This window comes from Perissodus microlepis, chromosome 9, assembly GCF_051167445.1.
Source record: "Perissodus microlepis isolate ML-2025 ecotype Zambia chromosome 9, ASM5116744v1, whole genome shotgun sequence".
In the NCBI taxonomy this organism is placed as follows: Eukaryota; Metazoa; Chordata; class Actinopteri; order Cichliformes; family Cichlidae; genus Perissodus; species Perissodus microlepis.
Window position 1 is genome coordinate 5083206 of NC_140469.1, and position 60948 is coordinate 5144153.

The 60948-nt window shown below is 44.8% G+C and overlaps 1 protein-coding gene across 3 annotated transcripts; it reads right to left on the bottom strand.

The window, feature by feature from the left end:
• Positions 1-9756: 9756 nt before the first annotated feature.
• Positions 9757-59874, bottom strand: zeb1b (zinc finger E-box binding homeobox 1b). Of its 3 annotated transcripts, none has more exons than XM_084938792.1 (8): positions 59617-59874; positions 24904-25059; positions 19315-19476; positions 18214-18416; positions 17851-17956; positions 15679-17381; positions 14203-14380; positions 9757-13526 (listed from the first exon to the last, which is right to left on the bottom strand). In XM_084938792.1, exons 1-8 carry the CDS (start codon positions 59672-59674, stop codon positions 12787-12789), a joined length of 3306 nt encoding a protein of 1101 aa, XP_084794918.1. In that variant the 5' UTR covers positions 59675-59874; the 3' UTR covers positions 9757-12786. The 3 variants fall into 3 exon arrangements, with proteins under 3 accessions (XP_084794918.1, XP_084794917.1, XP_084794919.1); XM_084938791.1 differs by having other exon boundaries at positions 14203-14383; positions 59617-59873; XM_084938793.1 differs by lacking the exon at positions 59617-59874 and adding an exon at positions 56772-57114 and having other exon boundaries at positions 14203-14383.
• Between the last annotated feature and the right edge of the window lie 1074 nt (positions 59875-60948).

Genomic DNA, 60948 nt, shown 5'->3' on the forward strand with positions numbered 1-60948 from the left:
TTTTCGTGGTACCCGAAGAAGCTCTCTTGTGAGATGACATCTAGGAAGGAAACATCACTAACTGAAGAGCTGAAATGTGGGGAGATGCTCTGTAGTCCTTGAAGCATACGGGCCCCTGTAAGGACAAAAAGGTGAACCTTTAAGGCATTGTAAAGAGATGTCACGCCTTTTTTATGGGCTTATCCAGCGACCAGCAACCAATTAGGTTGAAGCTTTAGAGACGACACTTGAAGGTCCGTGCTCCTCTGAGGAGGACGGGACAATGGGATTACACACACACACAGCAGAGAGACTGAGAAAGGAGAAATGGATATTAGCTTGTGTGTGTTCATGCATGTTTTCCTGCATGTGTGGGAAGACCAAAGCATACAAGAGTGGGTAGATGGGTGGAGGTGCGTTACTTACAGCACAGAGCTTAGTGTGAGTGTGTGTATGCAGGCAGGTGGGTGGTAGCTTTTCAAAGAGCAGACCATTTAATTGAATTCTGTGCAGCTCCTTGTTATTCTAGTCATGACTGAGAACTGCTCCATGTTGTCCCAGCAGTGTGGGAGGGCTGGCCTTACCTGCAAATATCAGCTGCTCTGCTCTGCTCTGTGTGTGTGTGTGTGTGTGTGTGTGTGTGTGTGTGTGTGTGTGTGTGTGTATATAGAGGCAGAGGTTGCGAGGTGATTGTGGTTGCGCTGGTGTTTTTCTAGCGCAACTCTAGTCCCAATGTGGTAACGAGGAGGGGAAGTGGTGAAACTCAGCCCTGAACCTCACCCTGAAAAGAAAGCACGAAACTGCCAGAGCCTTAATACTCTAAATATATGTACGTGTGGAAGGGAGAGAGAAATTTGACATGCGAAGCTTTCATCTCATTGTCCTTAATACAAAGCAACCCAAAAAGAAAGCGAAATCTCAGCTACTAACACGCTTTCAGCTCCCCAATAGAAAAGATATGCTGCCTAATAAAATAAATAGAGCCTCTAAGCAATTACAAGCTTAAACGATGATGCATAAATTTCATTTATAGATAGATTTCACCAGGGCTTATCTCTGAGAAACACTGTAATAGGATTCAGCTCGAAGGCAAGAGGAGCAAAACTGTGTGCGTGTGTGTGTGTCGGTAGGGTGGGCAAGGAGGGGTAAAGCTTTTATTTGTGATTAAGGTGATGGGTAAAAGGTGACCAGGCTTCAGGATAACGACTGCACGCTAAACAAGGACACCGAAAACCTCAGTGGATCTCAACATGGTTAATGACTGGTTTCATATTACTGTAGCTGAAGGGTAATTCACCAGGGAGATGTTTGAAGTCTGAGCCAAATACAGAACAATCCAATCAACCATTTGACACACACACACACACACACACACACACACACACACGTTCTCACTGACCTCCCATACTGGTCACCCTGCAATCCTTTGACCAATGCAAAGGGACGAGACACACACCTGTATTTTGAGTCAGATGTTTTTGTTTGTTTTAAATAAAATCAAATAATAATAAAACATAACTGCTGAAATTGAACAACCAATTCTATATCCATTTACTTACTCCAGAAGCCCCCCCCCCCCCCGGACTGTAACTGTAGAGCTAAGCACATGTTTTTAATTAGTATTCAAATGTCACAGTGTATTTCCGGTCTTGAAATATTGTGTCAGCATGGATTACTGATGAATCTTATGTGTTACTTACAAGTTTCTTCTGATAAATAGTCTTTCAAGCAGGTTTTTATCTTGTCTTCCTTCTCTCACCCCAACCGGTCGCAGCAGATGGCCCCGCCCCTCCGAGCCTGGTTCTGCCGGAGGTTTCTTCCTGTTAAAAGGGAGTTTTTCCTTTCTAGTGTGGCCAAAGTGCTTGCTCATAGGAGCTCATATGATTGTTGGGTTTTTCTCTATATGTATTATTGTAGGGTCTACCTTACAATATAAAGCACCTTGAGGCGACTGAATTGAATTATTATGTAATAATGTAATATGACAACCTTTTGGTATGCATAACAGCAATATAATTATGTTATAAAAATGTGTTTACATTATCATGCAGCTATTATGGTAAATCAGTGGGCGTGACATGTGCTTTCCTATGTTCATGATAAACCCTGTTCTGCTAGGACATACAGACAGCAGTGCAACAGTTTCTCATAAATGTGGACGAGAGGAGAACACTTACAGTTTCTTTTTATAAAACAGAACTAGGAACCACAAGTGCAGCTGAAAAAGAAAACTTTGTGGAAGTACCAGGGGAATTACCAGGATTTCTGCAGTGCTTTCCCATAAAAATGTGGCCTCAGCTAGTCACAAATAAGCTGATGTGTTATTTTTAACATATGAAGTAATGAAACAGAGTGGAGTTTGGGAAAAGTAAGGAAACAATAGACTATACTTGAAACTTGTGGTTTTGGTTATGAGGCTATGCGATTGGTGGTAAGAGGTGCCATGATCACATCTGTCCCAGGAGTTTAGAAGCAGCATTGTAGGACTCGAGGCTGGTAACAGCTTTTCTGAGGGTGCAGCTGTTTAACAGTTCACAAAAACATGGCTTATCTACGAGTGGAGGAAAGTTTGGGGTCCTAGTCAGTGTTCCTGTAATCACAGTGTATGGGGTATATGCAACAACAACAAAAAAGAACAACAATAATAAAAAAAACTGAGCTCTCTGTCCCCGTCCCCCTCTGTTAGCACCCCTACCCCACCCCCCCAAAAAAGGGAAAATCTAGGCCATTCATACTTTGGCTCGCCTCGCCAAAACTTTAGCTTAAACAGAACCCACAAAAAACCCTGCAGGAATCACTACAGTGTGCTAAAACATGTTTGTGTATGGCTGTGTTGATAGTGTTGATAGAAGGACATGGAAAAAATGAAAGCATGTGGCCTGCTGCAACCCTCAGTTGAACTAGCAAAAAACAATATATGGATGAATATATATTATAGCTAATGTTAGTTTAATGCTAGCTTAAATCAGCCTTTGTTTTGTTAATTTAACAGCAGCTGGACGTCTGTGACGTTAATATCAGGATCTCTCGAAATGGTCACTCGTGTCTGTGAACAAGTGATTAAGGCTGTTAAATTGCTCTCTGGGAAGAGTTTTGTTTAGTCATTTTGGAAATGACTGCTCTGTTATTAAAGTTTGAAGGCTTGCAGAAGCCTGTGATGTCTCTCTTGTGGCCTGTGCTCGACAGTCGTGATTGACTGTTTGAATTGAGCTTCTGTTCATGACTGAAGTGTGACTGTTTCCTTCTACCTTCATGGTTTAGGAGTTAACCAGATCAATACTTCATGAAGTCCTGTTGCACATAAAGTTTCATGTTTGTCCCGGGATATGATTGCTACCTTGTTAGCGCAGTATAGCTAACGTAGCTTTGCTAAATAAGTAAAAAAAAGAAGTAATGTCATAATTGTTTGTTTGGTATGTTTATGAGCCTGTAAAGGCCATGGTTATATAATGTAGTTTGATGCGCAGGTTTCAGTTATGTATGAGCTTCTGCTGACCGCTGTGTTAAACTAGAGCTCTGAAACAGCAATTTGTCAAATGAAGTGGCATATTAGCCTGCTCTCTTACACATATGCACACACACGTCTTTGTATACATTCTGCTATTTAGTGGTTGAGTAAATGAACATGATATTTAAGTGACTGCTATTTCCTGAGCGCCGGTTTTTCTTTCCTCTGCCTCCTCCTCCCGGCTTTTCTCTAAATTTCCCCGGGGAGCTTCGGCCCCCTGGGTTTGGCTCAGTGTCAGAGTCCCGGCAGCCATGATACTTCATCAGGCTTTTGCACCATTATTGGCAAGAGCACTCCATATCCTCTTAGCAGTTATAGCTTTTCAATTTTCCTTTGAAATGCTGAGCCCAGCAGAACATATGGCAATATCTTGGCTTTAAGTCCCGGATTGGCCTGAAAGCCTGTAAAACGGCCCCACATATTGAACATGGAGCCACAGGCTACACACTGGTTAACCTTTGTGGAATTTCAGAATGGAGTCTGAGTATTGCTGTGATCACTGTTAAAGACTTTTATTACAGGTACAATTACAAGATGCTGTTGGATGTTTTGACACATTAATGTTAGGGTGCGAGCTGTCCTATAAAGCACTGTTCCACCACCAAACCCCCTCCTCTATAAATGTCTCTTAAGACCTATTTAACATGACTGCAGAGCAAAACCCCTGACAGATTATTCTGTATCTCTCCGCCACAGTCCCCCTCCACCACATTCACAAACACTCCCGTAAGTTCAGATCGCAGATGTATAGTACAATCGCTTGGACTCCTTCTGCTCCGAAGAGACAAAAGACAAAGGAGGAAGTTTGAATCCCATCCCACCCACGATTTCCTTCCTTTAAAACAAAGACTCTGGCTCAGGAGCATCTTCTTAAGACTTAAGGATGTTCCTAAAATGCCCCCCAAAATCATCCTTAGGGATCCAAAGCGAGACTGTGCTTCTGGGAAGGCAGAAAGAATACACTATGCAAGAATAACTATCAAATATGTTCACCAGCTATTGTATCATTTACAGCGCCCGCACTGACTATGGATTTTCAGTCCATTCCATTACTAATTCATGTTAGTGGAGGGGGTGGGTTTGGGGAGGCAGGAGGAGGGTCGAACCTCCTGGAAACCTAATCTGGATCAATAGGGTTGACCTTGGGCTGGTCTATAACCAGACAGGCTTGAATGATTCTGCCCAATCACTAACATGTGATCCCTCTATTAAATTTTATTTTTATGATGGAGTAAGGTTTAAATCGGCTCTTCTGATTAATTTGTTACGCCTCCATGATCTCACAACTATGTAACCACTTCAGATAACATGGTTTATAAATAAACTACCACTTGTGACCAATGTTCCCTCTAATTTTTCATGTGTCTGAGCGAACACAAACTCACACCCACTGTGAGAAACAGCAGACGTGTGCACTGTGGTCACGCTGGCATCGAATCCATCCAAGTTACATGGTTTATTAAAATAATCAAATTACAGCATTTACATTTATGTTAGACTACTTTTAATTAAGTGCTTTAGCCCACTTACAATAAAAAATAAATCTTGTTCATGATCTGTGTAGTATGTTAACACTATTGGAAGTAAAAAATAACTTTAACTCCAATTTTGAAAACACAACTTTCTTTTTTTTAAATAAAGCTCTGACTTGTATTATGGTCTGGGAGAGAGTCCTGTAACTCTGTCTGCAAAATACAGTATATAATGACCAATGTTGGGCAATTAATTATATAGTTACATCTTCAAAGTAACAGTTATGCAAACAAAGTTTTTTGCAGCTGTTTACCTAAAAATGCAGCCAAGGCGTCTTTTTAAATAAACATTTCAAACTATTTACAGAACAATCGGGTGTTTCTGCATCAAATTTGATGCCACACAAATTATTTGTGCCACTCCAAAAAAATAATTTCTGTCCACTATGAGATAAAGGAGAACATCACAAGTCTGATACCTGCAGGCCTGACAACAGGAGATGTAACATTCAGTAATCACCTCGTTGTTCTGACACACACAACAAAACTATTGACTACACTACACACTAACTACACAAGGTTTGCGCTAAACGTCTCAAATCTCTCACATCTCAAAACACCGCCATCACTCCTAAAACTTCCCCCCTTCATAAACAACTAAATGCCATGTTGCCATATAATTTTTGATTGGTCGACATGTTACATTTTTCGACCAATAGGAAAGGGTGAGGGGTTTTTTGGTTTTGCTCACAGGTGGAGAGTGCTTTCGAGCGTTTTCCTTATAAAACGCCTTTTTCACCGTTTCTTCCAGCAGTAAATATAAACAACTATAGTATTCTGGAAGAAAACCAAACATTGCATATATTTTTATCATAACTCTGGTTTTACGTGGCCTATCAACACAATTTAAAAACTGGTATAAAGTCCACACTTTTCCGTCAATTGTTCGTCTGTCCTGCTCACATCTCCAATGGTTGTACACGTTGTCATTAACGTGGCTTCACTCCACATCAGTCACGCCGCTTTGCTAGCTAAAACACCGGTGTCGGCACATAAGGACGCTGTCATAGCCTGTCAACAACGTTGATTAGCTGCGTATATACGAATGTGAAACGCATTATTGGCTGGACTATGGGATAAGGTGGCATCGTTCTAATCCCATACGGGAGCAGCCAGTCACTTACTGACTAACATTGCAAAACAGAATTGTTAAAGTATTAATTTTAATTTCAATTCAGGTTAGATCTTTTTTGTGCGCAGAGACCGTGCCAGCGGTGCCCAATTGCGCACGCGCGGGGCTTAGAGGGAACATTGCTTGTGACTTAGTATTTCTTTTGTTGATAAGCCTGTGACCCGAGGCGCTGAGTAAAGTCTGGAAAATAGGACTATTTACTGCCTTCAAGGGGCATAGGAGACAACTCACATGCATAAACTGTAGTTAGAAGATGGTTTAAGCTTCAAAGTCTGAAAAATGAATGGAAGGACCTTAAACCTGTATTCTTTTTAATGGCCTGCAGGGGGGCAAGCTAAGTCTATTATATTCCGGTGCCTCTATGGGAAAGGAAAAAGAAACTAAACATAGTATCTGGGTAATTCCACTAAGATTCTGATAGTGGAGGAAAAAAAGTGAAAAAAACTATTTAAGATACCCATGGAACACAATTAGCTTATCTACTAGCGTCTGTTGACCCAGGCTTATATAATGGACCACGTACCCAGGGAGTCAAATACAGTCTAAGAGATGGTTGGTTTTTTAATTGTATCCAAGAGAATTGTATTTTTATATAAGATGCACACATGTATGACAATAAAATGATATCACTTGTAGAATACAGTATTCCATGATTCCTGATTCCTCTACACTGATGAGGTTAGTAGTCAGCTAACTAGTAGATACGGTCCCTCAAAAATGAATAAAATGGATGGATGCCCTGTCGTTCTGAAAATTGTCATATTTGTTCAACCAATTCAGGATAAATTGCAGTCAATACTTCTGTTTTAACATTATTATTGTCAACAAGAGGACAAAAAGGTTTTCTCTTCTGTGGGCAAATCCTAAAAGTGTTTTCCTGAGAGAAAATCTCCCTGAGCTCTACTTTATTGTTTCAACTTTCATTTGGAAGCAGGACTGCTGGCATGAAGCACAGAGGATTAAAAAGAGGAGGAGATTATCAAGGAGACAGAGAGGAAGAGGACAACAGGTGTGTGTGTGTGTGTGTGTGTGTGTGTGTGTGTGTGTGTGTGTGTGTGTGTGTGTGAAAACTTACAATATAGTATTAACATTACATTAAAAGCTCTGGCTGCCTCATTTTCAATATAAGGTACTTTAGAGCTTTTAATGAAATTGTATTGTGATGTTTACTTTCATCTTGCTCTCCATTTCAAACTATTCCATCTACATGTATGTACATGTTCCTGTGTGACGAAAAGAATAAAAAGCCTCATCAGCAAAACAAGTTGGCTCCACCAAACAGCTGTGCCCATGTGTCTGTAACTTGATGATCCGTGAATGCTACTGACGCTGACTGAAATGCAGTCAAGTCTCCACTAAAAGGTTTTGTTTTTCAGTTCTCGTTCTATTACATCAAATATTTCATGAAGTGTCTTCCTGTTGTCCGCTGAAGCTAAAAAGTGTTTCCTAAAATGTGAAACTGTTGCTTCATTTTGTTCTGCTTTTTTGGTCATTTGAGGTTTTTCCTCAGAACTTTATGAATCCACCCATCTTCTGTGGCTTATCATGGTCCGGGTCATGGGCAGTGTTGGGTGAAACTTTTTTAGTAACATTATACATTACTGCATCACTGAAAAATGTAATGTGATTACAGTAATTCGTAATCACATTACATTAGCCACAAGCATCTGCACAGACAGGGGGGCTGTAGCTCAGGAGGCTGGACATCTACTAATTGGAAGGTTGGTGGTTCAATCCCTGGCTGCTCCAGCCTTAATGCCAAATACCCTTGGGCAAGATGCAAACCCCCAAGTTGCTCTCCAGTGAATCCATCTTGTGTGAATAGAAAGCACTTATGTGTGTATATATATGAGTGAATGAGGCAAGTTGTATAAAGCACTCTATAAGAATCAGTCCATTTATCATTTACTGCACGCTACACTGCAAAACTCAAAATCTTACCAAGTATATTTGTCTAATTTCTAGTCATAATATCTCATCACTCTTAAAATAAGACACAATCAGCTACAGAGTAACATTTCAGTGAGATATAGAAAGCTGTGTTTAGACAGAATTCTGGAGAATTTTCACTCCTGTGACAAAGTGGCTGGGATTTAATTAATTTACCATTTGTCACTTACATATGTTGTTAATTTGTCTTGTGTTATCTTATAATGAATCATAATGCTTTAATGTAGACACTGCAGCTGTAACCTTGGCTCTACATACTATCCCAGGTCTGTTTGTGGTAGCATTGGTTACATTCATTACACCTGTGCAAATGTTCTTAAAGCTAAATGTCAGTTAATCATTAGTTGATTTGAATCTTTCATTTGTTGATGTAGTTTGGTTATACTTGCCATTCTGTGTTCCTTTGCGCAGGTCCAGTATATAAAACAGGTGTATGAGAGGGGCCGCCCGAGTACTTCCTGGTTATATAGGGTGTGATGTCAATGATCGAGTTAATTGGGTGTAACCAAATGAAGGGGTTTTTCTTTTCTGTAAAATTATTTATTTACTTTAAAATAACCTCATGAGTCGGATTGTGTGAAGAGACTGACTTTTCAAACTGTCAGCTGGGTAAATGAGTTTGTTAAGTGGAAGAATGATTTTATTCCTGTTTCTTTGTCTAGACTGTGTTATTTGGTCTAACCTGTTTTCGCAATGGTAGGGATTAATAAGGGTTCAGCTGTGGGTGGAATTCTGTGTAAAGCAGGTGAGAGTTTGACTGCCAGCGTTCTTATGTTTGAGTGAAAAATTGTTGAATGGCGATGCCAGAAAATAAAGGACACTTAAAAGAAACTTGAACAGTCTGCTGATGCTTTCTTCCTATCACTTTCCTTGCTGCTTACGTTATGCTACCCCACAGTTCCAATGGCAGATTTCTTTCCACTTATTTCAAGCAAAAATATCTCGTATTAAGTGGGAAAAAGTCTAAAAACAAGTTTGATGAGATATTTTGACTAGAAATTAGACAAATATACTTGGTAGGATTTTGAGTTTTTGCAGTGTAGCCAAGAGCCAAGAATGATGTTAAAGCCTGACTGCATGCTGACCCAAGCCCAGCAGCCGGACCCTGATCCTCAACAGGTAAAAAGGACAGGCTCCATTTCCAACTGTGTGTTTTTAAAAGCAGAATCACCATGGCGATCGCTTTGAAATCTCTTTGTGCTATATTTCATCTTTGCTTTGCCTTAACCTCGTTTGTGTTTATATGGAAATACTAAAGGGAAGGTCCTATCCTATGAGTAATGTAGTAAGTAATGTAATGAGTAGTGTAACATCTTACTTGCTCTGGCAAGTAATTAAGTAGTGTACTGTGTTGCCTTTAAGAAAACTAACAAGTCATGTGTCTAAACTACTTTTTTTAAAGTAACGACTCCTACACTGGTTGTGGGGCTCACCAACATCAATCCCAAATATAAAATGTGACCATGAACTGCATTTCTCCATGTTTTACACCACAGCCAGATTTAATTCAGTGTTTTCTAAAATGAACATTTCAAAATTCTTTTCAAAATTCTGATTATGAAAGCAAAAGCTTAGAAAGACATGAAAGCAGAAGTGCATGAAAGAGCGTTTTGTAATTTCCAAACTCTTAATGAAAAATCTCATGACAAACCGAACAGCTTGTAATTGATGTATTTTATTGTGAGATGGGGAGTCATAAAAAATGAACAAAAAAGACAAAACAAAAACAATCACTATAAAAAAAGATGAGGGTGTTAAAGAGGGGGGGCATATAAAACTGGGTGCGGTCATGACACTGACATATAAAGTAACAAATTGGCACAAATAAAAACAAATAAGAACATACGTCAAATATTATTTTGGCTTGGCAAAAAGGACAATTTGTGGGATTAAGGATCATCCTTCAATACAACAGAACACACTCATGCTATTAGACATACAATTAGTTTTCAAAAGTTCAGTAGCTTCATATTAGAAAGGGGAAAGAAAACTAAACTAACATGAGAATGGATGCAGAGGTCACAGGTTCCAATTTTCAGGCTTGCAGGGTGCGAGTTTCTTTTTTTCCCTAAGAAAAACATCACTTCATTTGTTCCAAAAACATACTTCAGTATGCCAGAGTCTGATTTTTCCAGGCTTGTAGTTATTTGCCATTGATTCTTTTTTTTGTCCCATACTAAAATATATTATCGTATTAATACAAACTACAGTATTGTACACTACATAGTGTAATAAATAACCATAAAGAAATATAAAAAATAAGACACATAAATATAAAAGCTCTCTATGACTAAAGAGACATACCCAACTCGCTGGGGGTGGGGATAATACTGCCATTGCTGAAAACATACAGTACGCACACGGACACGGAACATAAAACAACGTAAGAGGCAAAAAAATGAAAACAAATAAAAAAATCAAATAAAAAATAATACTGACAGGTAAAACGATGTTGGATTAAACTCCTAGGATTCATATTTGCCTACATTTTGTTACCTGAAGAGACATCTGAGCATTTCATGGTGTGTTTAAACAAGTGCACTGAATAAGCTTCAGAAAGGCAGGACACAGTCAAAAACAAGAAAGTGTATTTCATCATCACCCATTTGAAAAACAAAATGTGCATTGCAATTTTTTTTCGTTCGTTTCTCAGATTAGGTGAAAGCAAATTCTTTAAAATCTATAACACAGGAACACATTTTACGCTAAACTCTACTCTCTCTGGTGCGGCAACCAGCCAAAGTTAACAGTATCCCGGCTTATCGGTTGATCTTGGACCCGGCAATACCTGATCATAGCTCCAACAGCAATATTCAGTGGCACTTTTGATATGCATGCTTCACTTGTTTAGTTTGTTCATTTTAATGTTATTTTTTTGCATAAGGCTCTGAGTTGGGGGGGTGGGGCGGGGTTATAGGAAGGATGAGACAGTTTTCTACATCCGCTTTCTGCTCGCTCTGAACATTTAAATAATTTGTTTGACATTTTGAGCTTTATACTTTCTTGCTAGTAACTAAAAATTAGCTTAGCTTAGCAACAAGCTAAGCTAATGGAAACAAAGGGAAATAGGTAGCCTGGCTCCGTCTAAAGGAGAGGGCGACGGATATTTGAGTGCTGCTTTATCAGCTTAAATGTAGAAGATATTGGGATACTTTTGATTTGTTTTTAAGAATTGCAGAAATTGAGGCCTTTTATATTTGGTGTCATTACAAAGCTGTTAGCTGTTGCAGCACATGTAGCAGAGCAGCATTACAGATGAACAGGCTATCTCATAGATATTTAGTGAAAAACTTTCTTGAAAAGTGTAACATAAACAATTTCCCTTTTCAATATAACTCCTACATACTACATATATCTTTATATGGAACAACAGCCTTTTCTATAGGTGAACCTGGAAGTTGGCATTCCTTCAATAAAAAGCCAATAAGATTTTTCCACTGGCGTTTGGATTATCGTGGAAAATCTCTGTGGAAACTTGAATGATACGTAACATGATTTGTTAAGCAAAATCATCTCCACAAATTGTTCTAAAGTTAGACTTTGCCATGACTTTGGCATCACCAATACTAAGCTGCTGAGTATTTCCCAGAAACTTCTGTAGCCTCATTTAGCCACTCGTTAGCAAACATCTGCTCTGGGACATGTAATAGCGTTTTCTAACATAGTTTACGATTGCACAATAAAATGTGACCATGTCTTATGTTAAGAAGCTACGAAAGGTTATATAACTAAAAAAAAAAACCCTACTGATCTTAAGACAGCAGAACCAGGAGAGGGAAATGCCAATTGAACTGCATTTAGGCCACAGTGAAGCATTTGCATAGGGGTAAACATGACTGTGTGCAGTTTTAGGGGATTAAATTAATGATCTATAATGTGCTAGTAATTGTTCAGACATTGCCAGGCTACCAATATGGCTAAGTGGTTTTGAGCTTTACACCAAATTGGTATCAAGAAAGCAAATATTTGCCCAAAATATCAAACAATTTTTGTTAAATGCTGATTTTAAAAAAGAAGAAGAAAACAAAGTCTCAAAGGAACTAAATGCTGATGATATTTTCTTCTTAAGGCTCATGATCCAATCAAAACTATAAAAAAAGAAAGAATTGTAACGCTAGCATCTGCTAGCATGATGGCATTGTATATCTAATGCGGTAATACTGAAGGGTAGACAACACAACTCAACTGCTCCATCAAAAGGTAAACCAAGCCACTTGTAGTGCACAGGATTTTTTCTTATTTTCCTTCCAACCTAACAAAATACTGACTTTTTTTTGTTCATTGGCAATAAAAAGATATAGAAATATCTCCCGAACTGTACAGGTTTTAAAGGTTAAAATATGAGTGATAAAATTAGTAACACTGATAAAAAGAAATGACCCAAGGTGTTTTAGTAATAAAACATTATCTAAAACGTGTCGGCTCTAGCTTCCAAAGTCTGTATAATGCATGTCCTTCATTTGTTAAAATTCACGTTCGTCTTCGTCTTTTTCTTTACAAATGGATTTTTGTAACAGCGAGAAACCGTTCTCCTGTGGAAAAGTCACTAGTATTTTTTCAGGCACACCTGGATTTCTACACAGTAGTGAACTGTCAGAGTGACCAGACATCATCTCGTGCGTTCTTCCTCTGCACACAGCGAGGAGGAGTCTGATTGTGTCTAGTAGAGGAGTCTGGTTCCTCGTTTAGTCTCCTTTCTCCCGTGGCGTCTGCTTCTCATCTTCACAAACCTCGTTCCTGTTTGTTTCGCTTCGACTCTCCTCTGCGACCTCTCCTCCTTCTCTTTCGCTCAGGCCTCCTTCAGTTTCAGCTTCAGGGGAGCTTCCTTCAGTTTCCATCGCCTTCTCTTCCTCCACGTTGGTTTCTTCCTGAACGGTCCCGAGCCCATCCTCCTGTCCGGTGTCAGCCTCCTCTTCTCCTGCCTCGCTTTTTTCCTCCTCTCCTCCCTCTCGCACCGCTACTCTCTTCATTTCCTCCTCATTCCGCTCCTCTGGCTCGTCCTCCTCCTCCCCTCCTTCGTCCCCTATCTGCACCACCTGGATATCATCCATGTCCACCACGCCTTCCTCCTCCTCCTCCTCCTCGCTCTCCTCATCCTCTCTGGTGCTGCTCCCTCGCTCATCTGAGTCCAGCTGGGACGGGGCCAGGAGCTGTCTCTGTGCCCCGCTCAGGACCTCCATGTCGATCTGGGTCTCGCCGTCCTCCTCCGGGCTCTCCCGCCCTCCCGCTTGGCTCTGCGTCTCCTTCTTGCAGTAGGAGTAGCGGTGGTTCATGTGCTGGGAGTAGGAGCCCGAGTGGGAGAAACGCTTGCCACACTTGTCGCACTGGTACGGCTTCTCCCCCGAGTGGAGCCGCATATGTTCGATCAAGTGGTGTTTGTGTTTGAAGGCTTTGCTGCAGATGCCGCACTCGTGAGGTCGCTTCCCTGCAGAGAATAACAAAGCAAATAGACGTCAACACATCAAACATATTTCTGCAAAGAGAAAATATTAACAATAAACATTCAGGGAGCAAATCCCCCATCATGCTGTCTGAAAGGTGCCAGTGCCGGAAAGCTGAAATCAGTATCTATCATCAGTGTATCCAAGGAGAACATTTCCAAACAATACAACAAAATCACAACGATTGTGCTTCAAAACTTTCAAGAAAACTTTATCCAGGCAGGGAGCAGCTAGTTTCACCTAGCATGAGATCATTTGGAGCCGAAAACTGTGGTCCCGAGCCAGGTATCAGAGTAATAAAGAAAAAAAACATCGAAAATGCCTCTGAGAGTGTTGACCTGAGCTTGGCCACAGAATCATCATCATGGAGCAATCCAAATCACTACCAGAGCTCGCCTCTTGCTTCACAAGAGAAGCTGGCAGCGCAGAGGTGGGGAGTTGGCGGAAAGAAATTCTCAGACCTCTTCTGTGCATGTTGAGTAATACCTGCTGGAATGGAGGTGTCCACCCTTCTTTATGCTGTAGCTCAAAATCCCCCTTTTGCTTGCACTCTGACTCATCTTTCCCAGGACCCAACAGAGTGAGCGATGGTGAGACAAGTTCCGGTTCTTTTTTTCTGGCTGTGTTTGTGTGAAGGCCCTGGGAAACACGAATGTTTACCTGTGTGTTCGTATTTGTGCCTCAGGAGCGAGCTGCTCTTCTGGAAGATCTTGTCGCACAGGTCGCAGGCGTACATGCCGCTATCCGTCTTCTTCATCTTCTTCCTCGGAGGGCCCGAGTCTGAGTCGTTCTGCTCCTCGACTGTGGAAACACCCTCTGAACCCGTGTCTTGCCTGTCCTCCTGGGGAATATGAGAAATTAGACACACTTGTAGGAATGCATAGTTATGCTCAATCTGTTTGACAGCAAAAGACAATTGATGACTCAGAATACCAGTAAACTATGTGTCCTTTGTGGGAAGTGGTACTGAATCATCCCCTGATCATAGGTTTTTACCAATCTTTTCCTTTTCTTAGAAACAACCGCACTCTGAACCTAGCAACCTATCCACTGCTGTATTCAAACAGGCTGCTTGGCATGGCTAAGGAGCAAATATATATACATAGGGCTCCTTTTTACAAGACAGGTCTATGCCAATCCACTTAACACAAAAGTATAATACAACAGCGATAAATCAATGCGGCAGGCAGAGGTGCGGCGCTTAAACAGATTCCAACAGATCAATAGAAGCTTTGCAGTAAAGTGCAGCCTCATGTCCTCTGGGTGACAGCCCAGGAAGATCACTCACACACCCAGGCATCTACATCCATCATTAGAGGCCCATTAGAGGTCTGCACAATGAAGAACTATTAAGGGCTATCATTTTTACAAAGAGCCCAATTTTGACATTTCTATATATGACTTATTGATTTGATTTTGGATGGTTTCAGACTATCTATCATGTGATGGTGGTTCTGAACAACAAGCCCGTACATGGATTGAATGTTTTGACTGATTGCTCCGAAAAAGATAAAAGCCAACTTGATTCCGATGCACTTGATTCTCAAAGTTGTTCATGGATTAAACCCTCAATCCTTTATATAACTCACATAATTGGAGGCAAACATATTTTCTGATAACTCAGGAAACGAATTAAGCTCTTTTGTAAGCATTAGAATTAAAGTGTTAATTATGAAAAATATGCTTAAAGGGAGCTATTCTGCTGAATAAAGGGGTGGCACCGGGATTATTCTGAACTGTAAATCATGCAAAACTGCTCTGTGAATAAAAACAAAGAGCTGGAAATGGGTGTAATAGTTTACCTTTTTAATCTAGCGATTAAACGATTAAGAGATGGGAAAATATGAAGCTACCACTAGCCTCTTAGCTTAGAGTACCATAAAGCCTTGAAAGGGGCGTGACAGCTGGCCTGGCTCTATCAAAAGGTAACATAACCCTTTTTGTCTCCTTTGGCACGTAAATAAAAGGTAACAGTTAATTAGTGTGTCCTATTAGCGATGAGTCAGAACCTTTGTTTTACATATTTACATAAGCTAGCTGATGGCTAGCTAGCTTCATATTTAGTGTGCAAATACGAGTAGCATCATTGTATCAGCTCTGCTGCTAAAAAAATGAGGGGACATAAATGGTGCACACCTTGACTCCATTGAGGTGGATGGTTTCGTGCGTTTCGGTCCCTGCGGGGCTGTTTGCTGTAGTGGTATAGGTGTAAGCCAGCTGGGGGATCAAGATAGTCTGTTTGTTGTTGGTGGCTAGTGCTCTTAGGCATTGCATTGTGGTGATGATGTCAAGAGATTTGGCACTTGGCTGGCTGGCGTACAGTGCGGTGGGGCAGGTGCCCATGGCTGAGAGTGGCAATGCCTCTTTCTTTGTGCAAGTTAAGTTTAGGGGTTCGTCCATGTTGGCGGAGCCAGAGGAAGGGGAGGGGTAAAGGCAGGTTTTATTGGCCGCTCTCTCTGCTTCATCTCTGGCTGGCTTCGGCAGCGATAGATCTAGGGGTCCCTCGGTGCTCTGGGTTTTCTTCGCTGGGCCAGGACCTCCGGCTGTCAGATTTAGTGGCGAAGGGGAGGCCGGCGAGCTGTGAGTGCCGTTGATCTCTGCTGGGGTAGCTTCTGTTGGGCTGTCCTGGGTCACAGGAGGAATTATAGTGGCTTTGTCCTTCCCCGGGACCAGAGACACCACGCTGTTAGATTCACAAGTGTCCTCTTCCTCTGAGGGAGGTGTTGGGGCACCCAGAGATATCTGACCCTCCTGCATTTTTTCAAACCACTTCTTTACCACAGAGACTGGGAGGCTGACCGAGTCAGAGATCTTGGCCAGCTCGTCCTTGGTGGGCTCTGCGTTTAAGGCAAAGTAGGCCTTGAGCAGTGACAGGAGGTTCTTGGGCTGGCTGCAGAGACCTCCGTCTGACAGCAGGGCAGTAACAGTAGAATCGGACCTATCCAGGCCTGCGCCATTCAGTTTGAGACAATCCTTCTTGCAGTGCTTTAGGGCATGGAGTGCATCCAGCCCACCGGGACAGTTGTCACACAGGAGACAAGTCTTAGTGGTCTTCTCCTCTTTTTCTTTTGTCTCATTGGCCCTGTTGCCTCTGATAGTCAGATCTTCTGGGAGTTTCTGGGACTTGAACGTGTTGGTGGTGGTTTGAGCTGGTGACATAGGCTCTGGCTCTTTCTTTAGATTATGGGCTGTTAGCTGACCCTGGTTGGGGTCCAAATTGTAGTTGATAATGATTTTTGCATTTCCATCCTGACCCACTATTGGCAGACTGATGGCTGAGATGAGTTGCTGTTGTGGGGTGTGAAGCGTTCCAGTGGTTAGCCCCGAGTTCACCTGGCCTTTGGCATTGTTTTCTAGCACCTGACGGATGACATTACCATCCACCGCCACTTTGAGCGCATTCTGCAGGTCTGCCAGATTGATGCTGATGGGCGATACCAGCCCCACAGTGGGTAGGACCACAGCTTGCACTGTGCCCTGCAGAGGAGCTGCAGCACCTCCGCCGAAAACGCCGCCATTCATGGCGGTCACAGTCGGGGACGATATCACTGTTGGCTTGTACTCGTAGTCTACAGGTTCTGTCTTGATCTGGTTTAGCGGCAGCTGCTCCTGCAGGGGCTTGCTGTGCTCCAGCTTCTCCCTAATCTGAGTGCGGAGGACCGAGGGTGGTGTTGAAAGTCCTGGCGACTGACCCTGGCTCTGGGTTTTGGCGTTTCCTAGGCGCGATCTGCCGTTAACTGAGATGACGCTGATGCACTTCTTACTGCTGATGTGGGAGCTATATGAGCCCGAGTGGGAGAAGCGCTTCTTGCAGTTGGAGCACTCATAGGGTTTCTCTCCTGGATAAAACCACAATGTGTACAAGGGAGAGAAAGAAAAGGGCGGTTGGGGGCGGGAGAAACAAATTTCCATTAGTGAATGAAGCTAAATGAGCAAGCTAGGCTATGAGCAGCACGACAGGAAAAAGCTCTAATGCATTTCAATGATGCTTAAACGCTGATGTAATAGCACCAGTGGGAAATGCCCTTCTCTAATTGCTGTCCCATAATGCCAAAAGAAACACAATTATTGCACATTAAGGAAGAGCACACAATGGACTGAAACATGATGAAGGATATCTAAATATGGGGAATTGGCTGAAACAGAAATAAAACATAAATATTGCTTCAGGGGAGACTCAAACATCTGCGGCCAACAGAGACTCGCGAGGCGTACGCCCGCCCCGCTCACGTCCAAGCACACGCCCATCCACAAACACACACACGCATACACAATACGGTGCCATGGAGACAGGGGTTGTCCACTCACCGCTGTGAATGCGTAGGTGCTCCTTCAGATGGTGCTTGTATTTAAATGCTTTGCCACATTCAGTGCACTTGAATTTACGATTGCCTCCCGACTGTGTGATGTGTCTCTGTCGGGAGAGGGGTGAGGCAGTGAGATATACAGTGGAAACGCAACCTTTGAACTGCGACTAATTCATGTCATTAATCAATGGAGGGCAAAAGTTCTTGTTTATTCATCCTGTTTGGAAGCTGCTAAGGAAACTAAGCAAAGATAAGCAGGGTCGATTTGAACAATCGCTACAGCGTTGTGCAAGCAGGTGTGCTACTGGAACAAATCATCTCTAATCGTTCTGTGAAAAAGAAAGTGTCAGAAGTCAGTTTCTACCTGATCTCGTCCACTCTTGTGGACCGTCATGTGCCTCTCCAGCTGGGCGCGGTAGGCGAAGCTGTAGTTGCACTCGGGGCAGCTGAAGCTTTCCTCCGTCTTCTCGTGCCTGTACTTGATGTGCTCCTTCAGAGAGCTGTAGCGCTTGTAGCCCCGTGCACAGTACGGACAGGTGAGCAGCTGAGAGAATGAATCCGGAGTTCCTAGTGGAAAAGAAGGGCAGAGAGTGAGCAGGGGAAAGAAGAAGGGGTTAAAAACTCCTGATGTTACACGTGGCCTGCCACAGTGCGACTCCTGTGCTATTTAACCAATCCCTGAGGGATCCTCCCCCACAGGTAAACAGGACACAGGTACCCAAATGGATGATTAATCATCTATCCAAATGCCTGCCTGTCTTTGTAAATAAAACATATGTATACGACTACATTTTGAGACTTCATTTGCATTTCAGAAGCACTTGCAGCTTTCACTCCCTTCATATCTCATGATCCGATGTCCTGTTGCGCATTTGAAGCATTTCAAAAAACGCCCACGCACGCAGAGAAAAGTGAGCTTGGTAAACAACAGCCTCCCGTCTGGATCCAATCTGGTTAACACAGGGTCTCAGTTGGCCAGCTCCCACACAGGTAAAACATTACTTTGTTAACAGGTGATGTATTAAGTTTCCCCTGCGGGACAGGTGAGGGCCTCGAGATGGGAATGCACACACATTATCGCTCAGGTAGCTGTGAGTCAGAGCTCGCACAGACGTGACAAATTTACTCAGGTGTTGCTTTTTCCTCCTCCTCTCACTATCCCTCCCTCCCTCTCACCTCCCTTTTTCTTTTTTTCCTCTCAGTGGTAGCAGGTAAAAGCCAAAAGCCCGGGAGTCATAAAGGCCCCAGTGTGCTGCACTTAACAAATAGCAGTGTGTGTAATGATGTCGGAAAGTGGTGCTAATGGGGTGGAGTTAACACCTGAGATACAGCGAGCAGGTAGAGCTGTTTCCCCCCCGCCCCCCTGGGGCGAGTAATTACTGGGTGGGTTGCTGTAGCTTTGAAAGCTCAGAGGCTTTGAGATCTAAGATGAAAAGTGTGTTTTAGAGCGAGCAATGCCCTGTACCATTCTCGTCGTGGATGCCGGTATCGGGAGTGCCCTGGCGCTGAGGCTCGTCGTCCGGGGCTTCTGGGTAGATGACGGCTGTGTCTCCCTGCTGGAGCATCTCCTCTACGAGGGCGTCTGTGCTCACATCATCCTCGCCATCCGAAACACAATCCTCCTTCACTGCGAGAGGACAAACATAGAGTGATTACAGCCTCAACTGCAGAAATGTTATTGATTACCTCGTTATTTTGACACCTTTTTTTCTATTGATGCACGCTGCACACATGAAACCTTAACCTTTGTATATGAGATGCAATAATCCATGGTGTCAAAAAGAGTGTCATGACTGAACTGAATCCCACAAGCCCGGAACGGAGGCGTGCGGCGTTGAGGGGGAAAAACACAACATCCTGAATGCTACACTTCACAATAGGATGAGAAACTAGTTAACATCAAAGGCCAGAGGCTACTGTATGAACACCATGCTCTTTGTTAGAAGTGAATGGACAGCCTCTGTTCCCTATGTTAGGTAAGGTACTTGTTGAGACTGGACTGATAATTAGGTGATGAATCTTGTCCTAATGCATTGCAGCAGACAGACATTTCACGAGACCCAGCACACACAAACACACACACATGGACGCACAAACACTGTGTTCTCTGAAGAGGCTTGGCCTTTAGACTGTGCTTAATATCCCAGCAAATGAGGTGCTGTATGTGGAAGCCGAGCGCCTTCCTTCTCCACATCACGTGAGCCCGACTAGCTAGTAACGAGCACTAATTACCAAGCTGCGGTTATAGGAAGTGTAACCTGAGGACAGACTTGGGGATGCATGAAAGCTTCCTTCCTTCTTTCTATCTCTGCTTTCGCAGCGCTTCCTGGAGCGGCTGCCGGAACCAGGTATAGCATGTCAGCTATTAAACACAAGCATTATTCCTCAATGGATATTATGGATATGTTAGCATGCCTGTGTGTGTCATTACAGAGAATAATTGGAATAGTGAGCTATGAGCTAAAAGCAAAGTTAGCCTACTGCGCTGGTGTTTACCAGGCAGATGTTTTATGGCTCGATTTAAGCTCTCCCCCTGCTTAGTGCAGATTTGAGGATTGTGTTTTGTGAATTGTGAGCGTGCTGAACGACGGGGCCAGCTGTTTTCTCCTCAGAGACGGGAACAGGTGTAGCACTTCATGACTCGCCGACGCACAGTGAATACCAGCGCTCTTACGCACAGCCTCACTCCGGCTTCCTCTGGTGCACCTTAACAAAGCTGCGAAACAATATGAGGGCGCTCATTTGTTGCTATGGTTATTAAAGACCGTTTGAAGAAAACCTCCCATCCTGGAATGAGCCCGTGGGAGATAATATGGAGAACGAGGCGGTCTGTTGATGAACGTGTGTGTGTGTGCGTGTGTGAAAGCACAAGCCAGCAGCAGGTGCTGAGAAAGTCTAATCGAGGAATTCTCAGCCCACACTAGGGGGCTGAAAACCCCCTGAATATCACTCAGCTTTTCTCCCATGACCTCAGCAGCAACAGTAACACCCCGTAGACATGTTTACCTCATTTTTCATAGCAGAAGAAATCATTTGGCATTTTGGGAAATGGCTTTCTGGCTAAGGGTTAGATGAGAAAATCAATATCTAGCATTTGCTCTGATGAGTTAAAAAAAACGACCGTAGCAGAGGTAAGCTGAATTAACCACCTCCCACTCAGCAAAAAGCCATTCAAAAGACAACTCTGCCAGACATCTGAACCACATTCAGATTAGTTGAAAAAGTTAAAGGTGAAAAGACAGAGAGAAGAAGAGATCCTTTTCCATCTAAATTTGGTCACAGAGTTGAATCCCATCCTTCGCTGCTTAATCCAGTGAGCGTCACCGCAGTTGATCCTAACCAGGTGGACCAGTTTATCACACAGCTAACCCAGAGAGACACACAAATCATCAGCAGTCACATTCACACTTCCGCAAAGTCTGACAAGAGAAAGCACAGCACGAATAAATAACACAGGAACAACTGTGAGTAAGTAGCAGACACGCCTCAAGTACATACACTGTACTTGCCAGTATGAAATCAGCCTGGTTTAAAAGTGGCCAAGTATCCAATTCTGAGCAAGACGTGTCTTGCTACAGGAAGATCAATCAATTATTTTATCTCCCACGATACATACTGGCCAATCCAGATATGAAGACAGGCCTGTTTTTAAAAAAACAACACATGTTCATGGTAGGTGTGATCTAACTCCACACTGTGAAGTTACAGCAAAGGAAGCTCATTTTTAGACACGCTTTTCAATGATTTAAAAATATACCTCTCCTACATTTCATGTTTTAAACTTATCTCATCAACACTTTTTTTTGGGTGGTAATATTTTAATTTCTCTACTGGAGCTAATATGATCTAAACCCATCATTGGTTAAATATGGAACAGATCTGATGGGCAGATTTTATTCATTTCACTATTTCAGGGCTCGATAAAGGTCATGACGGGCTGAGCAAAATTAGCCCAAAAAACAGCTTCCATGGACATCTGCTGCTTGGTGAGCTGTGTTTAACTGGCAGACACAAGAGTCGGTTGGAAGTGAAAGCTTCATATTTTAAAGTTATGCTGACGTGCAGAACATGTGTCACATGTGGCAAACTGATGATCCGACAGCAGATCAGCACTTTGCTACAGCAAGCTGGGTTTAGCTCCCATCTCACGCTTAAAGGCAACATCCAAACACACCTTTAGGCTACCAAAATGTTAAGCGTGTGTGTGAAGTAGAGTCCCAGTTGGGGGTGCGTGTTGGAAAGGTATGACGTGTTTCTCTCGGCTCTTTGTTAGGTACAGAGCCCGGCCAGAAGGGTTCGCGGGCTTTGCCGAGGCGGCTCCGTGTTATCAGGCTGCTCCCCTGCTATGAAACATCACACATAGGCCATTTATGTTGCTGACACAGGGATGTGAATGCACTGCTGCACAAGCGAGTTACAAAACAGCTGCAGAAACTCGGCCCCCGTGAGGTTGTAGCAGGACGTTCTGTTGCAGCTCCTGTCTAAAAAACTATTTATTGCACGGTGTAACCCAACTACAGCACATCCTCAAACAAAATCACCAGACCACCCACTCTCTCCTCTTCTCTTTCCCTCGCTCCCTTCTCTGCCCACATCTCTGCAACAAGATACAATGCTGTCCCATGATGCATTTCCTGCCCTGGCCAACCTTTGCCCCTGCTGCTTCCTGTGGTCGTGCGTCCAGACCCGTCTGCCGATTCTATCTCGGCTGGGCGATGCGTATCAGCAATCGGGATTCACACAGGCACTCGTTAGAAAAGATGTTCCACTTTATCTCCTGTCAGCAGGAGAAGGGATGTGAGGTATTTCCAAGTCCACAATGATTTGCTTATCCTTGGCTTAGTGATATCAAACATTTGTGCTCTGAGTCTCTACTGAGCAATCCTTCCAACCCTTGGGGGTTTCTTCCTTTCCCGTGGCTCAGTTTTAACATCACATGATGTGAGGCACACAGGAACGCACTCTAGGTGTTGATGTGCGTCCATGAAGCCACAGAGAACCACAAAATGGATTTTCAGCAAGCATCAAATATTGTCTCTGCATATTAAGCTAACAGTGAGGAAACAGGGAAGACTGTGTTTCCCCAGCCTTTCACTGCAGCCTCACCATATCAAAGCTCTCCAGCTCCACCCTACCTATTCTCTGAGATGTAATCACACTCCTCGAGTCATTAAATGTAAAGCAGAGGCCCTCCCAGGTCACCGCTCTCTTTACCTTTCCCTCCTCAAGCCTTAGTCAGCCTGTCCTTAGAGGACAGCAGACTGCAGTTTACTGCAACAATACTGCGCTGCTCCACAATCATTTAGGAGTGAATGAGTAATGACAGCGAGCAGGGCGACCCATGATACCGTATAATCAAGAGGAATGATTCCCAAGGACAGAAATGGTGAGGGAATGGATGAGGAGGTAAAAAAAAGGAAAGTAGGGATGGTGCAGAAAAACAACATTTTTTTCCAGTTTGGAGCACAGCAGTCTTTGGAGAATGGATGTCAAGGCTTTAATTTGAAGCAAACCGGGCTCTGCTGAGGAGAAGACTAGTGGGTGGTGGTCACTTTTTCAAGGCTTGCACCAGATACTCTGTTCTCAGGAGTCCAGGAGAGATGAAGGGCTGAGAGCAAGGGTTTGTTTAAAGGACTGCGGCTTTCCCGTGTTTCATCAGTGCGATCCAGGGCGACAGCTAAGATGCTGCTTGATGTATGAGATGTGGGCTAGACAGAGCGTGTGTGTTTGTACATGACTGAAGGCAAAAGAAAATATGCCTGATCAGGCATAACTGTGGAGTGCGGCCAGCTCACTGAGCTGTTTCAGTGTAACTCATGCTTTTGAAGTGTTTAATGTTCACAAGCCAGAGCCAAGACCAATGACATTATTCTTCCTCCAACTTTCCCTTGATGCGAGGAGCTACAGCTGGAGAGCAGTGATGAGAATGACAGCATCGTCTGGTGAATAGGTGGCGGCGGCGTGCACAGGTCTGTGGTGTGACTCCATTTGCCTGTGCGACTGAAACCGCGCAACAAAAACTGAAGGCTGCTCACTGCAAAGGAATTAAAATACATTAAAAAATCACTGCACAGACTGAAAGTGATATGTTACTGGACATTTTCACTCTGCTAACCTGAGCTCTGGCTAAACTGAAGCCTCCTTTCTGTTTCACACATCACAGCCCAAAACGACCATGTAGCACAACAGGCTAAAATGCTGAATATCTCATTACCTTCAGTTCTTGGCACAAGCCTGAAGGTCACAGCGCCACAAGTGCGAATACAGATTTATGTGCGCATTCAGTGTGAGGTCAGCAGCACAGAGGCCTTGAGCCCAGGTTGAAACACCAACGTCCTTCAGCACCTGCAATTGTTGTTTAGTGTGGGTAGGAGGGGGGAGTGCTGTGACGTCAGCCCCTTCCTGTGGCGGTGAGCTGCCTCTGATGTCACTTCCGCGTGCTTTGAGGTAAAAAGAAGTTCACGGAGGCCCCGCCAATGCCCACCAGTGCCATAAAGCACTCCACTGACTCGGTGGGCCACAAGGTTATTTTTTTTCTGCTTGAAGGTTTCTCCCTCTGTTGGCATTGTCTTTGTTTAATATCATGCTTCCTGCCATAGCTGGATGTAGTACCTGTTTCCTCACACTCTGTTTCACAATGAGACAAAGCCTGGTACTTAACTGTGTGCAGATGTCAGCGAGGCCTTTCTTAACTTAGCCTACGGTCCATTTGCTGAGGTTAAAACAACAGCAAATGCATAAACAACCCCCCAAAAAACAAGAAGCTTTTTCAGAAATAAGTGTGGCACGAACGCCAGTCAGAGGAGAAATGATAAAAATATAAATGTTCTGATAGTTGTTCTTCAGATACTGAACAAACCAGTATTTGTCTACAGACAGGTGTAGCAAATATTAAATCATGTTACGTTTGAATCTCAAAGCAGAAAATCAGATTACGCGAGCACTCGTTTGGAGCTTTTTCCTGGCGCAAAAACATCAACTGTGTTTCAGAAAGAGGCCAAGATAGCTGGTAGGCCTGCTTCACAACAACTGACAACACACTGCGCATCCTCACCTCGGTCCCAGCAGTGCTCCCTGGGGTGCTCATCTTCTGGCAGGGTGCTTTCGCAGTCGGCCCCGTCCGCCAGGCTGCCTTCCTCCTCCACGATGTGCAGCTTGTCCTCGTCGTCCGAGTCTGAGCCGGCTTCCACCACATTATTGTAGTTAGTCACTGGAAAAGAAGAAACAAGGGAAGACATCAGAATGACTGGGGTGCATGTTTTTGAGAAGCTGCTGGGGCGGTACGGAGATAATTGGAGATAAATGTTTGGTAATTGAATGGGTAACTTTGGGATCCAAACCCACAGCAGTATCACTTCTCATAGGCAGATTTTTCCTAAAACACTAATCTGTGGACTGTACGCCGAGCAGCTCCGTCTCCCGCTGTTCACTGAGTGAGTGAGCCGCGAGGCTTCAAAAAGCGACGGAGAGCAGCGGTTTACACTGTGAAAGGATGAACGTGAAGAGACCTTCGGTTGTTGTGATTTATTGTGAGTTTGTTGTGGCTGTCAGAGTCTTAAAACTTCCATTATGTGCTGCTGACTGACTCCTAAGACCACAAAAAAATGTATCCACAACAATCGTAGAAGCTGCACACATTTGGCATTTGTATTTTTTTGATTAAGGTAATAAGAGGTGTGCTGTATGTGCGTTGTGTTTACGAGCGCTGAGTGTGCAAGGAGCCAGCGAGGTTAAATATATGTACTATGTCATTTAAATGTCAAAACTATTAAAGGGAATGGCTGAAGGAGGAGCAGGAGGAGGAGGGGGCAAGGAGTGGGAGCACCAGTTAAATAAACCCAACCCAATAACCCAGGCTAAATAGATTAGGTGAAACTTAAAATGACCCCTACCGGGGGGGGTGTTGTTAAAGCCAGAGAGAATAAAACCACACGGAGTGAACGAGGGGCCGTTAAAAATAATGCCGGAGACGTTTTTGATGCTCGGTGCAGTAAAATGTGAGCGATCTGAATCCAACGGTGAAGACAAACTTCTGAACAACAGGCTCCGTGCAGCAGAGGAACAGAGAACATTCACACTTGCACACACACGCACAGGCACACTAAAGCAGTGTGTGAGATCATTAGATTTCGTGCTGAAGTGGTGTGTGTGCTGTGTGGGAGTCGGTGTGACCTGCTCGGGCTGAAGGAGCCAGGAGACATCAAGACAGCCAGCCTACAGAGAGGGTTATTACGGGGAGTAAATTTTCCTGACCGACTGTCTGTTTCACATTTGTGTGTGTGTGTGTGCGAGTGCTGGCTGTGTGCTCCCGTGTCTTCTTTTCATTTCCACCATCTCTCAATTCCACCTGTGCTACTTCCACCCACTCTCCGTCCATTCCTCCCCTCCCCTCCTCCTCCATCCCTCTGTTCCACAGAGAGAGCTACAGATCCTCTCGGAGGCCAAATCAATTCTCCAGCGAGAGCAGCCCCGTCAGCAGAGGGCCCGGGCTGCGGCGCTCAAGCTAGCTCTCCGGCTACTTTATCTCACATCACACAACGCGCTCTATCACACGCACACACCACCTGCATTCACTCACAGAATATGCACTGAGTACAAAGCACCTGAACAGTTTTTTCCCTTCACTCTCCCCATCCCCACTCGCCCACCTCGTTCTGAAGTGGCTGCAAATTTGTCAGGAGGAGGCGTATCTGGGAGAATCGTGAGCCTCTGGTTCAATCAATGAGAATTGTTTCAGCGAGGTCGCTCTCCTTCTGTCTTTTGCGTCGTGCGGGTCATTTACAACTGGTTCGTATTCACTCAGTAACTGTGCAAAAGGCCGAGGGGGCCGGCGAGGGATGAAAGGCGGTTGAGGAGGGAGAGGCGCTGTTGTTCTGCGAGTCGTTGTGCGGGGTCATCGCTGCTGTGCCGCAGCTGTGAAATCCAATCGGGGTTCATCAGGAGAACTATTTCACTCACAACCTCTTTCCTCTTTCTCTGAGAAAAAGAGTAGGTTCTCTTTTTCTTTATCGTGATGTGAGCGCCACACTCAAGAGATACATTCAGCAGGGTGTTGCACATCCTTTGGCTCCGCTATCCAGGATACATCCTGCAATCTATTTAAAGACCTTGACAGGCAAGAACAATTGAAGCCACAAAACTGGGATCCCATTCAAATAAAGCTATAATTAATTAGCCTGATGTAGCGTTGCTACGTATGAACTGCTCTGCATCGGTTCTTCTTGCTTGTCTGCCTAACAATGCCAAACTCTCTCTCTGCTGTAAGAGCGACCCAGCCGGGGATTGTCCGCTCAGGGTGCAGCACTTCATTGTGAAACAGAAGCTGCTTTGGGATGAGTCTGAGAGGCTGTGGGGCCACAGCCACTCAGGTGTGGAGCTGAGGTCAGCGATTACAAAGCCAACGCGCTCTGCCAGGCAGTGTCAAAAGAAAATGATCAACTTTAAAGCTGTAGAGAGAAAATCAATGTGCTGGCGTGTGCAGATGGGGAGGTGGCAGCGAGCGGGACAATAAAAGCAGCGAAGTACAGCAAATGGGGTGAGAGATAGAAGTAGTGGATTGCGGGTGCCCGTGTGTGTCTGTGTGATAGAAGAGTTGAACAGACAGGGCCCTTCCTGTGCCAAATGGTTGGCGGTGTTGAAACAAAAGTGTGTGTTCCAACAGGAGATGTAACACCTAGCATCAACAAAGGCTGCGGTCCCTTCTGGCTGACCAGGCTGAGCGTTTGGACAGCTGGCTTCATTAGCGCTAGCATGCTAGCACACAACAGGAGGATGACTCCTACGCATCTGAGAGAGAAAAAGTGCCGGTAGGTGGAGGAGGTGAGGAGCTTTACTTCTTCAACTATGCTTATTCTAGGTTTCAACGTGTGGAACACCTGAGAAAATAACAGCCTTTAAGTGTGGCTTAGGCCTGAAGATGCACCAGAACTCCTCCATGTGGATCACAGCACTCCATGGTACCTCGCGTCTCCTGCAAAAAGCTCTCTTTAACACGCTACAGATGCATGCTGTCGTTGAATGCTTTAGTAAAAGACTAAAGCCACAGTTGCTCGAGTTTCTCCACCCTCGCCATCACTCGCCACCCTCCTTCCCCATTTGCAAAGTTCCCAGAGTCTTTTGAAAGACAGTGCCAGGCAGTCTGTGTCAGCCACACTTAAATAAGCCTGCCGGAGAGAGAGAGGGGCCTGTCTTGTTATGACACCTGCCAGGCTGTATCAATTACTGGCAAAGAACCGATGACTGGGTGGGTTACTCCCAAAACAGGTCCGGCGTTACTCCGTTGGATCACCTTGGCAGACGTGTTGTCACTGATCTTTCAGCGGCACGGAACACCGAGTGCCATGTGTCCCCGAATGCAGGTTCACTTTTGTTGGTCCTGCACGAGTACTTAGTGTCCTGTAATTGTATAAACACACCGGCTCTTATTCTAAGCTCTCGCTATTTAAACCTGGCCTGATTGATGAACAAGAGGGAGGAGTGCTTGGTGCAGTTTATGCTCTGCCACACTGAGGTGTGTCAGAAAGGAATGGCACTATCTCAGCTCAGCCTTGCTGGGAGGTTGCTATCTCTGTGCTCTAGGGCCCTGAAGGTGTGAGTGACTGGCTTAAAAAGTGAGCTTTGGATTTGGACACAGTGACACAGACAGTCTTTGAACAAACATTCATTAAACTACGAGGATATCCGTAAGGAACCTATAACTCATCGTTGCTGACTGACAGCCTCGTGTACTAGAATGTGTAGGAGCTATGTCTGGAATGTCCAACCAAAACACTTTTCTCAGAGTTTGTCTCTTAAAGAGACAGATCAAAGGGTGTGTTCTCTGGCTGCTGCTAATTTCAGTCAACTGACTGACACATATTGTGAGGTCTGCTGTAGTTCTGCTCACGATTAGACAGATTGACTCACAGCGAGCACCGGCAACTCTTTGTCTGCCCTTCTACCTCTCTTCTATCTCTATATTTAGCTTTGGTACAGGCTCCCTCATTGAGGTACGCCACTTATCTCATTTGGAGCTCAGGGCCAGGCAGGCAGCGGTGAAGCTACCACAGGCATCCTCAAAGAGGACAGGCTCTGCCGTCACTGAGTCTGCCCTTGTGGCTCTGCAATGCCATTTTCTCAGGGAAGGCAACCACTACAAAAAAACCCCAGCTCGAACCAAAGTAAAACAAAGCCGTGCCATTCAAAACCTCAAGTATGCCGTCTCAAGGTGAGGCGCCTCATTCAGTGCTGAGGTAAACGCTGCTGGTTTTGTTAAAACAACAGCCGTCCTCCCACAGAGTCAGGAAGGTCAACTCAAGTGGTGATAACAAAACAAAAGAATTGGGGATTTTTATGGTAAGCTTGCTCACAGGCTGCTGCTTCAGCCCTGCTAAACAGTTCAGGTCGACAGAGGCTGACCTGAACTGCTTGGTTTGAGAGATATAACTGTGAATAACACAAAACAGGATCCCTTCGCGCCAATTAGTTAGCTGTAGAGGACGTTTAAGTCTCAGAAGACTGTTTTTCCCAGCAAGTTTGCGACTGGCTTGTTCCTCCACAGATGCAGCACGACATGCAGCTCCAAAAACTCCCCAAATGACTCTTACTCACCGTTCCAAGCAAGGCTGGGAAGGCCAAAAAAACAGAAGCACTAGTACGGGCCAAAGTTAAGAATAGCAGTCCTGAGAATTAGTCACTTTTAACGCAGTTCTGTATTTACTTGCTACGACTGCTAGAAATGAAAAATATTCCCGTTCATTAACACATATGAGACTGCACCATCTGTCAAAGCACTCCAACAACTTGTGGAGCAGAGTGCTTCACCTCACTTTAGAGGTGAGCTGGAAGACAATGGGCTTTTGTCTTCCTAATGACACTGATCAAGGTTTTAGCACATGAGCTAATGAGCCTCTGTGGGTCTCCCATCTGATGAGCACTTTCCATGATAACACTAAACCTAATGGAGGCTATTGTTCTCTTAATCTGCATGATGATACTTGGAGGTGTAAAGGTGGGTGTTAATGAGTGTAAAGTAAAGCAAAAAAAGGGGGCCTTGCTTGTTAGGTCACATGTTTTTATTATTAGTCAGAGTTAGTCCTAATAACTCCCCAGACAAGTGTACGCGCACTGAGTCGGAGGCTGGTAAGGGTACGAACCAGAGCGGCCGGTGATGGTATTTCTCTGCAGGGCTAATGATGAACCACACACATTCACTGCACTGGGTGTCCACAGTGAGTTGCTGCTTCTGGTTCCTCTTAGCTCTTCTAAATAAGGCCAGGTGGGCTGGTAGGAACCAGAGGGTGTCTTCACACCACACACACACACAATCCACAGCATGCCCTGCCACCAAGTTTACACTAGTCCTCCAGCTCATGTTTATATTGGAGGTGAGAAGGCCCCATCCAAGGTAATAACACTTGTACACCTAATTGAGAGAATGTGTGTTCTGAATGTAGCAGCAAATCTGCCTTTTAAGGATTTTAATAATTACGAGTGACTGTGAGAGAAAAGAATGTAACTGATACATTTACATAACACAGACCCCCCCCCCCCCCCCCCCCAAAAAAAAAAAAAAACTAAATTATTTTAAAAAAAAAGGAACCTCCTGCTTTGCTACCCACTTCCAGTATCTCTAAAGCCTCCCTCTGTCCATCAGTGAAGAGGCCTGTTCTCAAACACTCAGCAGGTCTGTGGTGAGAAAATGCAAACTCCCGCAACCGGTCCAGCCATCCACAGCACAGGCAGGTGACAGGGAGGCAGTGATGTAGGAGTTGGGTAAGTGTGAGGCGGTGCAGGGGGGGGAACACGGAGGTGAGGAGAGGAAACATCTGCTGTAGATTCTGGTAAAACCTGCAGTCACGCTTCCAGCAACCACCTTCCTTCTGTTCTCTTTTACCTCTTCACGGTTGATCCGTCACTGTTTTTTCTTTCTTCCTCCCTTTTTCAACCACCAGGCCAACAAAACTATTTTACCTGAGTGATGCAATTTTATTACTCCTCACTTCTGACTGCACTGGCACCCCCCCCCCCCATACACACACACATGAAAAAACACTGCACCAAAAAGAGCAACACAAATATTTAGCCAGCACAGAAAACCTTTAGCGCACACCTGGGTAAACAGTTGTTTTCCTTCTGTTAACAGCCACTCTAACTTTAAGCGGCAGACGACTGAGCACAAACCTGGGCTAATGTTGCGTTAGCCTTCGTCAAATCTCATTTGGTCGTCGCAGGCAGAATGAAACGTCCCCGTCACCTCTGCTGTCAGACTCCATTCAGGCTGCACGTACAGACTGATGAGTTTGGAAAGCTGCACAGCACTATATTGGTGTTCTTCTCCTTTCATTTTGCCAATTTGTATGTCTGGGCTTGACATTTGGAGTGGAGGCTCTGTGAGGATATTATTAGAGCGGCTGCCTGAAGGTATTCAGCCTGTTTAAATGTAGTCAGCTACATCAGGAGCATCAAACTTCATTACATGGCTTGTTTTCCTTTTTCTCCAGCCACTTCAGCATTAACGGCAGTAGCGCGGCCGGGTCAGCAAATGCCGTTTGAGCAAACACAAGTGAAATTAAAGTGGGATGTGTGCAAACTGGACTATTTATTTGTCATCAACAAGTGGGAGAATTACATCTAAATGCTAGAAACTCAACTGTTCTTACTTAAAAACGTAAAGACTGAACATGTTTGAATATGGAAATTTGGATGGGGACGAGAGAAGCAAGACCCCCATTAAAGAGAGCAGGCATCAGTAAAAACAGATAGCACACTGGGGTAGAGATGGGTTGCAATGCAGCTTGCAGAGATAAAGCAATTGTGAACACGCCATGTGAGTATAGCCAGCTGGATCTGTAGACGTGTATCAGCTGAGCCATTGGGTGTGCAAGGTATTTTTTTAGTTTCCCGACTGTGGAAACTACGCAGGACTAGTTTGCATATATTTAAGGCATATATTATCTTACTTGCTACTTGCACTTTCTGAATATTTCTTTCCATCTAAGCAAAAATAGAATTTATATTTGAGTGAATTTTTCCTACAAACTTCTTATTTCCCTTTGGGAGAACGCCAAAACCTCCTTTTTGGAGGGGAGGGGGGATTTTTTTTTGCAACTGCAAAACTGTGGCCTAACAGCTTGGCTGAAGCACACTGAGGTGTGTGTTTAAATATATGCAATGAGCAGGGATGATGTTATCCAACCTGGTTGTGTAGTGCAGGCCTATATTAGGTTAGTGTAGCACAGGGCTGTTGCATTTTAGGAGCAGGTGACTGGACATTCCTGCCTGTATTAGGCTTGACAGTTTACTGTGGGGGAGTGCAGAGCACGGAGAATTACACTGGCCTCTGAAGAGGGAGGGAAGAATGGAGGGAGGGAAAGAGGGAGGAGTCAAACAAGTCTCCATGTGAAAAAACCTCAATAAATCTTGCTTACCTGTAAGCGTACCTTACTGCACAGCCTCATCACTGCTAACTTCAGTTCATTAAACACGAATGAACATTCAGCCATCAGCGCTGTCACGTTTACACTGTTCAATTCTTCACTGTGGCCGAGAATGCGTTTACAATGTAGATTAATACTGAGAAGGCCAGTCGGCAGCAAGAGATGTGCAACAGAAAGAGGGCAGAAGAGGTAAACAGAGGGGAATGGTGGCAAAGTGGGAGGACAGGAACTGCTAATGGCTTAAAAAGACAAAGCTGGGCTGTCACATATGATGCTCAACTGAACTGATGGCTGCCCCGGGGAGGGAGTGACACAAACTGTCTGACAGACTGGCATGAAAAACAGAGAGAGGAAACAGAGGGCTGCAAGAAGAAGGCATGAAGGAGGAAAATTATGTGAATAATAATATTAATTAAAAAATGAAATCAAGACAACCAGGGAGTGGTAGTACGAAAGAGGGTTAACCCAAAAGAGCGAGGGCAAGGGACAACATTTGGTTGGTGCACAAGTGCCTCGGTAAAGGTCAGGTGTTGACGCTGCGGCTCTGCCTGACAGATGTCTCATCGAGGGGACAGGCTGCAGGGCAATAGGCAACACACACAGACACATTTGCACACATTTGTACACACATTCACGGACAGGTGGAAGTGCAGAAATAACCCAGAAGTTCCCTTTTGCTCATTGGTTGCATCTAGTTTTACAACACTTGCAAGTTCCCCATTTATAGCGATCAGCAGGTCGACACACCTCAGTGAGGACTCGGTCCAGATCCGTGTTGACAACCTACTGTGGCTTCACTAATAGCGACACTAACACTCAGAAGCGCTGTGCGAGCTCTTCCTTTTTTATAAAAACTCTCCTCTGTGTAGCATTTCAACAGCAGCTAACTACTCTCCTGTTTCCAGAATGTCATCTCTGTCACAAGACTCCAGAGGCCAAACGTCCTGCACAACCCCCGACACACACGGCGCGCAATCAAACACATCGCCCGAGGCCACCACGCAGTTGTGAAGTTCGCGTGAAGCGCAGAGAGAAAGGGTTTAACGCCATAAACTTGCATCCACAAACGCTCTTTTGTCACCTCACTCCTCCGCTAACAACCCCCACTCCCTTCACCACTGTCCTTTCCTTTCTCCCCAGGCAAAATGGCCTTTCCCTCTGTGATCAGGAAGGGTTAGTCCCCCTCCCTACAACACCAGCCCCTGGGGCGAACAGAGCTGAAGAGCAGTCAAGCAGTAGCACTCACACCATTACCCTGCTGTTAGATGAACACAAGGGTGGACTACAGACATCCTGTTGGATGGACAGCTACAAAAATCTGTCTTGTTAAACCAGGCGAGAAGGAACGTGTACATGTGCGTATACATGATGCAAGACCTCAACTAAACTGTGTATGTGGAGTGGGGTCACATTATTCCACAGGGCTGCTCAACACTCACTCCCTTCAGCTGTACTTTGTGTAACTAATACATAAGCTATGATGAGTAGAACAGGGGCGGACAGATGAAAAATGGCAGGCCGAGTGAGCAGCGTCACTGTTAATGCACCCTCTGGATGTGGCGCTCTATAGTGAAATGGCTGAGGCAGCAGGCAAGCGCAGGTTCATCATGCAGTGATGTATCGACGGGCCCTCTTTTGTCCATTACGTTCTCAGGCGCATGGGCGTGTGTCTGGGTGCCACCGGCCCGGGGAGACCATTAGTTCCCCGTGTCAGAATTTGGAGGGGAGTATCGACAGTGTGGCTGGGGTAATCGATATGGGCAAATCTCTCACTCCTCTCTGCCATCTATGCTAACGGGCCTCCAGCGAGTCAAACACAGCTTCTGTGTACTCCTGCCATTACGCCCTGCTTTGTTTCCTCCAGCTTTGTAAACAGGAGAAAAATGAACCGTTGCTTTTGAGGAAGGGGAACACGTGTGGAATGAATTCGAAAAGTGCGACTAATGCGACTGCCAACCAAACAATGCAGTCACTCTGTGCGAGTCACATGCAGCTGTCTTGTCCTTCATTCAGCTTAGTCATGTTCTTTCCTGCTCTGTTCAGATGCTCGTTTCTGCTTCGTGAGGCCAAACCAGGGTTTCTTTGCATGCTGCAGCCAACAGGGTGGGACCCTGATTACCCAAGTACACTGCAATCATTGGACTGGACTCTCGGGACTATTCCATGTGAAGTCACCTATAATGTGAAGTAATTTAGCAGGGAAACAGCCAGGGAAATGTTCTCTCTTTTCTTTTTCTTGTTAAGTACTCTCAAGTAGAAAGACTTGAGAGACCCTATCTGATGGTCCTAGGGGGGAAAACCTGCATCAGGAAAGATGATGTTGTTAAGTCCCCTTTTCGAGCCAACTTTCCCCAAACTAACCCTATATACTTACAGCAACTGGCTGCTGACACATTTCCTGACCTGTTTTTATTAAACAAGTCATCCCGGCCTACACTTGATTTGGATTCTGTGACAGTTGAGATGATACTGGGAGAAAAACACCAAAGAGCAAGAAGAGGATCCTGCTTTTTGTGTCTCTGACAGCACGGTGACTGAACAGGGTCAAACAGAGCCACGTTTCTCCCTGCCGGTCAGGGGGAATTCCATCGGGCAGTGTGTGACCCTGAACACCAGCCTTCCTGTTTGACCGCTGTGATTTGACTTTGTCGCCGAGAGGAAGAGGAAAGAAAGACGGCTCTGTCCAAGCACTAGCTCTTCTTGTCACCCCACCAGCATGACTGTTCCTTGTCCTGTTGGTTGTGAAATAATTAAAGCAGTAAGGTGAACATTTGAGCAATACTATGGGGATCTGGTGGTTTCTGGGCTGAACTCAAGTCATCTGAGTCATCTGTTACTGTCTCTGCAGTCAACAGATCTCAGTCTGGAGATTTTGAACATGTTCATACCAAATGCTAAGCAATACCAAGCAATACAAGACACAAACTAGTTCCACACGAGCTGAAAAATTCACTCGATGCAGAGATTCTGCAAGGCTCCTGATGGAGGCGTACGATTCAGCTTCACCGTTAAACAGATTCAGTAAAAGAGTTTGGAGCAAGACCACCGGATTTCGTGGTAAAATCTGCTCTCGTTGGCTGTTAGGCGTCAGGATTTCTGGGTTGCCAAATAGTCTAAAAACATGTCAGTTACTGTATTTGCATGAGATATGTGAGGCAAAACTTAACGTTTGGTCTCTGCACATCATTAGGCAGCTCTCACTGAAGCTGTTCTGAAATGTGTTGCCAGCATATTAGAAAAGTATTTAGTGTTATTTTTTTTATTTTGTCACCCTTTCGGGTGTATATAAATATAATTTGTGTGTGTGTGTACAGGTGTTGCCAGATCAGTGATAACACTCTTGCTTTTAATAAACTCTGCAGCAGTGCCGTTTGTGTGTTGGTGTCTTAGTGTGTGTACATGTGTGGCTTGCTGAAAGGTCCTGGGCGTGTGATTGATGGGAGCTTTAGCACAGTAAACACATGCAAACGCACACACACACACAGGAGATGGGTGGAGAGAGGGGTGGTCATACGCAGCAATGTTCACCTAACATTATTCATCCTGTGTTCATCTGTGTAAGCTGAGCACACTGCTCCCCATACTGATGAGCCAAGTGGTGTGTATTAGTCACTTTATTTAAACACACACAAATAGCAGTGAATGGAGGCAATTTAGAGCATTCGTGCTCTTTTTCTTTTGTCTTTCTCAATTTTTGCAGTACTTCCCTTTGTTATCTGCACGATGGGCTGATTCAGAGCAAGGAGGCCGGGAGAAGGCGGCTGAGAAGGAGAGAATGGAGAGAGAGAGCAGGCAGGGAGGAGGAGAGGTTATTTTGGAGTCTCTGAACTGTAATCACCACCTACAGCTGCTTCCTCCCAGGTGCTCCAACTGGACATCGACAAAGAGAGGGAGGGTGAAAGTAGAAGAGCGCAGAGAGAGAGAAAAAAACACTCCTGGAAGAGAAGTATTGGTGTCTTTCTGTTCATAAGTACCCCAAATTTCCATTTATCACTACATAACTAACCATACACACATTCTAACACCTCTGCTGCAGACAAATTGTGTTGTGTTTCCACAGTTTTCCCTCCTGCTGAGACCCTGCATGCAAATGGGAAGTTTTATCTAAGGAGTAGGAGGAAGCTGAAGCTAACACAGAGCTGACACGACACTTCCAGTACCTGCCAGAGGAGACAGGATGGTGACTACACTTTCAGAGGAAACTAGTCTGGCTGTGAATTACACCAGACAGCGTGTGACTCGCACAAATAGCAGGTGAGACTGACTAATTAGCCCAGTTTAGCCCGTGTGGTAACATGGCCTGCAGTTTGCATCACATTCACAGCACTGGAAGTTAATGGATAAATAAATTAGCATTGGTGTAAAAAGTAAGGTAACACAGGTACGGTGAAAATGTGCAGTTATCTTGTGGTCATGTGTGCTTAGGTTAATCTGATAACCTAACAGTCCATTAGAGGTCTTACTCTATCAAAGTCCATGTAATCAGGCGACTTCTTCAGCAGGAGCCTTATCGTACAAAAGGAATGCATAAACCACAAGTCTGAACCCTCATACAGCAGAAGCTTGTTATTAGGGTGAGCTCATTTAATTCTGATCATTAGCAGATCTTTTCATTTGCCACTGCAGTGAGATGCAGCAACGCCGTCTGATTAGCTTCTCCACTTTTAAAGCAATCTCCATTTAAAGCTAACTACTGAGATGACCATATTAGGAATATCCATTCCTTTTATACAGACCAGAGAGCAGGAAAACAACAGCTGGAAACTAAGCATTTAGAGCAATCTGAAGCATGAGCCTTTTGGCTCTCTGTACTTTGGGCCCCTATCTAAAGAGAGGGTCAAAACTGTAATTTCAGTGGTCACAGGGACATAACGACTGCATGTGTTGAATGACCAAAGCTGATTTAAAAAAAACAAAACAAGAAAAAACCCTGCGCATGAATAAGTCACGACAGCTTTATTCCAGCACCCCAACGAGATCTCCTCTACTTGACCCACGAGGGCACCATACAAATGCTAAATCACTGCTACAGTGCAAGAACTTTAGATTTGCTCTTCAGCAGTAGGGGTGGGAGAACCACCACCTCTGCCATCAGGGAACCCTGTAAATTTCTATTTAGTATTCCTCGAGCACCCCATCTCCTCCTTCATTAAACCTCTCTGCTCACAGGGATTGCTTAAACATATGCTGAAACTTCTATCATGTTTAACAAGGGGATCCACCGTTCTAACAACAACACGGAAAGTAAGCAAAAGCACAGTGTGTGATACTGTACGAACACTGCACGTGCTCCAGTGTTTCCCCTCTAATGCACATTTTAAAGATCTTCCACCATCGGGCACAAACACACTTCATCATTTCAACAGCCGCAGCCAGGCACAGTTGTCACTGCATAAAGTCTCAGAGGCCAAATACATCACGCATCACACAGCAAAACACCTTCCACATTTCTGCACTGCTGGTGTTTAAATAAAGAAAAAAAACCCTCCGTATGGAAGGCTGCGGGTGCGTCCCTCTAAGTCATCCATGGCAGCCTCCCTTTATTGTCCAATAAAAGTAGTTGGCGCCATGTGAGCCGTACATGTCACTGCCAGCAGCTCCACTGTCTGCTGCATTTTCCGCTGGTTGCTGCACATAGTAACAACGAGAATCTAACAACAAATATGGATAAATATATCAAAAATGTCTCAAACAGACGAGTTCAGAGTGACGCAGAGAAAAAAAACCTTGTGTAGTCTGGAGGGGAACTTATTCTACTCTTTTCCGACTCAGTACTTTTATTAGACTTGTTAGAGTAGCTCTGGATCATTCATGGTTTGAAACCATACAACTGGCCTTGCTGAAGCCCTTCATCTAAAACGAGCTGCTTCCCCTCCCTTTACGCCAACTTTCTTCTGATTAGTTGCTCATCACAAACGAAGAGAGTATCACAGAGATGTGATGTTTGCCCCATTCCTGATTATTTACTGTTTTGCACATTTTTCACACTTAAATGTTTCAGATCATCAAACACTTTTTAATTCTGAGATAACTGGATTCAATACAAAAGACAGTTTTTAAACGATCATTTCCTTTATTCAGGGAAAAAACGCATCCAAACCTACCTGACCCTATGTGAAATGGTAACTGTCTCCTCTTGTTAAATCATGAATTAGCTGTGATTAATCACATTTCAGTTTCACCAGCCACATCCAGGTCTGATTACTGCCAGACCTGCTGAATCAAGACATCACTTAAATAGAACAGTGCCCTTTTCACAGCACCGTATATCCCTATATATCAGAGATATCCTCCCTTACTGACCGTCAGAGCTACGAGAAAACAAGAGTGTTTAGAGCTCTGGGCTCACATCATGTAGTTTAACCTCATAGATAGTTTAAGTTGAGAAGGCTGCATTTTTGTATCACATACACTTGTGTAATGAAGTGCCTGTGCTCAGATACAGACCCCATAAAAACCATCAATCCATTCATGCATAAACAAAAACTAAAAGAAAAAAAGAGCTGCACTGCAAACCACCAGAGGTTAAGCGTACAGCACTGTCATCCTGTTAAAGCTGGAGCTTCTAGCCTGGCCAAACAAAACCTGGCTGATAAGGATGGCGGTGGCATCAAAGCCTTACAGATTATAGATTACCATCAAATCAGCCCGTGCACTGCTGAGATGGACAGGCACCTGCTACTTTACTGTAATGCCCCTTATCCACGGTGCTGGTGATTAAGACAGGAAGCGTGTGCGTGTGTCAGTGTGTGTGTCTAGGGGTCGGATCTGGACTTGTATACACAATAGCTTTTCATTAATAAGAATGAGAGAGGTCTCCATAAAACAATGGGATGCTGGTGAAACCCTCTGATGTTAGCCTGTTTTTACTACACCCACCAGTCGGGTTTACATATGTATGTACTCATACTCTATAGCAGCGGTCCCCAACCCCCGGGCCTCGGACCGGTACCGGTCCGTGAGTCGTTTGGTACCGGGCCGCGAGAGTTGAGGCTCAGGTGTGAAATGTATGGTTTTCAGGGTTTTTATCGGTTTTCAGCGTTATTTTGTTATCGTTTTTATCGTTTACTCGGTTTTCCTTGGTCTTTTCACGTGTGTTATGAATAAATTTTCTTTTTTTCGGTACCGGTGCTAGTTTTATTTTGTTGTATTTATCCGCGACACCTTAAAGGCCGGTCCATGAAAATGTTGTCGGGCATAAACCGGTCCGTGGCGCCAAAAAGGTTGGGGACCGCTGCTCTATAGCACCAGCATCCACTGTTATTCCAGTGTAGCCGTAGCCCAGTGCCAGCCTCGCCCCTCTCACATCACTCAGTTACAGCCGTGCAGTTTGCTGCCTCTCTGCCCTCATCGTTCTCCTTTGCCAGCAGCAGTGTGAGGATTAAAGGAAAATCCTGACCTCTTCATCCGACTCTCTTTAATACCTGCGCTCACTTTAAATGGCTCCTTGAAAACCTAACTGGCTGGATTACGCGCCCAGGTGCTTGCCCGCCTCCTCCCTCCCACCTACCTATGCTGAACATACCTCACTGGCATGACCTCAGAACAGGTGGAATCCAACTAAACTGTGGGAATTAGGTGTATGATTGAGATGCAGCCTGTACGATCTGGCAAGCATTAAAAAAAGAAAGTGCAGGTCGTAGGATGACAGTCAACAGGATATGCTGATGTTCAGTTTATCTCCAACACACACACACACACACACACACACACACACACACACACACACACACACACACACACACACACACACAAACATTCCCGCACCCTTAAAATTTCACCAGCAGGGCAGAAATGCTCCCTCCTGTCTGTCTCCCCGTTGGAGTCGCTGGCCTAGCACTTTTCTCCATTTTCATCTTCATTCGTAACCTTTATCTCCCTCCTCTCCTCCCATCGCCTCACTTTATCTCTGCCTTTATTCTTGTTTTTTTTCTCCCTAAACCACACTTCTCTAAAGGTGGGAGATGCTGATATTGTGTGCGCTCTACATGAAACAATATATAAGAGAACCTTGGGGCCTGTATAGGTGGGGGTTAGGCATGCTGCCAGCTTAGTGGCACCGCTATGTACGTGCACCTTTTGTGCTGCTGTTTTGCAGGTATAAATATTTCAAGATGACTTCAAGCTTCCTCACATGAAGATTTTAAGGTCTTTACTGGATTTTATGCCAATTTAAAATAGCCAAATTTAATAAACAAGACAACAATCAGACCTATCAGAAAATGGATCTGGGCTGAATGCAGGAGTGCTTTAAATTCTCTCTGCTCCCCACAGAGCTAAGGAAAAAATTAGGATCAATAAAAGATTTCAAAAATCAGACAATACTTTGTCATGTGTGCCATCCTATAGCATCACCATATTCTGTCATGTCACAAACTGGGCTCACAGGTATCAGGAGAGACCCGCCGTGCATGTTTCATTCATGCCTAGCCATCATTTATAGGTAGGTACACTGACGCTATGGTCGTTTGTCTCTCTGATGGAGAGTGAAGCAGCGGCTACAGGCGGAGAACAACTCTCATGCTACTTTAATGGGAATGAATAAAGGATGAGTCGAGGCTCAGACAACAGGTTAAGACGCGGTTTAGCACCTCTGGCCCAGCGCCCAGTGTTAGAAAGATGGGACAGATGGTGGAAAGGCGGACAAAGAGAGGAATTAGAAGGAGACATTAGAAAGAACATCAACATCAATAGATTTAAGGAGGTGCACTGGTTCCTAGTGAGTACTCTGACTGTAGCATTTAGCAGAAGTACAGGGGTCTTTCTGAACAGCACACTAAACAGCAGTGAAGGAGAGAAAGCTACTTGTTGACACTGAGTCTGGTTCCATACGCCTCCACAGAACTCCTCTCTTTGATCCGCCTTGGAGAAAATGAAAGGCGCTGGAAAAGTGGAAAAAGAAAAAAGAAAAACACGGGAAGAATGGGGACCTGGGAAGAAGGATCCAAAGCAACGCCTTTGAGAAAGCGATCTTGGGTTTAAGGTGAACACGGTGCCGAAGCGGGTCGGCGTAATCGGTCATTGGTGGCGGACTGGGAACCGGCAGAACAGGCGCTGGGCTGACGATGGTGCCAGTCTGCTACCTCTGATGCAGTCATAATAGCTGCCACCTGTCCCGGGTTATGGCAGCTTACAGAGAGAGCTGATGGCAGCAGCCGGCAGCACCTGTGTTCAACAGTCAGATCACCACATCAAAACAAGCCTGGAGGGTTATAGCACTGCCTGGGGGGGCGGAGGGTGGAGCTCAAGGGCATCTGAAGAATCAACAAATAGAGCTTTTCAAGATGTTTTCCCCTTCGTCAACCGGGATCATTGGAACGAGGACTGTAGGTTGGGTGGAGGTTAAACCATTTCAATAACTCTATTTAAGAGCAAATAATTCAGGGTGTGACTGCAGAGCTGCCCCTCATTTCTTAAAAAGTGTCAATAAGCGTTCACCGAAGCTTAGGCATGCCAATTAAACTGCTCATCTGCCACAAAACAACGCAGAACAGTGTGAACACACTTTCAAGCTTTTAAAGTCCAGGGGAAGCATTTGAGGAGCTGTGGGCTGACGGCTGGTGCCATGTGACATGGTGTGAGTGCATCTTATTTTAGAGTGAGAGGTTGAGATAAGGTGTTAAAAGGAGGGGAGGGAAAGGAATGCTGAGCTGTCCTTGTAAGCCGCGACTCATGCTGGATGTTAAAATGTTTGATTAGAAGCAGCGAGTGCTCAAAGAACATCTCCTCTGTTGCATTTGTCCGAATCCAGACCGTTCACAGTGAACATATATTCCACTTCAAACTGCAGAGGCCCAGCCTGTAATCGTCTGCTCCTTTCTTCAGTGATCATGACATCTGAACCACCATCCTGTTCTCTCAGCTTCTCCTGTGCGTGTGTGTGTGTGTGTGTACCCCACGCAGCAGTTTATTTAGCTGCCATGTTTACATTCCTGCTCAGTCAGCCCCTCCCAGGGGAGGATGACTGGATCTGAACTGTAGCTGAGCCTCTCTCGCTCTCATAGCTCGCCCTCATAGTACATGATGGTTACTACAGATACCCGTGGCTGACACACACGAGCACACAGTCAACACTCTTTGTTGGCTCTGGCAAACAAAAGAATATTTGTATACAGACGTGTGAAGTAAATCTGTCAGTCCTACACGGCAAAGAAAAGTGCCTTTTTTTTCCTTCCATTATTAGGATGGGCGTGGCCACGATATATGGGAAGGCTAATTGGATGGAGTTATAGGACGTCCTGAGTGCTCAGGTCCCCAGCACTTCCCTGCCCTCATCATTAGACTGACTGGCTCCTGTGGCCTCCGGCAGAGTGCTGTCTGCACGCCCTAATGACCGCTGACTCACTCAGCACGCAGCAGTGCCGCCACATTAGCCCAGCCCAGAATAGCCCCAAATAAAGAGAGATGAGAAGGGAGCAGGGATGTTTGGCGCCCCTGCAGTCCTGTAAGACATTACTCTCGACTGCACACGATATGTGCTATTGGATTCGTCTTTATCATAAACTCAATGCTGTAAGAACCGCAGTGGTTGGCTCACCGCATCCAGCCTTTGTGGCATTGTTATAGCTTCAAAGTAAGGAAAAACAGGGCCAGCGCTCCAAGTTATTGTGCTAACAGGCATCCATGAAAGACTTACAAACTGTAGGTCAACTGTCTATACAGGGAGTGCAGAATTATTAGGCAAGTTGTATTTTTGAGGAATAATTTTATTATTGAACAACAACCATGTTCTCAATGAACCCAAAAAACTCATTAATATCAAAGCTGAATGATTTTGGAAGTAGTTTTTAGTTTTAGCTATTTTAGGGGGATATCTGTGTGTGCAGGTGACTATTACTGTGCATAATTATTAGGCAACTTAACAAAAAACAAATATATACACATTTCAATTATTTATTTTTACCAGTGACACCAATATAACATCTCCACATTCACAAATATACATTTCTGACATTCAAAAACAAAACAAAAACAAATCAGCGACCAATATAGCCACCTTTCTTTGCAAGGACACTCAAAAGCCTGCCATCCATGGATTCTGTCAGTGTTTTGATCTGTTCACCATCAACATTGCGTGCAGCAGCAACCACAGCCTCCCAGACACTGTTCAGAGAGGTGTACTGTTTTCCCTCCTTGTAAATCTCACATTTGATGATGGACCACAGGTTCTCAATGGGGTTCAGATCAGGTGAACAAGGAGGCCATGTCATTAGTTTTTCTTCTTTTATACCCTTTCTTGCCAGCCACGCTGTGGAGTACTTGGACGCGTGTGATGGAGCATTGTCCTGCATGAAAATCATGTTTTTCTTGAAGGATGCAGACTTCTTCCTGTACCACTGCTTGAAGAAGGTGTCTTCCAGAAACTGGCAGTAGGACTGGGAGTTGAGCTTGACTCCATCCTCAACCCGAAAAGGCCCCACAAGCTCATCTTTGATGATACCAGCCCAAACCAGTACTCCACCTCCACCTTGCTGGCGTCTGAGTCGGACTGGAGCTCTCTGCCCTTTACCAATCCAGCCACGGGCCCATCCATCTGGCCCATCAAGACTCACTCTCATTTCATCAGTCCATAAAACCTTAGAAAAATCAGTCTTGAGATATTTCTTGGCCCAGTCTTGACGTTTCAGCTTGTGTGTCTTGTTCAGTGGTGGTCGTCTTTCAGCCTTTCTTACCTTGGCCATGTCTCTGAGTATTGCACACCTTGTGCTTTTGGGCACTCCAGTGATGTTGCAGCTCTGAAATATGGCCAAACTGGTGGCAAGTGGCATCTTGGCAGCTGCACGCTTGACTTTTCTCAGTTCATGGGCAGTTATTTTGCGCCTTGGTTTTTCCACACGCTTCTTGCGACCCTGTTGACTATTTTGAATGAAACGCTTGATTGTTCGATGATCACGCTTCAGAAGCTTTGCAATTTTGAGACTGCTGCATCCCTCTGCAAGATATCTCACTATTTTTGACTTTTCTGAGCCTGTCAAGTCCTTCTTTTGACCCATTTTGCCAAAGGAAAGGACGTTGCCTAATAATTATGCACACCTGATATAGGGTGTTGATGTCATTAGACCACACCCCTTCTCATTACAGAGATGCACATCACCTAATATGCTTAATTGGTAGTAGGCTTTCCAGCCTATACAGCTTGGAGTAAGACAACATGCATGAAGAGGATGATGTGGACAAAATACTCATTTGCCTAATAATTCTGCACTCCCTGTAATGCGTTTGACTTAACTCAACAAACTCGACATAATCCAGTACCCGACATGCACTGGGTGGTGCCTGCAGACATGTGAAGTTTCTCCGCTGCTATGGCTACACAACATGATGAAATGTGCACAGAAATTAGTGGTCCAGCTAATGGAATTAGCAGTAGCGACAACAGTTTCGAAAATATGTTTATACCACTTATACCGTTATATCAACGGTTTGTTTTATTTTTACAAGACAAATGCATTAGGAATATTATAAATGCAGCATGGAAACACTGCAGAAAAGCCGCTGTGGCTGTAATGACCTCGCCACTGCCTCTTGTTAATGTTTTCTGGGTTCTGCCATGAGCTCTAGACGACTGTGCCAAGCTAATAAATTTAGCTAATACATAAACTAGTCACTAAGATTAAATTATGTCATTTATGAGTTTGAAGAAGATTCATTCAAATGTCAGTGAGTTTTTTTTTAATTATCTCTGTTAGAAAAACCCCCAAGAACAATTTGAAACAATTAAGTGAAAAGTTAACGTTGATCACATAGGAAATTTCCACCATGACACTTTAATCTTTTCCTCTCTGACAGGCTTTAGTGTTATCTGTTGTCTCATGATGCGGTGGAAAAACCCAACTCCAATACAGGACAGTTTCCATGCAGCGACCCACTGACTTGCTTTAACACTTACGTTTTTATATGTTGTTAAACGCAATCTAGCGTGCTAAATCAGTGCGCTTTTGAGGTGATACACCGTGTGTTTTTTTTTAATTTAAGGGTTTCCCCCTCTTTTCCAGTCTTCATGTTCAGTGCTGACAAATAAATGGAAGAAGCAGATCGGCACATTTCCCAGAACTAGCCCTTTAATTGCCTAACACAAAGCTCAGTAAATGAAAACACTGTGTGGCTCAGCTGATAGCTATGGGTTAACTAGGCTGCAAAACCCACATGATGGCAGGACAGAGGACTGCTCTGTGTTTAACTGACCATGGGAGGTAGGAGGAGATGGGGAGGGAGACAGGGGGAGTTTTTGTACTGCTGTCCTTCCAAAATGAAGTAAAGCTCCCCCTTGAGCACGGTGGCCATGTCTAACAAGTGTTCAGTTCATACAGTAGGTGGGAAAATAAGTTTCATTTTGATGACTGACGGATCAAAAAGGAGGATCGCTGATTTAATTTTCCTCAATGTTTGTAAGTCATCGGACAGACAGAGTGAAGGAGGGAGAGGACACATCTGCGAGGGATTTGGGACCGGCTGATTTCACCTTCTGTCGGAAGACAGAATAACAGTGAGAGCGAGTGTGAAAGAGGCACGGCCTGTCTGAAATACACCAACCAAGTGCAGTATCAGCCAAAAATACTCCTCCTAACAAGTCAATGCCATGTATTGATTAGTTCTACTCAGGGCTTATGCAACATCACCACCTCAGTATACAATTATGGTGTAATCACTGTGCACAAGCAGGGGGGTTTGCACAGCAACCTGCTTGCCCCGTAGAGATGGAAAAGTAAACTGTTCATGTGTGCCATGGGGTCCTTAAATCAAACTACACAATGTGAACAAAAGACCTGGAAACACTGAGAGAACTGTGCTCGCATAAACCCATATATAGGGCCAGAGGCAGGGAGAGAGTACAAAGGAGGCAGGGGGGAGGCATGTTAAATGTTTGCAGGGCTCTGAGAAGGCCTCAACCCTGGATATGACTTAAGAGATGAGAACTATTCTGAATTCATAAATCAGGAAGAGCCGAGGCGGATGTCCAGCTAAAGACTAAGAGAGAGGAAAGTGTTGGGCTGACTCAGATGCAATCACCTGCATCGTCTTTTTTCCTGCTCTTAAACCACCATTTACTCCTCCGCTCCTCCTCATCTTCCTCCTCTGCTGAAACCCAACACAGCCCCATTCCCACCGGGTCTCTGATGTGTGCTATGAGATGACCGTGCTTAATCGATAGCGCCAGGTTGCCAAGACAACCTTGATTTCCTGTCGTCGTTTTTGCCGAGCGCCGGTGATTGTGCTGGGTGTCCGTTGCACCTGCCGCCCTCTCCTTCAGCCCCGCCCCCCCCCTCCACCCGCCTCTGTCACTGTCTCATCAGGCGCCCCTTATCCCTCGCCTCCATCTCTCCGTGCTCGCAACATATAGCCGCCATAGACAAAAGGGGAAGGCGGTCGTACAAAGGCAAAACAGACGACGGGTCTGAACAATCAACTTTGTGAACTCGTGGTGCTGAGAGCGAGGCCACATGCACCCACCAAACACTTTGAACAAACGCACACGCCCCGTCATCCCTAACAAAAGTGAGATGTGACAGCTATCACGTCTACCTTGGACGATGATGTCAGTGCACCTGGGGAGCGTTTACTCTCAGGCCCTCTCTCTTTGGCACCTCTAGTTTTTTTTTTTTCATTAATGGAGAGCTCATTAATCGTGGCTGATAACGAGGATGTGGGACAGGGACATGATTAAGGGGCTCTCTCTCCTTTAGCTTGGCGCCCTTGGGGATAAACAGCCCTGTGTGTGTGTGTGTGTGTGTGTGTGTGTGTGTGTGTGTGTGTGTGTGCGTGTGTGCTTTTGTGTGGGCTGCATGTTAAAACTGCTAAAGGACACCCACACTCCCAGTGCTATCTCTAGGACATCTGTGGGATAGGAGAATACATGTTTCCACTTTTTCCACAGAGAATTTACATACGAATGTGCGCTAACCCTTCTTCCCTCGTTATGTGGATTCCCTAAAGGCTCCACTTTAATGCTTAAGGAGCTGACACTCGTGGAGAGGACTTGGAATGAGTCTCTCCAGAGTTTTTCCTTGACTTCCGAGACTCTTGAGTTTCTCAACTAATTCTCACAGATTGAGGAATTGCTTGAGAATAAAAGTAAATATTATGTCTGTCAAAGTCTTTTGAAAAAGCTGTATTTTGTGGTCATTTGTCAGTTCACCAGTGCATCAGACTGCGACTAATTTCTCAGCGTCAGACTTGGTCCAGACTATGAAATTATTGATCCAAAGTTAAAAGAGTGATGTGCCTTGCATTTGTTCGGCTGTGCTTTGTGTGTGAGCGTGTTGGCTTGCATTGTGTTTGACACTAAAACATTACTGAGACCGCCATAAACAGTCAACACGCCAACTCCCAAACAGAACAAGGACATATAAGTACACTGTGCAAAGCTCATGTAAAGATACAGGATACTTCGCACAGTAAGCAACCATTCTCTGCGAATGCTGCGGATACGTGTTGTGGTTTAAAACTAAGTAAAGGGTTAACAATAGCCAGCAAGAGACCACAGCAACCAAGACTCCTGCAGCAGCTGATCACATTTGACCACCGCTGCTCTTCAGCTGACTGAGCTTCACACTCTGTTCAGCAGACAGTATATACTGTAATATATTTGACAGTAATAAACTATTAACAAGATGGACACATAGCATTATAATAAAAGCAAACAGTTAATAGTCCTGTTCTGTACAAAGAAGTAACGTTGTACTATTTACTGAATGACGCTCTAAAATAACACTTTCATGCGGTGAAATTAGGAATTTGAAATCCTCATTTTACATGTTATATCTAATTCTATAATACTACATTTACTATTTTGCATTTTGAAACATGCATTTTGATCTGCCAAATAGAGAAAACGATGCTGTTGAGTCATTAAAACAAGCTAATTATGAGTATGCTAATATCGAAAGGAGGCCATCAAATGTTGCCAGTCAAGCAAACAATTATTGTGTAATACATTAAACAGGTTTGTACAGATTCTGAAGCATGAAGATGTAGAGGTGTAAATGACTAACTGGTTGAAATGGCTCCAAACTAGGGCAAGATTAGTAAGGTTTTTCTAATTTAACGTGAACCACAAATGTATCTACAAACACAATGGCATGTTAGGACGTCTGCAGCACAGAGCAGAGATCAGCCCACACTCGCATGAGGGCTTTGTAGCACTGCAATCATTTAGTCTTGCACACACATTAAATCCAATCTGTCTGGACCAGGACCCTAATCCCCTCTCCCCCAGCCGTGGAGACAAGAAGACAGTAATCCTCTATATTTGTATATTAATAGGAACGGCCTCCGCGAGGGCCTCTCTATATGTTGTGATGTATGTTTTATTAGTTGTGTAATCTGCTTGTTGATCAGAGGGCCAGACCATTTAAACCGAGGTTTTAATAAAACACAGGCAGGCCTGCCTCAGGGATAAGCTCCCCAAGGACAAGTGAAAGAGCATAGGCTCAATAGACTCATCATCAACAATAAACAGCTTTACATCAACGCTATCTGTCAAGGGCCAATACAATTATTAGTTGAAATTCAACCCTGAGGCCTCTGCCCTTCCCAAGAAAAGGGATAGATAAAGCCTAACCCAAATATGAGCTTGTTACCATAATGCATGCTTCGTTCAACTATCAAGTTATTTCTGAGGGTCTGCTCTCGTGTCACTACGTGTGTCCGTGATAATCCAAGTTACTCTGAGAATTTCTCCCAGTCCCCAAGGACCCTCGAGCAGCAGAGTAGAGGAGAGCCGGAGAGGTGAGATTCCTTTGGATCTGAATCACGTTGGAGTCGTCCGCTCACCTTCCAGCCCGTCTAGACACTGTGTCACTGCCACACCCCTCTGGACATCTGTCCTGATTCAATAGATTTTTCAGACAGCCATTAGATTACAAGGGCACTGCTTTAAATTAGCTGCTGAGTTGGGGAGTGATGGAGGTGGGCTGGACAGGAGGGCCATTACAGCACAGGGGACACTGTCCCTCATGCTTACCAATGCTATGCAGCTGCCAGCCATCACCCCCAATGTCTGTAATCAGTTGAGCTGCAAAGGCTGCTGATGTAATTTGTACGAATGGCTCTTTAAAATATTTTACAGAGATATGTGGCATCAGCTTCCAGGCCCAGTTTATGGTAGGCATCAATCAAAGTGACTTCCATAGAGTAAACAAACAAACAGCTTTTAAACATCTGGTGAGGAGAGACAGAGAGAGCAAGCGAGACACCCTGGGGAGATGTGTGGTTTTCCTCTGAGATGTGTTGATTAACAGGAAAGATGGCCGAATGGGAAGAACATGAAACAGAAAAAACCCTGAAAAAGCCTCAGAGATGGGTCATACTCAGGTCAGGATTCAGGTGGAGGTTAGGAATGCACTCAAAAACCTAACACACACACAAAACACAGAAAACACACAGCCTTCAAATGCAGTGCAGCTAGACCATGTGACTGTCACGGGGTAATCTCATGGGAGCATCCCCCACCCCTGAGCTCCCCCCGTTTATGGACTGTAACAACAGGAAGTCAGCCCGGCCTGCAACATCACACCACACCTACAGATAACTGCTGACAGCAACACTCGCACTCGCACAGAAACACAAGATTTACAAAGTCTTCACAGTTACTTTTAATCCCTAAGAAAGTGTGCGGTGTGGCCGAAGAGTTGGTGGCACCGCGCCCGCTGCTGCCGGCGTCGGTGTTGCACTGGTAAGCGAGGCGCGCAGCAGCCTGGCAGTGAAACAAGGAGAGGCCAAAGCTGGCAGGGGGTGGGCCTTTCACTCACTGAATAGCCCTTGTTTATCTAGGTCCCTCTGGGAAGTCAGGACACTGCAGTGAATGGGAGCCAGTTAGCAGCGATGGCATAATAAGACGGGTGGGGGTGGCAGGGTCATTGAAATTCAGCGCAGGCTACTGTCGAGACAAACCACTCTTGCCAGCTGTGGCAGTAACTTAAAGGAGCAAAGGGAGTGTTTTCAAGGTTTTTCTGGGCTACCGACACACCATCAGGTGACCCATCCAGCATTGACGTGCCATTTCTAACACGTAAAAAAGACCCTTCAGAAGACTGGGCCACTGTTTCACTACAGCTACAGATTACAATGTATAATGACACTCAGTGCTGTTGAATGAACTGCAATCAGTACTCTGCTGCTTGATGCCAGGCACATCTCAGTTTGGCTACAGCTAGCTAGCTAACCGCCCTGATTTTACTATTACAGTAGAAAGTAAAGTTTGTGAAAACAGCTCAAGGCTTCACAGTGGAACTTCACTAACTAATGGCATATGGTCTGTGACGTCTACTCTAAGACTATAGCGACACTAAATAAGACTGACGATGAGCAGTTTGCCACATTAGCCATTTGAAAATAGCAATAACGTTACCTGTGAGTTTGGGTAACGTGGCTAACTCTGCTCTTTTCTTTCAAACACATGAAACATAAACTGATTTCTCTAACATCTATATTTATTTATGGATCCTTACTAAGATAATATTAGAATGCAGTTTAAAAATAAGGATGATCTCACTCTAAATTTGGCTAACCTTGCTTCATGACCTGGCTTATAATTTGCCCGTGTAAGCATTTGGTAACATTAGGAAGAAGAAATACAGCAAAAAACAACCCTAACTTCAAACACTGGCAACGAAAAGTGTTAGAAACAGTTACATGACAGGCACCGTGTCATTACGAGTGTTTGGAACACTGGAGGTGAGTGAAGCAAGAGCCTCTGCAAAAACAACAAAACATACAAATAAATAAAAGGAGCCAGTGCAACCATTAAATGTGTGGTACAAAAGCCATATATTTCTAATGAAAAGAAATGCTCTTTCTCTTTGCCCTCTATGCGCTCCAAGCTAGCATGTCAGCTGTAGTGCCGGTTCCTTTTCCAGCCTTTCATGTTTTCTGCCCCGGTTTGAGGCCTCCACAACCCCTGATGAGGATCCTTCAATAGGCTGCCACAGGTGCCGGGGGTGCGCCGAGGTGAAGGAGGGGGAGGTGGCCTGGATGGGAGCAGGTCTGCAGGAAGCCTCTTGTTTTCCCAGAGATAAAGGGCTTTCAGGTTGCATCCTGGGCTGTAATCTCTCGCACACTTCCTGGTTTTGTTCGCGGTGAGTCCAGAGAAAAATGACAAACTAACCTTCGCCCCGAAAAGCTGATCGATAGCTTCTGACGAGACAGGATGCGTGTAATGTTGAATTTGAAGAGCATAAAACGACAAAGAGACAGCTCAGATTTGACTCTGAGCGGTGTTCATTAATGGCCCTTGATCATGGCTGATTTATGGGTTCATTTATTCCGAGTGCTGGTTCATTACTGATGATGATTATAAAAGTGTGCATATAATTTCTTTTCTGACCTCTTCATTTGCTTTTAGAGCACAATTAACATTGTTCCAAGCTCTTACAACCCAATTACAGAAAAGACAACGCTGCCTTCCTTCAAATTCAAGTCCCTTAACCAGTCACTTTAGAGCTGGCCTTGTGTTTAAAAGGGTCCATTTACTAGAAATTTGCATGAAAGGGGTTTATTGAAAAGTTGGCATTGAGCATGAGTGCAAACTTCAGAAGAATAGGCAACACATTCACATATCCACACAGAGGGAAAAAAAAAAAGCTTCCGTTCCAGTTCTTTTTTCTGCCTCTCCCACATTTTCTCTCTCTATTCTGATCATGTCCTTCTTGAAGAGGCCAGCGTTTGACCGTGAGCCACACCCTCTTTCCTCCTGCCAGAGGAAACTTTCAATCTCAGTCTCCCTCCCTCGCTTTGCCCGTGGCTCTGGCTCTCTCATACTTTTGTCAGGTGTTATTTATGAGTGCTGTATGCCTACAGCACCTGCTGGTGCTGGAGAGTCTGAGCCAAGGCAGCTGCTAGAGAGAGGAATGAGAGACAGAAACGAAAAGAATACATAGAGGAGGACGCGGGGAGTTACAGAAAGTTTGTTGACGTTTAAGAGCACCGACAGCTAACGATGAGTTGTAGGAACACACCAACGAGTGATGAACAAGCACTAATTAATAATGTTGTACAGCTCCAAACAGGATCAATTAAAGGCCATGCTTCACTGACTTTGGTGCCGCTGTAATGACAGAGGGGAGGGCGCCGTCAGCAACGAGGAGGAACACAGACAGGCTGGCTGTGGAGATCCAGAGGTATTCACTCCTTTCATTTCAATATCCATTAGAGCCGCACACATATACATGAAACGCACACAGGGAGGTCAAAGTATGTTTTCACTGTAAACACCTGAATGCTGGCAGCAGTGAGCTGAGTCAGCACAGGTGGGCTGAGACAGGTCAAAGGTCACTGGCTTTGTTCCATTTCCAGTAAGAGACCCAAAAAAACACTTTGTCCTTTTCTTTAGAAGAAGACATGTCATATAAAGAGTTTATGAAGTTCCTAATTGATTTTGTGGACGTGGCGCCCCTCTACAGCACCTGTGCGCTAACAAGCTAGCTCACAGAGAATGAAACAAAAACAAAAGCTGATAATTCTGAGTGACTGGCGAACACAGACTGAGTGTAAATCCACCTACAACAAGACTGTTTTTCATTTCATTTGCATTATCGTTATTATGTTTGCATCCACCGAGCAGCAGCAGAGTCACTAAATAAAGGCATCCAGCCACAGCTCACCATAACTGAGGATGGTCTCAAAGTGCTGGAGCTGTAAAGGTAAGGTTCATGCTTACATGTAGCCAGTTTCATGGCTAAGCAATATGTTAGAGGTAAAACTGATTTTTTTTAGGCCTGTGAGGTGAGACTTGCAGACTTCTGTGCAAAAACAAAATTACAAAGTCATTACTGTGCTTTTACATCAGGATGTATTTGGTTTTATTAAATGCTCCACACTGCCAGCAGCTGTGAGATTCAGGCTCGTGAAACAGATTGCTGTGAGTTGGCTGCTTGACTAAACCCTGTAAAGGAGACTAAACCTTTCATCATGGGCTTGTTGAAGCGTTTGAACAGTGCAAACTCTATGTGAAAATTCTATATGAGACATTAATTACTGATTAAATGAAAGCATGTCAACATACTATACATATATAATATAGTGCATGACTATGATATGGCTCTCAGTGAAACAGATTTTGAGCCTCCTGTCTTATAAGACTTGCAGAAAACACTAACAGAAAGTACTTTTATGTGTCTTTGTTTTAATGCGTTTGCTGTTGCACAGACAAACTATCACTTGATTCTTTGTCTGATACTGTAGCTTCCTTCTTGTAACGGTAAGTCAGCTCGCAGTTGTTGGACAGTGAGGACCTCAACAAAACGCTCAAGGGTTAAATGGGGCAATGAGGAATCTCCATGCCTCCGCTATTCTGCCCTCCCTCTGTTTTCAGACTGCCCATTCTCCTCTCATTAATCCTGTGAGGATGTTTATCCATGTTGACATTCAGCATAGCGGCCGGCCTTCTCTTCTCTGACTAACAAACAGGGTGACTAAGATTTTTTTTTTGTCGTTTCTCGCTGAAGCAATTGCAAGGCTAGCCCAGCTTTAGCTACCTTGTTGCACAGGCTTGGGAAGGCATAGGAGCAGTCGATTTGTTAGTCACCGTGTCCCTCGGGACATCACAACCAGACTGGGCAACTGGAATCAAATGTGAATATGAATGTGTACCCCCCCCAGGAGTGCCATTATCAGTTCTGTGTGCTATGGAGAGGAAAATCAATATGGTCATCATAAGGGGCTGGCAAAAAGCCAGCCGCTGGGTTGTGTTCAAAGCACAATACACGGCAGTGGATTACTTTTCAACTGATGTCATCTAATTTCATCCCTCTAGACAGAGACGCTCTGGGACCGTAACAAGGTCGGGCACAATAAAAAAGGATAAGATGTCCAACATCTATGTCTCAAAAACACGACAGAAAGGTGGTCAGCAGAGGTTCGCCCTGATGAGCTTTTGCCGCAAACACAAGCTGGTGTAAAAGCCCCTCACCGGGTGCGCCTTCTGCCTATTGTGTCAGTCCAGTCTTTTTCATTAACCGCTCCACTGAGGACCCCAGGGAGGGGGAGGGGGGGGGATGGGTGGGATGGGAGAGAAGGAGGTAGCGGCGGTGATGATGTGAGGAGGGGTCTGTAGACAGACCCAAAAACATGATTAAAAACACACATCAACAGACAGCAATGGACACGGCGTACGCAACGTTTACCTCCGGCAGGATGGCAATTTAGAGGTAATCTCTCCCACAAGCATACACACTACTCAGGATCACTGTCCATCACACCCACACCTGTGTGGAAGGAGCGAGGGAAAGAAGAAAGACTGGGAGAGTTCAAAAGGTTGCAAATACACCTTTCTGCCCATGACTCACTGCTTTGGAGTCAGGAGAGGAGGGCAAAGGAGGCTTTTCTGCTCAGTTAGCTTACATGATACACTTAAGTGAGCTCTCCTCCCTGCACTGCATCAAATACCAGCCTACACCGCTTTCTGTGGCAGTATCTGTGGCTAGGGTCAAGGCAGTCAGAGACACACACCTTGCTCAACAACAAGAAAAGCGTGGGTGCTGTTACTACACTACCAACATGACCTGGAGTGAAGTAACCCAGGATGATTCTGGATGGGCGGGAGGGTGCGACAGTTGTGTTTTTGTCCAGTTCACCGAGCTGACGCATCGCTACAAGCTCCCACCGCTTACCCCATTACCCCCCCCCCCCCAACACCCTAAGTCAGCAACTCCATGATATTTTTGTCCTTCGAGTGGCAACGACTGCCGTTGTGCATACGGCTGCATCATCAACAGTTAGGGAGCCTCGGAGGCTGTCATGCACATCATGGCCCATGCTGGGGATTTGGGGAAACTCCTGCCTGCTGTGCGAAATTAAGCCTTCAATTCACCCTGACATTCAAATCAGCAGAATGGGCGAGCACACTTTAAAACATACATGGCACAGAAATGCCACGGGGATGTGTTGCTGTTAACATTAAGGCGAGTGAGCGTGACGCAGCCACAAGCTACATTTCCGAGACAAAAATGTCAAACAGAGCGCTTCGATGCCAGCCTCTCGAGGGGCCCTGAGGGCCACGTGAGAGAGGGATTTGATGAATTCTGCGAACGTTCCACGGATTCCTCCCTCACAGGGACCTTTGGGAAAAGAATGGGTCATATGCAAATGGCATGCACAGTATGGAGGAGAAGTTTCCCACAAGCCCAGTGTGAAAAGGGCTCTCCCTCCCCATCCTGGGGCCTGCTGAATGGCCCTTTTCTTCTGCCACTGAAAGTGTATGAGGTAGAGCAGGCAAACTCCAAAGGTAACCAGGCTCTTTCTCCTCAGGCTTTCTCACTAAAGCCGTGACACACAATGGTTCAGTTAAGCATTCAGCCACACAAACCCCCCCAATAAAGCACATCCAAGCACAGTTAAGGGGGTTACTGAAACTGACTCTGGGTTTAAAACTCCTTCTTTATGAAGGGAGAGCACCTTTTTATAGGCTAATGCTCTCAGCCTCCATGGGAGTAGCTAATCATTAAGCCGCCTTAACAGAGGTGGGAGTGTGGTCGTACATCACATCGTTTTAATTCTACCGAACGGTCAGATGATCTCAAGCTTATTTCCAACACGAAGAATGTGAAGCTTAGCTAAAAAGCAAAAAGTTTTAATGTAGGCGATTTCTACCTGCATTGTTTTATTTTTATTTTATTTATTTTTTGCTGATGTTCAAAACAAGTTGTGCAACTACTTCAGAGGTCTGGGAGCTGGCTGCCTATGCATCATTCTTTATATCTTGCCAGCATCGTTCCCTCACTTGTCACCTGTTGTATAAATCTTTCGCCGCTCCACCTCCCATCCCCTTTCGACTCCACTGGGAACACGGAGCTTGCAATTTAGAGGGGGTCAGAGAGGAATGGGGGGGGCAAAGAAAAAAAAAAGTGCTCTAGGACCCCTCACCATCCCCACCACCACCACCATCCTCCTTCTCCCCCTCTTCCCCCTGTCATTGAACAGACTTAAACACAAACACAATTGGACATGCTGGAAGCTTCACAATGGCACAGAGGGGGGAAAGTGAAGTCATACTCTAAGCACGCATGGGTGCCTAGGTCAGGGGGCAATCAACAGCACCCCTGGCTACTGTGTCCTAACCCGCCCCCCTGTCCAATCCCCCAAAACTTCCCTGCCCAAATGTGAAATAAAGGACGAGCTCTAGATCTGGAACAAGGAGTGAGAGGGGACAGACTGAGAGCGGAGAGAGAAGGGAGAAGGAGGAGGAGCTGAGGGGCTTTGGGGGGATTGGTGGGGGTTTCTTCTTACTTGGCACTTTCAAATGAAGCTGCCGGGGAAGTTGGTGAAAAGCAGCGAGATAAATGAAAAATTTCCTCCTCTGCTAAACTCTTCCCACAACAGGGGTGGACCTTTTAAATGTAAACAGATGGCTTTTAAGATGCACAAGTGGCAGCCAATCCCCACCTCCTCCCGAAGCCTCCGCCACGGGCCCAAACATCACTTGTTTCACACAAACAGCACAAGCTGCAGCTAAACTATTGTTTTGTTATGTTTCTTTCTCTTTTTTTTAATTGTTCTTCCACAAACTTACAGCATGTGGTTGTATTCAGTGGTCTCTAGACAGGGCGAGTGAGTCCAGGGCACCAAGTATAGTTTAAGTATAGTTTTACCAGGCCAATAAACATACTCTTCAACATTACATGAGCTGTTGCCAAGTGCCGAGCCCGCAACCTCATTTGCCTTATTTGACGGATGATTCATCAAGGTGGTACAAGTGTGTGTGTGTGAAAGAGAGAAAAAGGATGACGGAGAGGGAGAAAAAGAGGGAGTGATGCAGGGCGGGAGACACGCGAGGAGATGAGGAAAAAGGTCTGCGTCATATTATCAAATAAACAGAAATCTAAGCTACCTGTGCACAAGCTCCTTCACAGCCCCCCCCCCTCCCCCCTCCAACGACCCTGTTTATTTTTGCAAAGAATATTAATACCGTCTGCATTCCTCTATTCCCAAATTGCTGTTTTAAATTACCGCTGCTATTCCTGAGGGGGGGGGCGGGGGGGAGAAGCGACAAAGGAAGCTGTAGTATCCCACCGATTGCAAACACCTGTTGTCCTGCAGGCTGTTAACACCTCTCTGTTTACAACAGGGAATGGGGCTCACCTTGATCTCGGCTCCCTCTCTGCTGGCAAAGTCTCGGACTATAACAAGTCGGGCAAAACTCAAGGGCTTCATTCATTAAAAAAGCAACAGGGTCTTATAATTAGGGAGAGACATCAAATGAGCATAACAAAAACAAACCAAAAAAAAAAAAAGGCTTCATCTAACTTCTCTGAGGAATCCCCTTCAGCTGAGAGGTGCATTTATGTGACAGATCACCTGCCTTGTCAGGTGGTGGTAGGAAGCAAGGACTTTAAAAACACAGGCCTCAACATCCCCTTTGAAGGAAATGCAAATGAGGGCAAGGAAACAAGGAGCACATCTGTTTGACTTTAAATATCAATAGGGCCGTGTCATCAGCGAGAAATGATTAATACAGGCCCGTTAACTTAAAGAAAGGAGAAAAAGCAACAAAGGAAAGCACATGAGAAGTCATTTAAAAGCTCCCTTCCTCCCAGGGGTAATAGAAATACCCACACTTTGACAGCAGGACCGTTATCTGAGGTGTGTCCACACGTTGGACACCGCTCCAGGAATGAAATGCAAACACACCCTTATGAAAAGAGAACAAAATCACAATGGATAACATAAATAGCAGTGGCTCAAAGTTTTTGTTTCTCTTTTTGTTTTATACTCTTCTCCTAAATTGATCAGACATCAACAGAAAATCCACACGGCACGATTTGCTTGCATTTTCCCACCCACTAACTCGTTTTCAGCAGCGCAGGAGCCATCGCATCTTACTAAGCAAAAATAAAAGCGATATTCGCGTATCACCTCAGTTCCCGTGAGCTACACTGGGTGGTACACAGGCTAACGCAGGACCGAGACTACTTGATATGGACGCCACACGCTGTCAGATCCACGACGGAACAACTTGTTTTGTCAATCAAAAAAGAAGAAAAAAAGTAGTCCGAGCACCGGAAACGACGATTTCACCACAGTCCAGCACGTAAATAGGAAGAGCGAAGCAGGAAAAAACAGACGTTATATACTCGCAAAAGTCCATTTATGCGCGTCACACAACCAGGAGACAGATATTTGAACAAAGTAGAGCCGCACATGCGACTTTGTAACGGTTCACCAGTATTTTCACACCACCCTTAAATAACAAAAAAAACCCGTCTTGCTTCGCACGTCGGCATGTTAAAACATTAAACAATGTAACCATTTCAAATGTTGCTGCGGGCTACAAGCTGTAATGAAGTGAGTAAAGACAGAAAAGTAAAGAGGTTCGCTCGCGACCACCGTCCTACAACAATCAGGATTCCCAATGCGCGACAGGAGAGGATCCGCTGTCCTTATATGGGCTGCGCTCGCCCTGCTCACACAAACAGCGCGTGAGATACTCCTCGTTCTCCGGAACCTCCGGCTACCCCATCCATGTTTCTCCCAAGCTTTCTGCCACTGCTTCACTGTCAAACCCCCTCTGACAAGTCATATTTAATGTTCACGGCGTGTGCGGCATCGAAATGAAATAGTTAAGTTAGAGGAAAGGCAAGTGTTCAAAGCGAGCTCCAATACACCGATACAGTTTCAGCGCTTCTCGGCTTTAAAGCTTGAAAACTGTGTTTACATTCACACTTAAGTGTCTGGATAACGGGACAGGTCGGGTTAAATGGGGGAAAATTCGTTTTGTCAGCCCTCGCAGCGCAGCAACAGTGTCCTGTCGCTACCTGCTGCCTGTGCGCGAAAGAAAGAACAAACAGTTGTGTCCCCTCTGCTTCACACGCGCACAGATAATACAGATAATTATCAACATCGTCGAGGAAAAACAAACCAAACCAAAACACAGTTCTGCTTAAGGATTTATTTTATCCATATGTAAAAACACAATGTGTCCGTCGAGGTCCGCAACAGGAATCAGGTAGACTGTTTCCCCTCAGAAACAGGTCCGAGTTTAGTGGTGGGCTCAATAACTCGAAAGAATGGGACTAAATCAATGGATTGTCAGCCTGTAGAGACGGACAAAGTGTGTTTAAACGAATAAAGCAGTTTAAAGTGGAAACAAAAGCTTTTCCACTCATAACGGACTGAGGTGCGTATAACGGTCTCCGGCGCAGAGAGCCGCTAGGCGGTGGGAGAGCCGCGACCCAGGTATAACGGTACACCACATAGGGCTGTAATACAGCGCTCACTTGCTACTTCCCAGCACTTTCGGTGAGTAAAAACCGGACTTCTGGGCCACGAAACTTTTCGGCAAAATTACTGGGAGACAGGACGGCGTTCACATCGTATCTCTGAAAGCAAAGCTCCGAGTCGGAAGTAGTTTTACTCACCGTTGGTCCTTTTCGGGTTCGGCTGCTTTCTGCGCTTACACCTGGGGCCATCCGCCATGATCCTTTCGTTGTGTCTAAATGCTGCCGGAGAGTCACCTCCTCTCTCACCCCCCTCTCTCCCCCCCTCCTCCTCCTGGCTTCCCTTCACCTCCCCTTCTCCGCACCTGGTTTACGACACTCTTTACGGCATCACCTTCCCGCACCTCATCGACCCACGCTGCCAGTATCCTTCACGCGGAGTGCTGGGAGTGAGAGCGAAAGCTGCGTGGAGTCCGTACCTGCTCCGCTGTCACGAATGTGGCGTGTTTTTAAACAGCATAAATATTTTTCTGTGTATTTTTCTTTGATGATACTGAAAGGTATTTCCACCACATTTTATTTTTATGACCACAGCGCAAATTGGAAATTAGTTAAAATATATTTTTTTCTCCAAATTATTATTATTATTATTATTATTATTATTATTATTATTATTATTTGAATGTTTTGTTGACTTTTAAAGCACATGGAACAGATGTCAAAAACAAAACGAACAAATACAAAAAATACATGACAGAGATGTAAATAATAAAAGAATTAGTAGTTATTTAATCCGTTTTGGATAAGTTTGGGAGTGTGTGTGATTGTACAGGTATGAGTGTACATATGAAGACTGAACTCCAGTAGGTAAGCAGATTAGTGCACTACAAGGAAGAATGCAAAAAAGCCTGGAGCCAGTTTGTATCTGTCACGTGCTGGATCTTTGTTCCTGGAACCTTTCAGAGAATTTGGCCCTGAAAAATGAAGGTGAACACTTGAAATGAAAAAGGCCACGTTTGGCACAAGTTGAGGTAGTATGCTCCCTTTTTATGGCTTCCCAGCACTACTGCTCAGTCACTGCCATTCCCAAATCTCCTTCCAACCAGATTTTAGGATGATCAGCCCCCACCCCCTTACCCTCACACTGATGGGTTTTGTAAATTAGGTAAGTAGCCACGGATAGAGGAGACTCTAAACGTTAATGAAGATTTAAAAGAAGCATGGCTTCCACAGGAGACTCCTCAGGTGCATTTTTAAAGGAAGTTTGCTATCTTTAATCATTTTCATTTTTTTTCATACCTGAGCCTGACCTGTTCTGTTTGAATGTATGTTTTCCTGTGTGTGAGCACAGTAGGGTTGCAAAAAACAGCAGACAGGGCTTGTGTGTGTTTGTGTGTCAGAAAGAGGAAGCAGTCATGAGACTGTCATCACTGATTCAATCCTCCACCTAAAGAAAGACCCTGCTGTTCTCCTGAGCCGAACCCTCTACGGCGGTGATGAAGAGGACACAGACATGCCAGCACAATCAGCAGG

Bases quoted from the DNA above. Each gene is read 5' to 3' on its own strand.
- zeb1b (XM_084938791.1), bottom strand. From the start codon at position 59,674: ATGGCGGATGGCCCCAGGTGTAAGCGCAGAAAGCAGCCGAACCCGAAA. The intron at 17,957-18,213 runs GTAGAAACTGAC...CTCTCCCGACAG, and splicing joins ACAAGAGTGGACGAGATCAG to AGACACATCACACAGTCGGG. The intron at 13,527-14,202 runs GTAAACATTCGT...TATTCTCTGCAG, and splicing joins GCACAAATACGAACACACAG to GGAAGCGACCTCACGAGTGC.